Below are 67,421 nucleotides of genomic sequence, written 5' to 3' on the forward strand. Positions count from 1 at the left end.
GCCGAACCTAAAAACCCATTTGAGAACATTGAGTTGATTCTTTTATTCTTTTACAGTTGGTGCTTAGACGTATGAGATTATGTATTATAAGCTTTGCTTCCTTGGAGTTATTACGGATGTCCTTGATACTGGTTTTGTGATTGCCTTCTTTTTCTATTTCTTCAGCTGAACCTATTGTTCCTTTCAATGTTTTGCTTGTTGTTGCCATTTTGTAACCTCTGCCGCAAAGTGCCCGGCCCAGTCCTTCAAGCCCCCTGTTGGCTTTGACGGGCCTGAACCTCTCTGTATCCTCTACAAAGTGGCAATAATAATAATAATAATAATAATAATAATAATAATAATAATAATAATAATAATAATAATAATAATAATAATAATAATAATAATTATTATTATTATTATTATTATTATTATTATTATTATTATTATTATTATTATTATTATTATTATTATTATTATTATCGGTTCCTCCATCTATGAACCCCTTGCAGGCAAGCGAGAGCGTTGAGACGCTTCGCACGTTTGGATTTAGCCTTACCGAGGCACACTTACGACGCAGGCGAGTTGTAGTGAGGACAAGGAACACACGGATATCACAGACCTCCGAGAGCGAGGGTCACGTGGCGTCGCGGCTATGTGCGCTCCACTCACAACACGCGGCGCCCTAGAGCCGCAGCACGTGGTCTGTCGAAGCGCGCTCGAGACGTGGCGTCCCAGCCAATGGCATAGCGGTTTTAGGTGGTGTTTCCCTGCTACACACGACACGCACCGCCTTTTTCGCTCAATGGACCGTTTGACGCTTTCGCATCAGGAAATGTTTCCTCCTCCTGCACTTTTTTCATTAATCAGTTTTATTCTCACGAACTATAGCTTCGCATAGTGCACCTGTGACAACACACACAAGAGTCGTTGTTGTCGTAAACTACCACAAACAGATTGTCACGTGCGCGGCCACCTTAGAGCACTTGCTACTGGGGTGGCGGCACATTAGCAATTTGGTAAGCTGGAAGACTCACACGCATGGGTGCGATTAAATTTGATAAACATTATTAAAGGTCCTGCAGGATATTTAGTAAAACACATGGGTACCGAGTTGTGTAAAATTCATAATTTGCCATGCAGTTCTTGCGCCTTAATCTAAGAGGCTGTGTCATACAGGCGAACGTCATGGTGTTTATGAGCTCCTAGGTGTCTCTGCATTTCTTAGCTCTTTAAATGTGCATAGATATATTCGCAGGGGCTTATGTAAGCAAAAGCTGCGCTCGTGTTGCAGTTCAGTTGTATCCACCTTCGTCACCTTTCACAGTCGCTTGGCCAATGCTGCTGTTTATTAGTGCACTCATAAGGGGGAAACACAGTTTCAGCTAATCATTACGAATTCAACAATTTGGGCAGATTGCGAGTTCACGCTCGACGCCACTGTGCATCCATTTTGACCCGATCTTTCGTAGAATTCTTGTAATTGTCGACGATGAAATCTGACCATGAGTGCTAATATGGCCCGTCAACCATTGGAACAAGAATGGGCATGCACGACAACAAAATTGTGACAACGTGATGACAGCGACCGTATGACGACTGCTGCGTACCTCAGCTTTCGTTTCCGCTAGTTTAGACTACGGCGGTCAGATACTCCTTCAACCATTGAAATTAACGAAAGCAGGGCTCAGGTTAGGTAGAGTCGCCCTAAGCGAAGCCATGGTGATCCCAAGAGACCTAACCGCGCTTCTACAGAGCGGACACGCAACGGACTTTGCCGACGAACGCGACCCGCAGCCGTCAGGCCAAGTGGCGGCGAAGCGCGACAAAACACCACAACCGGCAACAACATTTAAACCACCAGGCGCCACACAGGTATTACGTGACAGTGTGTACCGAAGAGATACTTGCGCTTGGAGACGTACGCCCCACGCAACTCGGTTTCGCAGGAGAATGTACGGACCCTCTTCCACGACGCCTTTGCATCGAAGAAAATGTCCGGCCGCTAAGCACCCCATGAACAGGCAAAGAAGCTAAACAATACTATTCGCATGCGAATAGGTATGATAAAAGGCGAGTGGCACAGCGTTACCTGTGAACTACGGGATTAGCAGCATGTTAGGCGATTAAAAAGTGCTTAATACCACCTTCTGTAACTTTCAATATCCTGACAAATCGCTTTCTGCCACATGACAAAAATCAACATTGAGTACATCTTCAACGAAGTAGCATCCGTAATCATACCATAGAAAAACAGCATGCTAAAATGTGCCACATGTGTTCACATTCATATTCTCATTGATGTACAAATAGATGTGTCACGTTGTGCAAAACCACTAATGCCACTTAGTGTGAAATGAATCTATTTTAGGGATTGTGTGGTCAGTTCGTCTTCAGTTGGGTGGAGTCAGCATTTTCATCTGGCTGTATATTTCGTATTTCAGATTCAACAATCTCACTTTCGAGTTCCATATTTACGTCAGGTTTTGAGACCACCTGGATATTACACGTTTCTGCTCTAATTCATTTTTTATAATGAACATGTCTCGAAAGAAAACTATTGCTTTAATTCATTGTGACCTTCCAGCAATATCAAACTTATTGATAAAATCAAAGAACCAATAAGACATCTAGAAAGCCTTGGAAACAGGCTCATTGGTAATATATGCCTATAGTTAAACCGAAAAGTTCACAAAGGGGACAGTGAACCTCGCAGAAACGAGAGCTAATAAGACGAATAAGGTACAATTTCTATTTAGTTAGCGCTCAGAAGGTGCTGTAACGAAATGTTTCTTAATATACCCTCAACGTTCACTGATTTTCTTTCTATGCGTCTTTGAAATGCGCGAGAATTATCACTGCATTAATCTTATTATTCGACCGAAAAAAAACTGGTAATTCGCGGTTTATGCTAACAAATTTTGCCATTGCCCTGAAAAATGCTGGTCATTCACCGGCTGATCACTCTCTTGTGGATTGCACTTAACGAAATCTACGTCAAGCTATAAGAGAGCACATGCATAGCATGTGTTATCACGCTATCAGTAAAACTGCTCAAGGAAGAGATTTATGTGTTAGGTTGATAGGACACGTTCGTTGCGAGTTTCTGGTACATGATGTGCACGCCTTTTCCCTACATTTTTTTTTAAAATTGTATCCTACTTTGAAAAGAAGGAAATTGAAGAGAAGCGTCCAGCGGCGTAACTGTCTGTCGCTATGAGGACACCTCAACAGCACGGCACAGGAGTGGGGTGAGTGCATTAAAATAATAGAAGAGGGAGGAGGCCTCTTCAGTAAAACGGCAAGGCCAGCCACCCCAAGAAGTCATTTTTTTCCCAAAAGGCAGAACTCTGCTGTTCAGCCGTGCGCCATTATTACATAGATACCCTAAGTGAAGTTCCGGGGCACGCCATTGTTACGAGTGTAATTTCGAAGACAGCTTAATCTGTAGTCACAGGCAAACAGAAATGTGGATGGGACGCTTTTTCCGACAGGAACTGATTACTTCCTTGTACAATGTGAAGTCTGAACTGAATGTGCAACTGCTCCCACTGTCAAAATTTCGCGTAAACTTTTCTTGTGCTTCGTTTGTCGCACTGAATCTCACTTCATCATGTTCTCGTGGCTCAAAAACAGGATCATCACGCAGACAGCGGCTAATAGGATAGCGCAGGTTTATTTATTTCCAGCACATGAAGCAAAGCAAGGTGTGCGTGGGAACAGAATAATAAAAAAAAATCCCCCTCCATTCCACCTTGTGAAAGTGGATGCGCAGCGAAGCTCATGCCCACGTTAAGGAATACACCACCACCACATGCGACGTGTCACACCCGCACGTACGTGTGCGGAAGTGGAGCGTACATGTTCATCCTGCCAGGCGCTGCGCCAAGCCCAAGTGCATTATTGCACTAAATAAATGTTAAAGCTAAACTGTATTCGAATACACGAGAAGTACTCGAATATACGAGAAAACATAAATCTGTTATTTGCAAACTGAAACACAAAGCCATTTTCGAGCTGCCGTTTCATATCTGGCATAGTCTGCTAAGTGTCTGGCTGCTATGTGTCGGTACCGTTAACACAGCATACATCCTCATTTCTGTACGCCCTCTACCTAGCGCAAGTGCATTACCGAACTAATTGAACTTCTGAAAGTAAAATTCCTCAGAGCGTTTGTTAAATGCGACATACTCACAGCCTGCAGACATGATAGCATCTAATTGCAATTTTAACACACGATAAAACATAAATCTGTTACACGAAAACTGAAACACTGAGTCTTTAAGCCGCCGTATGTTTTTGGCTGATCACGCACAAAAAATCCCGCCATATTAGAGGCTAGCAGCGTCGCTATAAAATCGAGAACACAGATTTAAGCACATATTTCTGCGTAAAAAATATTGAGCAGCATGCCCTACTGATGGTGAATTGCCTGCATGCGGCTTGGTCCGAAATGTTTGCGTGCAGAACCGATGCCGCAACAAAATTTCTTTTTTTTGTAGAAACTGCTCCTTCTCCAAAGCCCAGTTGATTATTGTGAGCCAGAAAACTCACCCAGCGTGTACCGCGGAGGACGAATACAGACCGCCAACACATCTCGAAGAATGGGCATTGCAAGGTGTTCCACTTATTGCCCCTAAATAAAAGTGCAAGAATGATTGCCGAGCTTTTCTGAGCGGATATTCGGGCTTCCGGACATAAGGTTCACTTGGATCAAGGCCACAGAATAAACTTTGGCGCGGACACTCCCTACTAAAGATTGGTAATAAAGCGCGAAGCATTCTTTCCAATGAAGCACTGATGAAGCTTATACTCTGCCTTTGAAACCAAGACAGTTTTTGTGGCCTTGTGTATTACGTCTCATCGACTGTCATTGCCTAAATTTTAGAACTATCTATACTTGTACGAATACCGAGTACCATATGAGCACGCACAACATATTCTAATTGTGGAGCTTAAGCCTGTCAAAGTTGCCTGCGAGCTCGCTTGCCCGTGACTTGAAAGAGCCAGTTACTTACTTTTTAAAGCAGCAACCCAATGAGTTTTATGACACGGGAATCACGCGGCTCGTTAGTCAGTGGGACAAATGTCTCAATAGCCATGGAGACTATTTTCAATTAAAGTACCCCGTTTGCCATATATTCGCAATGGCTCACTTTCATATTACTCGCTCTCGTATATTTTGCTGAACTCCTGCTTTTTATATGTGCTCTCTGTTGCGACTATAATTTCGGTGCAAGTACTCACAATACGCGACCAGTAACAGCTGCTCCTGCGCATTACATAAAACAAATGACAGCATTATTCATATGTTTTCCTGACCGTCGCATATGTACAAAAATGTAAACAAGGTTCTTGACAAACTTTCATTACCGGATTTGTCCTAAACTTGTTTATTTGATGGCCTTTACGTTTTTCGTATCAGCGGTATGCACTGCTTTGCTGGTTTTGAAATGATGTATTTCTAAAGTTCGTGTGCTATTTTCTTTACTTATTAAATAGACAAAAACATGGAAGCATTGATATCAGTTATTTCGGGTACAATCTTGAGGACATACGAGTATATTTTCTAATGAAAAAATGCATATTTTACTTGTTTTGACTGTGCGTAGTGTTCAAAAATTCGTTTGTCCCATCTTTGGTAATGGCAATGCAGTTATTATTCATGTATTTGTTCCCTCGACAGTTATTATAAGGGCGAGGACGAGCTGCAACGTGAGCCTCACCCCGAACAAAATTTGTGGCTACGCCGCTGGCCGCCGCGTGTTCAGAGGGATGTGTGAGAGAGGAGTCATGGGCGGCATACACGTTTCCTATTTGACCCGTTTCGCCGCTGGGAATACAGCATGCCATTGTATTGCCTCTGTGCTCACCGTATTAACGTCAACGTTTATCGTGAGATGGGTTCTGCCGGAAAAATGTTTTACATAGACACGTCACGCATTATCACGCTCATACCGCCATGTCCGATGCATTGGCGATATCTGAGTGTTCGCGCATCGCTAATGCTGCAGACACATGTAGAAAGATCGGCGGACCCATGATATCAAGGTCTACAAACGATTACTGTAGGACGTTCCTAAGCTTGTGCGTTTAACGCAGGGTAATTTTAATGTTCAATGATTCCTTTTAAAAAAAGTTCTCGGACGATGAAAATACTCATAAATGCGAATTTTGGGCGCAGCACTTGAGGCGCATTGAACTCGCGATATATTGTGGCAAAGAATTTGATTCGGGACGACAGGATTCTGCCGGCGATGGCACTGCGCTTCTGCTCGGTCGCTAGTTTCGTAGCTGCGGCAGAAGAAGCATTTCCCCCGCTTGCGTCACTAATTCTTCAAAAATAACCTGCTGACTATATTACAGCGAAGCCGCATATGGCTTGCCAATTTGTCCATCCGACCGTCCGTCCGCGTGTTATCTGTAGGCCGAAAACTCCTCCGGAACAACCCTATGGCGGTCGCTCTGAGTGTTATCGTCCTCAGTCTATGTATAAAGTGTGTTACCATTTCCACGTGATGTTATCAGTCGCGGCGGTCGCTCTGAATGTTATCATCTTATCGACCACGTTACAACGCATAACTTCAATTGCCATAGAGAAAACGTGGGTGGAGGCGCCCCTTCGGCGCCCATTGGAGGGTGCAAAAGCATAATAAAACGCAATATTGTACCCACCAATCATTGACTTTAACGTCGACCTAGCGCGCCCCGACGGCTAGTGGGTTGTATCCTTCCTACGGGAATGGTTCGGAATTAAGTGCTACACCGACGTCATTGTGCGGACGACGCTTGAGCGGTCGTCCATAGATTAACCTTTGTCAAGAACTTGTCTATTCTACCAGTACGACCTATCGAGGTGTACCACAGTGACCACAAAGCTATGGTCATTCTGGTAACGAATCTAAAAAAATAAAGAAGATAAATACCACGAAGTTTTGTGTATGTCCCTTACAAAACTGCCTATTAGAATTTGTTTAGATCTTCTACTAACTTTCTATTTACTTTACTGACAGTCTATGTACATTTACATTCTATTAACATTTGTTCATACACTGTCGAAATACTTCTTTCTTACATTTGTATAAAGATTATTCTAGGTACACCGTTAAGAGACTTTCTTCCTGCTTTTGTATAAAGAATGTTTTAAATACCCCGGTAAAAGCTTCTTGCTTAGTTTTGTATAAAGAAGATTTTATGTACACAATTAACATATGTTCTTCTAGCGTTTGTCTAAATAACAACTTTAGTACTCCGTCAAAAGGCTCGTTACTTTTCTGTAAAGAATGTTTTAATATACAGTTCTAGTTTTAGTTACTAGTTCTGCTGGAACCAGCACCATTCTCAGCGCTCGCATTTTCTTCCACCAAAGAGAACGTGCTGGCACAAAATCTTTTCCATTGTGGATATAAGAGAACAAATACATTAGCATCTTAGCTGTCACGCATTTCTGACTTTTTTATATGAAGTCCATGCGAGTAATTATTCTGATGCGGTTGAAATTAATTTTCTTTTTCTATCCTCCACACAGAAAACCGTGCTCGAACACTGGAGCTTATATACCAATATTGTGGTAGATGGTTTATTTTTAACAAGGTCAATACATTAAGTAAGAAACTACAATTTATAGGTTGTACGAAGTTGTACAAGATATGGTTGTCAAATATGAAAGCAGAAAATTTCCTAACGTAACAGCATGTTCAGAAGAAAAACTTATCTTTCACGTTTCAACACACATCATGAATGCTTATAAAGTTTAATATTTTTCGACCATGTTTTCTGAAGACCAATAATGCATATAAAACGACATTATCATGCGTTATTAATTGAAGAGAGTTGCATAAGCAAAATCGCTGTTTGCCCCCAAAAGATACGTTAGTAGTATGCAGGCTGCATCCTCTTTCTTGCACGGTGCGTCTGTATTTATAATTTAGGGAATAATACTTTTATACAACCCACGAACTCTCTATTTCTATTCTGCAAAAGTGCAAATGCCTTAATTGTTGAATTTTTAAACTCATTTCTCGTATAATTTTCTGAGATTATAAGTGTGGACATTTCGCACAAAAGAAGATTGCTCTGACAACAACGGCCCTATAACGGAATGTCTATGGAATGTGAATGGGCAGACAATGGTGGATACCTTTCCTCTGTTTCAGCGATTCAGCCCGTTTTCCAGCGTAAGGGGTTACGGGCTCATTCCAATGACTGTTTCAGTTGGCAATGGTGTCCGAAGCCGCCGCCGCGGTCTGCCGCAGCTATCGCCAGAAAGAAGAAGAAAAAACTACGCAGTTACCGCTGGGATCTAACTCTGGTCCGCTGCCTGGGGTTCAGCTAGTCCACCACTGAGCCACGCCAGCTTTTCTTTTTCTTTATTACTGACACGGCAAAATGCAAAACAAGACATTTTAACAATACACGACAGTCACGTCGCTAGCTGGCAGAGCAAAAATGCCCTATAAACGCGTCCTAGCGCCCGACGAGACACGCGATGTGACATGCGCGCCGCGTAGCGCCGATATGTACACACGTTACATTGCCATTGCATATCGTTACACCAGGTGGCATGCCGTGTAACAGATGCGAAGATAGTTCTACAAGGTAGTTGGAGAAGGTTTGACGAAGAAAAAAAGTTTGAGATGTATACAGAAAATGGTAGAAAAAAATATGCAATGATTACCTGATTAAGGGCGCTATAAGGTAAAACATTTCAATTCCAATTCGGCGATCGGCCTTCCGCGATTGGTCAAAAACCTTTTTGGACCACCCCCGCTTCGCCGGTCTGTCACGCGGCTTCACGAAATCTGCGAAAGCTCCCCATGTGATATGACGTGTACACAGTGATTATTGGTGACTAGACCAAAAAAAAATAAAAATAGTCATTTCTGATTCGACGCTATTCGCCATTAGCCCTCTGCTATTGGTCAGAAGTTTTCGCGTGGCACCCACTTCACCTGCCTGTCACGCGACATCACAAGACCGCAAAAACTCACGCGCCAAAATGAGTTGTGCGCATTAAAAATGCATTATTATGCCGAACAAAACTGAAGGTTTTCTGAATAGCCGGAGACTGTCCCGTTCCGAAAGGAATAGAAGATGGGTGCTACTGATTACTCAGGCAACTGGCTACTCGCACCTGCCGCAGTGCATCGGTTTATTTCCGTATCACAACCCTTTTGCGTGTCAGTGCAATGTTTTCGAGCACTCTCGGCACGTTTACGACCTCGCTCTGCCAATTCCTCTTTGCTGAGGATCCGTTTTAGCAGCATTCTTTACCTTCCGTTGCACGCCATTGTGATTTTGGACGAGCTACCTCAAGGTTTGTAAAGGAAAGCAGACCAGTCGCAGACTCCGGCACCACCCTCTTCGTCTGGTTATCTATTTTCAGTGCGCTGCTCGGCCCTATTCAAACCCTACCCACTTGAGCGTGCTCCTCGCCTCTTGTCGGCCAATAAAATAAGAAAAATCGCTGTCTAGACAATGTTGTCTAGACTAGACAATGCAGGTTGACAAACGAAAAATAGACAATAAATGCAGCTAAATCAGCCTGGCATCTTTTTGATATACGGCTGAATCCGCCAAAATAGCGACATTCCAAATTCATGAAACCCATTTTCTTTCCACTTATTACTGCCCGCCGTGTGTTGGCTTGGCGTCTAACTACGTGCTGTTCATCACGGTATCGTGAGATAGTTCCCTGGTCGAGGCCGTCCCATTTCAATGAAAATGTAATACAATAACAATGGCGTAAAAACATTTTCGGTTATGACAGAGAGCTTAAGATAAATTGAATCATTTCGTAGTTCTCCAATATAGGGTGACTTTATTAGCACTTGGTTTCCATGAGATGTAAATCCCATAAAGTTCTAAATCAATCAAATTGTGAATGAACTTTGCAGTGTTTCGTACATGATGTGCGCTGGTACAAATTAAAGTGCATTCATGTATTTTGTTAACAAACCTTCATTGTCTTTTATTCAAATACTAAACTTGTATTGGCGCAGGTAACCCAGAATGTGAAGTATTAGTGGTCGAAAGCTCTGTTAACGAATATGTCCCAGAAAACGTCAAGCAAGTTTTCAGCGGCAGTTGTGGAGTGCTAACGCCAGGTAGCTACAGACACGGATACACCCAGGAAAAGGAGGACGAAGCATCTTGCAAGCCTTTGACTCTAGTATGCTGTTAAAGCATGTCGGCGGATGCACGCACATATTTATATACCTCGTATATTAAAAGGAACAATAAATAACAAGTTTCATTGACGCTTTTTTGTTTTTATCTGGGTAACGCTGCATTACGGCACCGTTTTAATGATCAAGTGATGTAGGCTACGCGTCCCACTTCACAATGAACAAATAACCAAAATGCATCGCTAGAAGCCAACAAACATTCACACCAAGAACAACATAAAGCAAATTACGTGTGCTTAATGAATAAAATAAAGAAGCAATAAATTAATGGAAATGAAAGTGGATGAAAAAAAACTTGCCACAGGTGGGCAATGAAGGCACAACCTCCGTATTTCGCGTGCGATGGTCTACTAATCGAGGTACCGCGGCGCCCTTTCCTACATCCACTTTCTTAGTATTTATGTTTCCTAGTAGAACCCCGGGAGTGTTAGCCAGCGCCACCACTCCCAGACCTTCCCGGCGAACGTGGAACAGCCTTGCTGCCGCAGGCTTCACGAGAACGTGCTCTCTTTGAGTGAAGACAACTGGTCAATAAAACTACACATGCTACCTGCAAGAATCAATGTTGCCGGATTCGAAACCCTCGCTATGTAATAGACGAGAAGAAAGGGGGCTAACCAAGGGCCCGATTTTATTTCATATATTGAGCACAAGTAATTTCCTCTATGTTGTCTTTGGTGTCAGTGTTTGTTGGCTTCTAATGATATGACTAATAAAAATCGGGCCGCTCGGTTGACCCCCTTTCTTCTGGTTCAATATATATTCCGTAATATAATGTATTCATGCCGTTTATTATGGTACACAAGACAAAACCGTAAAGAAATAATAGTTACATCCTCTTATTACTTAAGACACACACAATCGCTGACACTGATTTGTAATCACGGAAGTAATTGGATGTCGACCTGCCTGATCCGGCATTTGAGTACGCTCCACTACTCACTACTGCGTTTCGTTTTCCCACAGACACCACCGTTGTTTGATTCTAGTGGCCCTAAAATACTACTGAATAAGCAGCGTGAGGAAAGGGCAAAGGACAAGCTAAAAAGCAATGAGCAAAAGGCCTTTCTAGGAATTTCGGTAGTTTATTGCGGAACGCGCCTTTATAGTCGCCTAAGCAGACATGACGAGACGTATAAACAAAGCAGTATAAGACGCCAGAGGGAAAAGCAATAATCACGTTAAAGGGACACTAAGGCAAATAAGTCAAGCTAAAGTGATAGATTTCAGCACTGCCATTTGTTGAGCGTGTTGGTAAACTGACTTGGAAAGCATATTTAGCGCGAAGAAGGACAACAACACAATGCGCTATTCGGGCCGCATTGTGGTGTCGTTGCCCTTGTGTGCTTGTTCGCTGGCGCTAAATGTGCTTTTAAGTGATACATTAGTGCTCGAAAATGTCTAAGGTGTCAATATTTTGGCGAACAGAGCCTTAATCATCGAGCAACTGAGGTAAATGCTGGACACAATTAGAGAATCTCCCAGGACATTCGAGTACTTGCCCGATGACGAAAGGAATCCTCAGTTAAACTCTGCCAGTAGTACTCAACCACTCGTTGTAAAAGACATCCTTGTATTCTGTTATAAGATTATATAAATAATAACCGATGAAATAAAAAATGAAAGTGGTTGCACTAGTGCAAGCGACAGGCACGCGAACTATGTTTTACATTTAGTCGGAGGACTTAGTAACGGAGCGCTTAACAAAATATGCCTGCAAATACAACTGTGTCTGATCGCGCGATGGTCTGAAAGGCCATGTGATGAACTGTTAAACAGCCGTGCTGTATGAATTGTAATAATTATTGGTGCTGGGAAAAACCCTGCTAGACATCGGGAACTGAGAAACCAGACTACGTCTTAAATGCGGTGCAAATGCGAATAAAGCTGCAATAAAGTGATTTATACGAGGAGTCCCAATTGTTATGCACCGAGTTTTAAAGAAACACTGGTCAGTATGCGTACGTGCGTACCAGTAGTATTTCTTTTTCACTGACAATCCAAATATTTATTAAAAAATATTTGTCTACCTTTCGCATAATTGCTCTAATTATCATGATGCGCGTTGGGGGAATAAAGATAATCGTAATACACGTTAAAGTAAGATGTGCTGAGCAAGGCACACGTTACGTGTTTCCTTTTTCCTGCAAGTAGAAAAAGTTATTTAATAATACCACATCGTTGCCGCCTCCGTTCGTACCCCTTTTTATTATATGCGGATGCACATAATCTTACAGGGAGATAATGGACCTTGTGGGCGAGGCCACAAGGCGTCCCCAATTCTCGCGGTTTCTGATGACGCTTGTGTGGCCCGCCCACTTGCTGCGGAGCCTAAACCTCCTTATCACTTAGACATGTGCCTAGTGTTAGCCGGTGACCCCGGAAACTTTGCTCTTGCGGTGCAACACGCAATCCGTGTTTTCGGTGCTCGAATGTTCCGCATCAGGAGGAAGTTTTCGAGTGTCATGATAGCGCACGGCGAGAACATAAAAGGGCCCACTGGTGGTGCCTCTGGTCAGTAGGCGTACAGGCAGGTAATGCAACGAAGTAGCTGAGAAGCAATCCAGCGCGGCCTATTATCGGCATTGTCCGAGCCACGATTCAGACTACATTAGTACGCAGCGACCCGCGGCGCTGACAATACGAAGCACGCAGAAGTTTATTCGCCAAACAATGAAGGCGTGTTTTCCGCCACTGCACATCCTCCTGTTCACAGTGACCTGCGCTGTTTTAGCAAACGGTGAGTCGGATCCCAATTTTGCATTCCTTTATTTTTTATTCTCATTTCGAATCTGGCAGGAGACACAGCAGTGCTGTGCGCGTCCGGTCCTTCTCGGGGACTACTGTTTTGGTCTTTTTCTATGGCAGCCGCACCGACACGCACAGTACGCTCTTCAACCGGCATGAAGTACGCAATATAAGTTATATCGGAGACGAGGACATTCTGAAGAAAAGGCGGGCGCAGTTTTAGTAACTCTCGACATCAGGTTTCAATGGACAGTTTGTAAAACTAAATATCACTTGCCGTTAAGTCATAAAGCTGTGCAGCCTGATACAGATATGACCTCATAGTAGCAGATTCAGCGCATAATTAGCTGCGAAGTTAACGGTTTCGGATACCGTTTCTTTTGCAGCAGACAAGATCCCTAAAGGTGTAATCAGGTACGGAGGTTGCGATTCCTTAGAGGTTACGCTTTCTGTCAAGCCTCCATCCAATCATGTCGAATGCTGCAAACAAATATCCAAAAAACCATAAATAAAGTAGGAGCGATGGTGTTCGGATTCACGTGGCATGTTCATTCCGAGGGTGTTACCCACGCCTAGTTAAAGCTGAAATGCCGTATTGATAATAACCTTATTGAGGAGGCAGAAAAGTCGGTTTCGAAGACGGAGAGTCATCGTCCAAGCAGCTGAGCGACGCTGCATGGAGCCGAGTGTGCTTGCGCGCTAAAAACCAACAGCAGCAGTTGTCGAACCGCTAACTCCTGGCTGTAGAGGCAAGCCCCTGGCCGCAAAGCAGTTTCCATGTAAAGTTGAGAGCTTGCGAACGAAATTTCAAGGGCAAAGGCGGATTCCAAAAAAAAACGAAATACACAAAGAACAGTAGCTGCACAACCCACAGTGGGTGCGTTTATATGACTAAGCCAGCATTCTGAGCTCAAGCAGAAGGGCACTGAAATAAACGGGGTGACTGACGCTCTGTCCTAAGCTATCAATGATTAACATACTACGGGGATGTCATATATGATTTGCCCGATGTGACCACGTTCTCAGGTCCATCTTGCAGCAGCAAATTATGTAAAATATAGACAAGTACTCTTTCGCGGTGTCGGGCGGGTCTACCTTTCCGGCAGAGAATTGCATGCGATGCGACCAATAGGCGTATTCCTCTTGCGAAATGCATTGACTGCGCCCAAATGCTTCATTATTCAGTAGTTGGAATTGGGGACGTGAAATCCAAGAATGTATCGATTTTTCAGCAATTGCTTATTGCAAGCGGCCGCACCAAAGGTAAAGAGAAATTCTGCGGCATGACACTGCAGTACAAAATTTACTGTTTTGTGGCTGTCGCAGAGGAATGTGTGCCACACAGAGACGTCGCCCAATGGTACTCCGCCGTAGTAGCGGTAGACGCGGAGGGAGAACCACTCGAGTGCGGAACCATGAAAATGGACAACCCCGAAGTCGCGGAGGAATCAGCAATAGCATTAGCGTTGGCCTTCCACCAAAGCTAGAGTTATTGTAAGCGCCTCAAAGATCCTGTTTCATAATTTCACGAAAGGACGCATCTCGCCAGCGCCGGTCAAAATTATAAATAATAACAGCGAACACCATTGCGGGACGGCTCAAATTGTTTGGGTGCCCGCGCACCTTCCTTTCTCTCACCGGCAACGAGGAGGGTCACAGCGTCGCTCGAGGACTTGCTCGCCGAGGAAGTCGGCCGGCCCAGCAGGGAACGACAGGAGACCGCATGGTGTTGGAATCGCACCGCTGGCACGAGTTGTTGGGGTCTCGGTGCTGACGCCCGTTATTGCCAATGGGTCGCAAGCCCCAAGGGTAGCGTTGGCCTGGCGGCCTGGGGCACTGGAAGCATCCGAAGGTCCCGGCAAAGCATGAGAAGACTGGTAACAGAACAACTTGTTTATTCTAACATAGCAAAAGAGCGGCCGGTCAGGTCGACCGGAGTGGAGAGACGGGAGAGCACGTAACTCAACAGTACAAATCGGAGCCTCTCTCTTGGCGTCCGGGGGCAGCTGCTCTTATACTCCCGGCGTCGCGGTCCAAAAGGGAAGGAGGGAAGGTCACGGGATGAAGGTCACGGGACGGCGCAGCAGGAGCCCACGACGGCGCGAACTGTCGGGCCGAGAGACCTGCTGAACCGAGTGTAGTGACGCATCGCCAACCGCCCACACGACGGCGCGAACGGTTGAGCCGAGAGACCTCCAGGCTCCACATTCGGGGAACTCCGCTCCCCGGCTGCCGCGCTTTGACAAGCGAGGGCACACACACACACACGCACACACGAAGACACGTGGCACTGAAACACGCCTGGACACGCTTGGCGGGTAGGCGTTGCGGCGGCGTCGAACAGGCCAAAATGTCCGCCGTTTTGAACAAAGCCCCGGCGTCCGTTGCATCCGCGCCGGCATTACCGCGCGTTGTAGGCGAAACGTAACAGACCGCCCCGCCGGGGGAAGGAGATCCCGATGGTCAGGGGACTGCATCCGCTGTCCGGAGGGATGTCGCTCGATGATGCTCATAACCGAAGTCGGGCGTCCTTTGGCGTTTCTTGAGCGCAGCGCACAGAGAAGCCCTCGTTCTCACGTTCAGGTGCACACAGGACACTGCAAAGTGACTTCGGGAGAGTTGACATTTTTGTTCTCGTTTCCGGCAAGCGTTAGAACCACGCCTGAAAGTCAACCGCTCAGTCAGCAAGCACGGCACAACCCTCACTAAGCCCTGCCAGGCTCTTTCCCCTTTTATACTGCTGCCTAGTTCCTTACAGTAGTTTAGCAGCACTCAGAACGCGTCCACAAATCGGAAAAATTGCACTAAAAAGCACATCATCACTTTTAAACACTACACAAAAGCAATAGGTTAAAAAAAATCCTGCCTCAGGAAGAAAAACATCAGTAACAAGCAATTTTGAGGCTGATTCCCACGTTAGGGGCTTCGACTTAAGCCATCGGCGTTACCGTTGAGACTCCCCTTTTTGTAACGCACCTCAAAGGAATATTGTTGCAAAGCGAGGCTCCAGCGCAGGAGGCGGCCATTTTTGGGAGAGATGGTCTGCAGCCATTGGAGAGGGCAGTGATCCGTCTCAATGATAAACCTCGAGCCAGCTAGGTAACATGACAATTTCTGAACGGCCCACACGATACACGCACACTCTTTCTCGGTGGCGCTATACGCCTGCTCACGACTGGTCAGCTTACGACTAGCATACAGGACGGGGTGTTCTACTTCTCCATTTTCCCGTTGGCACAGTACAACGCCCATGCCTCGCTCACTAGCATCACACTGAACAACGAACCCTTTTGTGTAGTCGGGCGATCGTAGCACAGGCTGGCTTGTTAGGGCGCTCTTTAGGGCGCTAAAAGCTATTTCCTTCGTCTCATCCCAGACGACTGTTTGCGGCTCTGTCTTTCTTAGAGCATCCGTCAAGGGAGCCGCGATATCAGAGTACCTGGGAATGTACCTCTGATAACAGCCGGCGACACCTAAGAACGACCGAATATCGGTCTTCGTGCGCGGTTGCGGGAAGTCTCGCACAGCGGCCACTTTTATTTCAGAGGGGCGGCGACGACCCCGACCAATCACGTGTCCGAGGTAGACAACCTCGGCCTGTGCTAACTGGCACTTGGGAGCCTTGACTGTCAAGCCCGCATCGCGCAGGCGGGTTAGCACTGCCCGCAAGTGCGCCATATGTTCCGGCCAGGATGCGGAGAATATCGCTACGTCGTCTAGATACGGTAAAGCGAATTCTTGCTGTCCCCGCAACACTTTATCCATGAGGCTTGAAAAGCAGTATGGCGCGTTCTTCAAACCAAAACTCAAAACTTTAGGACGGAATGTCCCCATGGGTGAAATGAACGCCGCATACCTACTAGCCTCTTCTGTAAGTGGAACCTGCCAATAACCCCTGACAAGATCTAGGGTGGAAATAAACTGAGCGCTACTCACTCTCTCAAGGCGCTCCTCGATGTTAGGGATCGGATAAATTTGATCCTTAGTGATGGAATTAAGCCTGCGGTAGTCGACGCAAGGACGAGGTTCCTTGCCCGGTACCTCAACTAAAATCAAAGGGGAGGTATAATCACTCTCACCCGCTTCAATAACACCGAGCTGTAGCATTTTCTTTACCTCAGCCTCCATAATATCGCTCTGGCGGGGTGCCACCCGGTACGCCTTGGATCGTACTGGCTCTGGGGAGGTAAGTTCTATGTCATGAGTAAGGACAGAAGTCCTACCAGGCCTCTCAGAGAACAGACCTTGAAACTCTTGTAAGAGCTGGTGTAGTTCTGTTTTCTGCTCAGGCGACAGCGATGCTTTACTTATTAAGTCACTAATGACTTGATCGGTGTCTTTCCTGTTCGTCACTGAGCCTAGTCCCGGAAGCTCGACCGGAAGCTCTTCTAACTTTCCCGTGTCGGGATTTTCCTCTCCAGTATCTGGTGCCTTTAACGCTACAGGCTCAATTTTATCCCGTTCGGGCGTGCTCTGAATACCAGCTTGCTGCGCCTCTGACCCTTTTTCATCGTTCAACAACGTCGGCCCCGCAACTACCGCCTTTGCAGCGAGCTCCCGAACCTTCGATCTGGTTAAGGCCTGAACGCTAGCCTCACCAAACAAAAGCCCCTTCTCGCGCAGGAGGTGATCGGACCTGTTCGAAAATAGGTACGGGTACTGGGGGGGCAGCATAGATGACACTGCGGCCTCCGTCTCAAGTGCTCCGAAAGGTCCTTCAATAAGCACCTTTGCTACCGGCAGACACACGCTATGAGCTTCCACTGCTTGCTTGATCCATGCGCACTCGCCCGTGAACATATCGGGTTCTACGTAAGAGGGATGAACTACATCCATCGTAGCTGCGGTATCGCGAAGCACTCGGCACTCTTTCCCGTTCACGAGGAGGTCTCGCATGTAAGGCTCGAGAAGCTTGATGTTCTCGTCAGTGCTGCCTAATGAAAAAAACACGACTTTTGGTTTTGTTTCTGGGCACTGCGCCGAAAAGTGACCCGGCTTCTGGCACGTATAACAAACGCGCGCTTGCCTCATCTCGAACCGCTTTCTGCGTTCGGCTTCGGTTGCCGCCGTCTCCTTACGTTCGGTCGGACTGCTTTCACTCGCATCCGCACTACGTGTGTCCCCCTTTGCTCTCATGGGCGCGAACTTTGGCCTCTCAAACTTGGAGCCAAATTCAGCCTTTTGACCGTCCTTAGCTCCACGAGCCCGACGCGTCACAAACTCCTCGGCTAACTCAGCGGCTCTAGCCACCGTACTAACGTCTGGCCTATCCAAGACCCAGTACCGCACGTTCTCAGGTAACCGACTATAAAACTGTTCTAGCCCGAAACACTGCAGAACTTTCTCGTGGTCACCAAACGCTTTCTCTTCTTTGAGCCACTCCTGCATGTTTGACATAAGCCTGTACGCAAACTCTGTATATGACTCACTTCTGCCTTTCTCGTTTTCCCGAAACTTCCGACGGAACGCCTCCGCTGACAGCCGGTACTTTTTTAGCAGACTCGATTTCACTTTGTCGAAATCCTCTGCCTCCTCTCTCTCCAAGCGAGCGACTACGTCGGCCGCCTCGCCGGGTAGCAAAGTGAGCAAGCGCTGTGGCCACGTTTCCCGAGAGAACCCCTGCTTCTCGCACGTTCGCTCAAAGTTAACCAGGAACAAACCAATGTCCTCTCCAAGCTTAAACGGCCGCATCAGGTCAGTCATTTTGAACAATACTCGTTCTCCTGCACCGTGTGCCTGACTTCCATTACGAGCGCGTTCCATCTCTAGCTCGAGACGCTTCATTTCCAAAGCGTGTTGACGGTCGCGCTCTTCTTTTTCTTTCTCTTTTTGTTCTTTTAGTTCGCGCTCCTGTTTCTCTTTTTGTTCTTTAAGTTCGCGCTCCTGTTTCTCTTTTTGCTCCTCCCTCTCCTGAATGGTCTCAAGGCATTCCGACAGCTCGTCATCCTCAGCTTCTAACTCAAGAATAGCCCTTAGCAGTTCTGGTTTTCTGAGTTTGTCTGAGACATCCAGACCCAACTCTCTCGCAAGCTCCAGCAATTTCGGTTTGCGCAACGACTTCAAATCCATGGCTGCTCTGAATGCTGCTTTCTCTACTGCCTACTATTGTCTTGCCGCAAACTAACCCGGCAGCAACGACAACCACAATTACCAGCTCTGTTTCTAACACTAACAAAAGCCTGGCAAAACTCAGAAGAAGAAAGTCCCGCACTCACCAAACCTCGCAGCCAAGACTTCAGCGCAGTCGTTCCGCTGCAGGCAACCAGTCATCACACAGGGCTCGTTGCGCTGCTCCCGGATGGTCGTTGTGCTGCTCAGCATACAGTCAACCGCATCTCTTCGCTGCTGGCCTCCGTTGTCGCGATCTCACCGCTGGCAACCAGATGTTGTAATCGCACCGCTGGCACGAGTTGTTGGGGTCTCGGTGCTGACGCCCGTTATTGCCAATGGGTCGCAAGCCCCAAGGGTAGCGTTGGCCTGGCGGCCTGGGGCACTGGAAGCATCCGAAGGTCCCGGCAAAGCATGAGAAGACTGGTAACAGAACAACTTGTTTATTCTAACATAGCAAAAGAGCGGCCGGTCAGGTCGACCGGAGTGGAGAGACGGGAGAGCACGTAACTCAACAGTACAAATTGGAGCCTCTCTCTTGGCGTCCGGGGGCAGCTGCTCTTATACTCCCGGCGTCGCGGTCCAAAAGGGAAGGAGGGAAGGTCACGGGATGAAGGTCACGGGACGGCGCAGCAGGAGCCCACGACGGCGCGAACTGTCGGGCCGAGAGACCTGCTGAACCGAGTGTAGTGACGCATCGCCAACCGCCCACACGACGGCGCGAACGGTTGAGCCGAGAGACCTCCAGGCTCCACATTCGGGGAACTCCGCTCCCCGGCTGCCGCGCTTTGACAAGCGAGGGCACACACACACACACGCACACACGAAGACACGTGGCACTGAAACACGCCTGGACACGCTTGGCGGGTAGGCGTTGCGGCGGCGTCGAACAGGCCAAAATGTCCGCCGTTTTGAACAAAGCCCCGGCGTCCGTTGCATCCGCGCCGGCATTACCGCGCGTTGTAGGCGAAACGTAACAATGGTCAGACACAAAGCCATCACCGATTACTATCGGCTGGGAAGGACCCGGTACCTACCCGCTCATCCCGATGTAACCAAAAAACAGGCGGTAGCCTGGCGCTTCCTGCGAACAGACATGTATCCTAATCCGGTGGCATGCCGCAGATTACATACAGGGCAATACAATGATCAATGTATATTGTGTAAGTGTAGGGCGGATCTGCCACATATTCTATGAACATGCTCGAAGGCAGCTCCTTTCGAGGCCCGCAAAATTGAAAACCGACAGCAGTGAGATTACCTGCTGCTCAGCTCAGACCAGCGAGACCAGGTCTGGGTCATCCAGCTAGCAGTCATAGCCGCTGAGACCCAGGCGATCTCAGTCATCTGCTAGGAGAAGGGAGGCTGCGTCCGCCACCGTGATTGATGGCATCGCTAAATGTTGACTCTCTTTCGCCAGTTTCCAACGTCTATAGCAGTACTAATATAACAAAGTAACAGTAACAGTAGCACGAAGAAAAGAAGTCCCTTCACTTATGTCGCAACTCGATAGTACTATAGCGATATGTACAGTCACCTGGCGCCATGTTGTCCTTACTGATATTTGAACCGGACTTCCTGCAGAACAGGCACATGTGACTAAACAGACAAACGAAAAATAAACAACATTGTTTCGAGACTTTAAAATATTGCGAAATAGCATCGATTGCCTTACTTCGCAATTTCAGCGAGTGTAAGGTCAGAGAAATAGGCAGCCTTTCGCGCTCTTTGACATTTGCTCAATGTAGGCAATGCTTTTTGCTTTGAAAGCAAAAATAGTGACCTTCTATAAACGAGGAGCGCGTTTCGTCGGACTTTTCAAACAACGCTATGGGTTACCGCCCGATGCTTGCGTCGATGGTTCCGTAAATTTGCGTCAGGAGATTCGAATAACAGAGCGGGATAGTTTTACGTTATCGGGCCCCATTTCTGCGCTGCATGTCTACAACCATAAGGGAGGAGATAGTAACTGATACTATTTCAAGACTGCCAATTTTTCGTATGTAATTTCATAAAAACCTATACTTCGCAATTTCGGCTTTATCTGGTCTGGGTGAATCGACTTTGAGAAGATGATGTCACCAGAACTAATGGGAAGGAAAACGCTCGATGTCCGCTTTTGTTCACTTGAGATTCACTAAACATTTGACTTTCATATTTCATCAAACCTGAGGCATCGGGCTTGGTAGATATGGGATCTGGTACGGTGAGCCAAGACTATTGATTAGGGTCCCATAGAACGGGAGCCGGCTAACTTGATAACGATCACCATCACCATCAGTCATCAAACTTAAAAAAAAATCTGGCGTGTGAGGCACCTTTATTTTATTTTCTCACTAATCTTCTGTTTACGGGAATTGAGCAATCGAGCATAGAAGAGAAGTTCGCATAAGAAGCCACCCGCAGTGGCATCTTTCATAACTGTTAAAATAGACCCGCATATTTAAAACAGTGAATGTTAGCCCAAAGTGGCACGCCGTTTCAATAGCTCCTATAAACTGGCGATGTTAGCCGACTGTACCGGGTGCTCAAAGTTCAGCTTTATGGTTTTCTTAAAATTAGGCACTGGGAGGCAGACGAAAACCACCTGTGCAAATAATTTATGTGGCTAGGGGGACACAAACTGAAACGATAATTATCGCTGTCAGTAGCCGAATGAACTAATGTTGAATAATCAACTTTTTCATTGACTGCAGTAAGTGGGTATGTATGTATTCACGCGTTAGAGGCAGTCATGTTTGTGCACCGTTTCAGTTGGAAGAATTCTTCTAGCATGTCTGCTCCGACATATCTGACAACAAATTTTAATTATCGTTCGCATGATTACGCATGCAAGCGAGGGAGGTTCGGAGCAAAGCTGCGTTGGCAGTTTCGCGCCGTGCGCAAAGCTGCTAACGCTGCTTTTGCGTACGGCGTTTAGTCTGACAACGGGGCGGAGGCATAGGCAAGGATGATAACTGTCCCCCTTTCACTCTCGGCTGGCGAAATCAATATGTGACAGCACCGTGTGCCGTGCAGTTGTTGCTCTGGATCTCCATAAAACTTGCAGTAAATGGAAATTAGCAGACACTTTATTCGCGCAGCCCAGACAAGGACCATGCCCGCTAGTCTAGTCACCATTACGCACGCTCAATGCCCTCCGGCTTCTCCGCTCGCGCCATTATCGCGGCAAGGCAGCTGCCGCCAGCGTTACAGGCTGCCGGTCGCGTGTTACGACAACAGTTTCAGTTTGTTCAATATTCTATTTCCCCAGCCGAGAGGTCAAGGGGGACAGTTATCATCTTGACCAATGCCTCCGCTCCGTTGTCAGACTAAACGCCGCCTGCAACAGAGGTGTCACATCAGGGAGCAGCTATGCGCAGATTCTAACTCTCTTGTGTGCGTAATCATGCGAACGATAATTAAAATTTTGAGTCGCATATCTCGGAGCAACGACACGCTAGACGAATCTTTCCAACTGATAGCGTGTAAAAACGCCGCTACATCTAACTTTTCAATACAAACATACCCACTTACTGCAGCCACCAAAAGGTTATTACTCCCTTTTAGTTAATTGGGCTGCTGACAGCGATAGTTGTCATCTCGCTTTCTGTCACCCTGGCCACAGAACTTATTTGCACAGGCTGTCTTCGCGCGCCTCCCAGTGCCTAATTTTATGAAAAGCATAAAGCTTAATTTTTAACACCCTGTATGTCACGTTTCCCTGTACAGGAGTACTAGATTGCAAAACGCCGAATCGTTTCCTGTGTGAGTATGTTAAAAACAGGATATCCGGTAAACCTGTACGTTAGCGTGATTATGTTCGAAAGGAAAATGTGGCCAACCATCGGTACAACAACCTTTTGTAAAGAAAGCGCTCAAGAATATGAGTATTGACAAAATTTTCTGTCACGTAGTATAGGAGCCGAAACGGTGGTGTAGCATTTTTGAATAAAAAACAGTTGCTTTACTGGACAGCTTTGGGAGCAATTTTTGGTGCCAACGAGTTTTTCTTTTGCATGACATAAAGTATGTTTACTCTGGTCACTCCATGGTTCATAACTACCGATTTCGCAATCTTGTTTGTCCAGTATACTGTTTCTGCACCTCTGGTGTCACATTTAACGTTACTTTCAGTGAAACTGTCCATGTCATAGCCGTGCAACTGGATGGTCAGTGTGATGCTGCATTTTTTCTCTACGTCAGCATAATTAAAAATTCAACCACCTCATTGCCTTGTTTGCTAGTCTCTTTTCAATCGTATTGGGCTGTCGTTATGTCGCGACAGCCCAATAATATTTTACATTATAGCTAATATTATAGCTAATATTTATTTCTCCCCTTCGCACAGTGATGTGCTGCTGGTCTAAATAGGCTGGGAGGAGCTCGTTTGTACTTTTTTCCACGCGTAGTTGACAATTGTCTTCCAACGGTTCAACTATGTGACATCTTCAGGGACTGTTTAAAACAGAGGAGCAGCTAACCTAATGAACTTTACGGTTACACAGGCTAATTTCCAGCGAGGTTCTGTCTTACGGACAGAATTATAGGTTTTCTTAAATTTTCATAGAATGTAAAAGGCATTTCATTCAGTAGAGATACCAACATTCATGAAGGAATTGCGTAATCAAGGTGTACAGGAGGCATATGTGAATATCTTGGGAAATATCCATAAAAATTCCACAGTTACCTTGGGCATCCACAAGAAAAATTGAAAATTGCCTATGAAGGAAGGCGTTTGGCAAGATGGCATAATATCTCCAATGCTATTCGCTGCATGTTTAGAATAAGTATTAAAGCTATTAGACTGGGAGGGCTTTTAGGATTGAGGATCAACGGCGAAGATCTCAATAACCTTCGATTTGCAGATGACATTGTCCTGTTCAGCAATACTGGCAATGAAGTGCAATGAGTGATTGAGCACCTTAATCGAGAAAGTTTAAGTGCAGATTTAGGTATTTTTATGCACAATACAAAAAAAAATTCAATAGCCTGGCAAGAGAAGAGGAATTCATGTTCACCAGTCAGTCTCTAGAGTCTGTTGAGGAGTGTATTTATCTAAGTCGATTACTCACAGGGTACCCTGATAATGAGAAGGAAATTTACAGTAGAATAAATATGGGTCTGGCTACATTCTGCAGGCATTAACAAAACCTGATTTGAAGCTTACGACTGTCAGCGAGAAGTTTACCACTGTTGCATTCTACTGGTGGCAACATATGGGGCAGAAACTTGGAGGTTTACAAAGAAGCCCGAAAACAACTTAAGGGTCATGCAAAGAGCGATGGAAACAAAAATATCCTGCGTAACATTAGGATACCGGAAGCGAGCGGTATAGATCAGAGAGCAAATGGTGACAGCCGATATTCTAGTTCACATTAAGGTAAAGAATGTAGCTGGGCATGCAATGTAATGCGTAAGGTAGATAAGCGGTGAACAATTAGAATTACAGAAAGGGTACCAAGGGAAGGTAAGCTCCTGCCAAGGAAGAAAAAAATTATGTGTGGCGACGAAGTTATGAAATGAGCAGGCGCAAGTTGAAGTCAGTTAACGCAATGCAGGGATAATTCGAGATCGCTGGGAGAGGTGTTCGTCGTGTAGGGGACGAAACATAATTTTAATCTTTCTCACGTATTACTTATCATACCCGACTTCATAAAAATTTCGAATCACTACAATAGTTTGTTCTCTGAGGACGCAAAACAAAAAAAGAACATTGCGTATAAAATTTGTACGACGGCGTAGTAACCAGCACACAACAATATGTGCACGGGCATTAGACATGACATGCCCACTCAAACTCAATTCGAAGCCGGAGCCACATGTTCGGTTCTCCCACCAGAATGGGCAACACCCTACACCCCACGTATAACTCTTGGAAAGAGCGAGAAAAAAAGTGTACCTTGTATCACCCTAAGTTCGAAGGAGTATTAACCACGTGTTCATGCAGTGCTTTCCGGAAATGAGTAAAAAGAGAAGAAAAGCACAAGACATGCGCTAACTCTAAGCTATCATTTTGATTATTAAAAACATTCATATATAAATGCGTGCTACAACATTAGCGACAGAAAAGCAGGACATGATAGCACCTTAGTAAAATATTCAAGGGCGTGTGCATCGCGGCAGTCACTATTTACATGTGTTAACAAGGCGAGTCTTTGTTCTCTTTGTGCTTATTTTTTGGTGAGCTTTGCAAGAACAAGATGAACCGCACCATCTAGCTAGGTTTTCAATTGAAGTACAACTGTGTGTAGCCAACCAGGGCAAGGCACACCATACATATACGACGGATCACGCCGCTGTCTCCTCAATGGCTGGAGCGTTGTCTGCTGTGTTATATCTTGTAGCATTAGGTGCACTAGATGACCTAAAACCAACTATTCGAATTTTTCGATATTAAAAAAAAGTTTTCAGTAATTAGTATCAATACCAATATTTTCTAAGAGCCTTTAGTTTGCCACCAAGCATTACACCCCTAATATGCCTACAATTTCAATCAATGAAGAGCTTGGTATGACGTACGCTTCTTGCAAGACACCGCATGACTTCGCATTCAAGCACTTTCTTAAAGATATTTAGAACACTCGAGGGCGTAATTTAATGCAAAGAACGTAATTTGTCCTCCCACATTTAATTCTGCATGCACGTCAGCCGTAATGTTCCAGGCATGTCTACAAAATTATCACACCTTTTTTTGTTCTCTCAGGAGTGGGTTAAACGCCACATGGTTCCTAACCACACCGATACTGCTGTGAAAAAGTTGCATAAGCTTGTCGGGCCCTTGGGCCCTTTCTGCAGCGCGCACGGGGGAAGCTTTTGAAACGCGCGCCACAACGGCACTCGTCGCATGGAGCATGCGCACCGATCGCGTATTGTGAGAACTCGCGCGGGGAATGCCGGGAAGGCGGCTGCCCGATAAGAAGGCAGCTGAGACGGCACTCGTGGCTTTTTTCCGGGGTGCGGGCCTGGGGAGGCGCTGGTGGGGCGTAGCCCGTCTAGGTTTCTTTCCGAGCGTGCTGCAGAGCAGGGGGAAAAGCGTTTTGTGTCCGCTGGGCCAGGGCTCTTGTTCGCTTTTCGAACTGTGTCTGCGCGCCTGTTTCGGTACTTGCTTGCTTTCTGCGCTTTATGCATTCTGTTATCGATCGAAAGATTGTGTTGGTTGATGGTTTGTAACGGCCGTTTTTTCGTCGCTCTCTTTGGCTTGTATATTTTGTTGCCTCGCTGTTTTGCGGCTTGCTTCTTTGCTTTTGCTGCTTTTTGTTGCTTTGCTTCTTTGCTGCTTGCTTCTTTGCCTTGTTCTTTTCTGCTATTGGCCGCGAGGCTGCGGTAATTTTGAGTGTTACATTCTATCGTAAATTAAAGCGGTTTTTGTTCCTTGCGCCTTTGGTCCTTTGTCGTGCTGGTCGCGGCTCGCGGACCCCCTGAGCGAAGGCGAGAGGCCTTCAAGATATTTATTGTAAATGCTGCAATTGATAAATAGGCTTGAAGTTTATTATGTACGCATTATCCATAACAGACCTTCTAATTCCACATATGTAAACGAGGTGTGTTCTTCAATTCAGTAATCGCACTGAGAAACCGTACTATCCTGTAGGCGTACTGCTCATGTTGTAACTCCTTCGTATTAGATTTACAATGTCGTTTTCAATTTCACCTATACGCTCTCGAGCACGATCATGCGTGGCGCTTCATGCGCGGCGATTTTCCAGGAGAACGGCTCCAATTTATAATAAAGTATTTCTGCTTGCTTGCCTTACACACCTTTGCCCGCGTAACAGGCTCCCAGAGCATAATAACAATGGGAATATCACTCATCGTGCTTCCTGGCGAATCATGTTAAAGAACATTGTCGTGTACGAAGAGAAAGTGACTTTAGGGTCTCCCTGCACAGTTAGCTACGCAAGTTTTCTGTTTTTCAGCCACCATTGTTGGAAAGGTGCACGATAGCGTCTGTTATCGTGCGAACTTAGAAAAAGAAACTGTCAGCCCAAGCACTCCGTACAGATGGTTACCTAGCGAAGCTAAAACGTGCAGCCCCGGTGTTTATCACTGGGCAAATCTCGATGGTTCATTAAAGTATTTCTCAATTGTTGGTTCTGTTTTTGCGTTTTTATTAATTAATTAATTATTGACGACTACGACGAATGCGGGAGCAGTGGCGCCGAGTGGCGCCGAGTGGCGCCAACGAGGCTGCTCCTGAACAAGACGGGGACGCTGGAGCCAATGCTGGGGATGACAGTTTTTTACTACACGCGGACAACGTTAGTGGGGAAAGTAGCCCTTAAAAGCATCGATGTAAAAGAAGTGATGTTTCCGTAGTACAGCCGCCAATTTCCAATGTTGCGAGTTATTAGGAAGGCGAGCTTAAATAGCTGAAGTTAGAGCAGTGAATATGACAAAAGACAAGTAGGCTACCGAACTATACAAAGATAGCTCTGTTTCTACTCAGCGACGGCTTTGTCTTTCTCCCCTCTTCCCACGTTTTTAGTTCAGTTGTTCAAAGTTACCTTAGCCTATGAACCAATTTGCTCAGTTAAGTACTATTCTGAATGACGCGAGATGAGTTCGATGGCTAGTGAGACAGGAGCACAGTTATAAGACGGCACTCATAATTACCTGATAGATTTCATGCTCCATAGAACCTGGTTAATATAATGCACCTGTGCCCGAGAAGCTTTATAGATACACACTTTACATAGGTGCAACCTAAATGCCTAACTTACTAATCTTCCAATTTCGTTGCTTTATTTTTCTTCTCAGACCGCCAATGCGAGTACGGCGACACACTCTTCGACATCGGGCTAGCGAAGGTGCTGTCACTGCCATCCTTCGACGCATTTCCACTGGAAGATATCCGGCGCACGTTCACGAAGATATTTGACTTCCGTGTGCGGCTCTCGCAAGGAAAGCTCTGCGGCCTGTGGAATCTAAAGCGCTACTACCGAAACTTCATCAATGCTACCGACAGTGGTGTAACAGCCCTCTTACAAATCGAGGGGGGCCCGCTTGGCGTCACGTATGAAGGAACCGTCAACTCTATCCCTATAGACGCCCGCGTAGCGGTCGAAGTCTATATTCCCAGGATCGAGTTGTTAATCTACGTCGAGGAGTGAGTATGGTTACGTATAGACTCTGGTCTGGAGCAATGTCGCGCGTCTGCTGTATATTTCGTGCTAGATTTCTGTTATTACAGAAAGACTACTTGTGGAACAATCGGTCAAAGTCATTACATGTCAACAAGAGCGGAACGTTTCGGACGAAGTGGATGCATCTTGTGCCGTATTAGTACGCAGTAACGTCTTGATTCATAATCTAGTGAGGTATTCAAAAGTGAATAACGCATTTTTTTCTGTGAATTAGATATTGCAAGGAACTTCTTAATAGAAAAGACCATGAGCTGAGTCATTAGACAAATCAAATGGATGGTGTGGAAGTTTTCCCAATCCAGCTGAGAATCACCATTTTCCGAACAATTTGAAGTACCGAACTCTTTAAATGCGGCAATAGTGGCCTTTCACTGCACATACGCCCGATGCTGGCATTGTTCTGGGCGATGAAGCGTCATCTGCTATTCATAGGCAGAAATGGCGTCTCGCTACAGCTTGAAGCGCGAAAGAAAGCACTTCAGGGCGCATATGCCCCGTAGCTCGCCTACAATCACGAGCTCGAACATTTCGTAATAACGTGCGAATCAAATGTGCAGAAATTCCCTGTTTGCTGATTTCACTTTCTACAAGCCCCTCATGGTTGGGCAAGGTAAGACACGTGTTAGAGCTGCGTTTAATGCAGCATTGAGCACAGCATGCCCGCAGGCGAGTGACATGTGAACAGAACGTTTATCTTTATCGTTTGATTTTCGTCAATACACAACACGGACATTTACTACTTGCTGCCTCTTTTCACGCATGGAATGGGCCTCTTTTTTCACTCAACCACCCGGTCACTGTCAGGCCGTCTCCGAACAACCTAAAAGTCGCTGAACTACACTTCTGGGCTGCTCCAGTGACATTCAAGGCGCGTCAGCTCGACGGTACCAGCTTGATGTTCGACTTTCTGCACTGGCTCGCCGAAGGCTCCATCGAGAGGGCGCTTAACAGAAAGATGGGCGAGCTGGTGCTCGGATTTGTCCACCAGTTCTTGGGCCAGGTGCAGCTGTTCGCCACAAACGGAACGAAGATCGGAGGTGCGTTGTGCCAGCTTTTGTCTCGGTCGTGGTGATTGATGGCGCAAGAGCATCGGGCGCTAATGACCGCCAGAACTGCGTATTTAGCTAAGCACTAAAATACACTGCTTACAGTGGTGAAAAATTTACCTTTTTTTTTTTCTTTGGGGTAGCATGAATTACAGCTACGAGACTCAAAATGCTGACATTTCTGAGTGCAGTTAGCCTATTACACATCGGACTTGTGTAAAATATTGTTACGAGAACAGTTACTATTTACAAATTAGTATTATATGCAAAAGGTCAACAGCCGCAAGCAGCTGCTACGGATGCAAGGCTTTTGCATGCCCCTGGCATCTTCGTCGACGTCGTCGTCGGCCAGGCGATATTTGTAGCCCCTTCACTGCCTCATGGCAGTGCGATGGTCGGCGGCAACATACATTGACAGCCTATCGGTGAGGGTGTGGTTCATGCGCTGTGCGAGTCCATTCGTTTGCGGGTGGTAAGCGGTTGTGAGCTTGTGGTGGGTACAGCATGAGTGAATGATGTTCCCGTTGACGCGGGACAAAAAGTACCAGCTTTGCTCGGTAAGTAGCTGTCGCGGAGCACCATGGTGCAAGATGATGTCATACAGAAGAAAGTCTGTGGCGTCCGTAACGCAGTTCACTGGGGAGGGCGCGGATAACAGCGCATCGCGTGGAACAGTCAGTCGCAACGGCGACCCACTTGCTGTCTGATATCGAGGTTGAAAAGGGGTGCTGATGGTCGAGCCCAACGCGAAATAATGCTTGGGCTGGGATGTCAATAGGATGAATTAGACCGGCAGGAAGCATACCTGGGCGCTTGCCCCGTTGGCATTGTTCGCAGCGAGCGGCATATCGTTGCGCGAAGAGGTAGAGCGCAGGTCAGAATAACCGGCGCTTGACGCGATCCTAAGTACGGGTAACATGGTAGCCAGTGGTGGGCTCATCGTGAAGCTGGCTTTGCATAGCTGACCGCACATGGGCATGCACCACTAGAAGGCGGTCAGGGCAATTGGGGTGCGTAATATGTTATATTATAGGGTCTTATAAGGGCGGATGATGTATAGATGAGGAAATGTTTTCACTTACTGCATATTTTGTAGTTTATTCTGCAAAGCCAGGGCACAATTAAACGTGCACGTGCTTTAATATCGTAGACTATGAAAATGGCGTAAAATATACATTTGAAGGCTGATAGTTTCAACACTTCTTGCTAAAAAACATAGGTCGGTAACGTTGGTGACAGCGCCATTTGTCGCCCCTAGCTTCTACCATCAACCTAAATACTTGGGCTAGCACAGTCGGAAAATTCTTCGGTATGCTCACGCGAAAAACCTGTGACTATCGTTATTATGAAGACACATGGTATATCCGGTGATGGGGTAAATGACTAAATTAATGAAACGCGGAAAAATAAAAAAAATAAAGAAGTGACATTACACACAATCACCTGTTTACCTTCGCAATACAGCAATGCGAACTGCTGCTTCATAAGGTGTATTGACAGAATACTTACGGAGAAGTAGTGGAACCGCCCTCTGTAAGGTAATTTTGCCAGTATCACGATTCGCTCTTGCCATCTGTACAACACACTCAATCACTAATTTATTGATTTACATTTATTTGTTCTTGTGCGAAGAGGAGAGACAGGACAGCAAATGACTAGCAGCTTCACAGAGCTAGGGCCTTCTTTAAGATTCTTGTACGTTACGGCATGGTCAAAGCAGTGTTTCAGTCGTTATACTACTGAGACTTAAGTAATATTCGAGTTGAGATTAGGAAGCACAAAAGGAGTTGCACGGGCAGTGATGCGCCAAAGAAAATACAGGTGGTTTATGAGAGTAACAGAATAGGTGCTGAAGGAAAATAGATGCCGTCGATAACGGCATAGGATAACATCGATGGTAATCTAAGAATGGTGCATGCCAAACAGAAGGAATTGGCGTTCTCTTGAAGGATTCTTCAAGTGATTTGACATGATATGGGCGGTAGGTTAATGCTGCCACACTTAACCTGAACTAGAAGTGGCTAGCCTCATTTCTTACTCCTAAATAAGACCTGCCGTCAATTTAGTTTCAATTTTAATTGGAAAGCAAAATCAGTATACGCTCGTCGGGGGACGTAGAATACACGCAGTGCGCAAGGCACATCGGTATTAAGTTGTATCTATTGGTATTGCTTTCCAATTTCCCTTAAAACAGCTGCAGAAGTCTACCACCGATGAAGCTTAGCAAATAAAAATGAAGGTCTGAAATGTAAGATTCGTAAAAACTATGAAAAATAAATACTTACTACGCGACAAGTGCGAAAACGTACTGCGAAGTCAAGGACATTTGTTGTTTCCCACTTTATTGCTAAACCATGTTGCCTATGTTGTGTTGGATTTGTATTTATGCCGGCATAGCAAAATGATGTACCAGGATGGAAGTGGACGTAGTTCTTTCGAACCGATCGCTCAGCTAAGCCAGCATGTACCTAACATAGCTCGTGTTGGAAAGAATTGGGGAGTTGAGAGCTTTAGCTTGGCTGTACCTGCTGCTGGCACAGGGTTACCGTAGCAGACGCCAGAATGAACGGTGGCCGTGGCGTCTTCTGACACTTGGTCCAACTTCAACGCGTTTGAAACGCTTTTGTGTTGCTTGGGTGTTCTCGTCGAATAAAACTTGAGATAGGTACAGCTGGTTAAATAATTTTAACTCGTACTTTACAACAGTACTTGCAGGCAGAATGTGAAAGGTTAACGCAACAATCGCTTTACATACGCTTTGCTTAAACCTTGCACCCCAAGATCGCGCCATTGTGCTGGCAGCTATTTTTGTGCTTACGAGTGTCTCCATGGGAATTTAGGGCGCAGCCTCCTCTCCCAAGCGTATCACCCCTGAAGGAAGCTGAACGCCAGGCCGGGTTACTCTTGTGCCCATTTGCTCCAGTGGGTGCCCGGCGATGGTGGTAATCGAACCCAACACCATCCGCAACCGATGCGCGAGGTTGTGCTCATAGCATCGATCCATCCATATACTGACGAAAGGAAAAAAAATAATAAACAAATGTGTAAAAACATGGTTGGACGAAAAGCATGTATCCCACCTATTTAACTCAATCCAGGCTTGCTGGCAATTTGTCATCATCCCGTTTCAGAGCGGACGTCAATAAATCACCATCGTCACTACCTCTGAGCTCACTGAATAACTTCGAGGACGCTTAAGCTTCTCCTTTAACAGTAGAGCGCAATAGCATTCAATGATACCTGACTGCTTTTCACGCTTCACGGCAACTGCAGCTTTGGTAACCGTAATCTTTACCAGCAAACGCTGGCAGCGAACGCTGTGCACGAAGGCGAGCTTTGGTAAAAATGTAGCCTCTTGAGTAGGCCGCGGATCCGAGCGCCATCTTCATGGTACGGCAAAAAACCGGGCGCGCGGCTATCTTAATGCTAGAAACGCTGGAAAAGGGGTTTGTTTGAGTTTCCCCGTCACAGAATTGTTTTCTGGTACATATGTGGTGTGCAAGATTTACTTTGTGATCTTTCGGATGCATTTTACTATTAGAAATTGTTTCAGTAACGTCCTTGCGCTACACAGAGGGCCTGTGTGGTTGGGTAAGCGTGGTTCAGAATAATTTTTCGATCACAAGACGTTGGATGTCGTACGCAGGACGCCGGATTCTCTGCGACACGGATTCCTTAACGCTGACGCGATAAAAAACTAATGGCAACGACATTCTTTCCTCTAATGTTACACTCCAATTTGTCACCGTGCAAGAGAGCAAGAGCAGGCGAAAAGGTCCGCGGCTTATCCGCCAGTCCCATTGGTGGAGCGATGTCACGTGATGGCGCGAGCACCGTTTCCTCGGAAGCGGCTGTTGTTTTCTTGTGTGGGTTTTTTTTTTGTTTTTTTTTGCTGTGACTTGCACTGATGCCGTCGCAGTTACACCTAACCGCACTCCGCAACGCGATAGTTAAGATCGACAAGAGGTATAGAGGGGGGGAGGCGCCAGCCTATGTGAACGTCTCTGGTGGACCGCTGTTCTGCAAATAATACGCTCACTTTCTGGTTCTAGCTTTCCTGTGTGCGCATTAAGTTTCACGCAATATCGACATAGAGGAGACGTTGACCTTGGTGGCGCAATCTTGTGGCGCAATGTTTAACCGGAAAGAGAGAGTGAGAGAGATGCAAATGAGAGAAAGGCAGGGAGGTTAACCAGACTTAAAACCTCCGGTTTGCTACCCTGCACTAGGGGAAGGGAAAGGGGAAGTAAAGACGGAAAGAAGAGCGCGACAAAAATAAAAGCGTGAGAAAAAAAATATGAAAAGGGATGAAATGGGGTCATTAAAGTCTTTCTAATAGGCCACTGTCACGTAGAAAAGTCAACAAAGCCTTGACAGACTTTTGCTGCGACGACAGTTCACGTCGGCATTCCAAAACTGACTGTTCTGAAAGTGGGCTGTCGTCAAGGCGTGCCAACGCGGTCGCTAGTGACAGCCGGTGCGCGCTGTATTGAGGACAGTGGCACAAAGAGCTTCTGTTATAGGGACCAGACCGACTCCTTCCGCACCGGTGCTATGTGGAAGCAGTGACATAAAACTTCGCATGAAGCTCATTTTTCTACTATTCCGATAGAAATTTTGTGAACCCTGCAGGCTCTACATCGGCGTTGGCGTCGGCGTAGCCGTGGTGTTTCGTATAAATCCCAAGTGCGGTAAGATCGTCGCCGCGTGCCGTATGCTGTATGTGCGTGTGCAAGCGAGCGAAGGTGAGCCGACGATTGCGGCGCAATCTTGCGCGCGCAAAATAGGAAAGCGGGGACGAAGCGCGCCGTCTTCCGTCGTGCGCAAGGCACCGATTATGTGTGTGTGGGGGAGGGGGGGGGGGAGGAGGGAGGTTATACTCCGGCGGCGGCTGCATATGGTGTAGCCGCACGGGCCCTATCTTCAAAGCAATGTACGATGGGGACAGAGTGCGCTGAGTGCTGATAGCTTCGTTTGCGCTGTGTTCTCGCCGCTTAGTTTTCGTTGAAGCTAGAGGCAGCAATATCGGTTCGTTCGGCCTGCTGCCGCGGTTCCTCATTCCAGCGTTTTGATAGCGAGTGTGCGCGGTCATCGAGGGAGGTGTTTTCATATTTGCTTGTGCGCGCGTGGCACCTTGCTTGTTAATAAGGAACCGGATGTTTACAAGTTTATACGGCCGATAACACTATTATCTTTACTTTGTATAGGTGTCTGTTAATTTGCTATCGCAATCTATGCTTCCCCTTGTGTGCGAAACTACCATTGCTTTTTTTATATAAAAACACTCATATGTATCGTCAGAACGTGCCTATCGCGTTGGGGTTATAGAAAGCATCACAAAATGTCGCTATTGCCATGGCTACCGCTGTTCCCGTCTTAGCTAAGAAAGCATTCTTTGAGTGATAAAGCGGCTGGACAGTCATTCTTTTCTTCTTCCTTTCAGACGTAAAGAAACCACGAGGCGACCCTGTCCTAGTTCCAGTGTGGATTATGCCTGATCATGCTTTTAACTCCCCTTTGGGCCCTTGGCAGGAGCCGAGAAAATGGGGCATTTTCGACTACTGCATCAAGCGAATGATACTCGCTTCAAAGCTCGACCCAGCTGTGTTCACTGACGTGGACGACGTCACCTGGGATGGCTGGCACTTCCAAATATCCAGCGTGACCATAGATGGACTCGCAAACCTTGGTCGAGGAGGCGACAACTACGCCGTGACCGAGCGCTGCGGCATCAGCGCTCGTGTAGCAATCGCAATCAATTACATCAGAGTCAAATTATACGCCACCACGGTGAACCCACTTCTGCGGCTGAGAATGGACGTGCGAATCACTGCAGTTGACGTGGTACTCAAGGTGAAAGAGTGAGCATCATTTCACACCATTTACGTTGCGATAAACACGTTGAAGTGAAATCCTAACCCGTTATATACGAATGAGGAAAAAAAACTTTCGCTGCATACATCTAATTTTTCATAATTTCATTTTTGTCACTAGAAATGAACTTATTTCGATGAAGATTCAGTGGTTCTCAATTGCCTCGCTATAAGCAAGGTGTAACAATTTCCCATAATATTTCATACCTGCAGAAAGACGGCATTCTGTAGCAGGCTCGTAGCCAGGGGGGGGGGGGGAGGGGGGAAGCGAAGGTGCCATTACTCTTCTTTAAGCTGTTTCCTGTGCTTAGCATACTAATACTGTTACCTTGAGCAAGCCCTTGATCTGCCTGAAGGCACGTACTATATTGTACTTGTCGGGGGCGGGCTCGCGAAGGATATGCGCCTTCGTCCATAGGCGACGTGCCCGGCATAAAAGGGTCGACTGGGCTGAAGCGCGGTTAAACCCCTCCCCCGAGTCCCCCTGGGCTGTGTCGCTATTCTCTTGGTAATATTCTCTCACAATCTGCGCCAAATTTGACCACATTGCCGACATATCACCAGTTGCAGTTTCATGAGTTCTCCATGAAGCTGCTGTCCATACGACGCCAGTTTTTCTACTTTCTTAGCAAACTGTGTCGATGTGACTTGGTTGCCCATATAGTGCTGCGTTACCCACTTTTGCGCTTGAGCGCGCATGGATGTGCCTTCTAACAACTAGAGAAACGGCCTTATGAATAGAAAGAAATCTGCACGGTCGTCTTGCTGTACGCGATGTCTGACGACTGTGTTGCGTATATCGCACGGACATTCGAGACCTATTTGTTAAAACAACTCACTAAGCGACGGGTGAGCAACTCAAAGTCTATAGACAACTCAAACAGAACCCCACAATTATAACACGAGAGGCAGTGTGCAGCAGGCCAGTGTCAGTCATTACAGGCATTATGGGCGTGGTTGTATTTAGTATAAGCAAACGCTGAAAGCGAAAAGTTAGGTTTCCAGAGCCAAAATTTAGAGTTAGAAAGGTGCCTACGCCAGCCGTTCCGAACTTTACCTATATGTACTTAATTATTTTACACCAGATTTTTGTTTCCTGAAACTGTGGGATGTGTTCGATGCAATGTTGACGAAAATTGCTTTTCTGAGAAGATTAGATGCGTTGCAAATAATGACTTAACTCTTCATTTTTTCCACTTCTTTGACAGTTATGCAAGGATCTTGGTAGGCTTTGACGCTGATCCAGATGAGCTACAAGATCAGCATTGCATATATATTTTGCAAAGGGGGTTTATTCGGCTCGTAGAGCAGCAGCGACAAACTCAGCACCAGCAGGTAGGGCGCAGCCAGGGAACGAACTGGGTACGAGCCACGCGATGGCAACGGGGCTTTTCAGCCTGCCGATCTTCGTCATAGTCACCCCCGGAATTGAAGTGTAGCCATCCTGGCCTCCTAGGAAGATGTGGGCGGATCGTAATACTGCTTCAGCCGGTCAATGTGCACAGTCTCTCGCCCCCGACGACGCAGATCGGGAGATGGCGATACGGGTTCGACCACGTAGTTCACTGGTGATGTTTGTGCAACCACGCGGTAGGGCCCGTGGTACTTCGGGAGGAGCTTGGACGAAAGGCCAGGAGCAGCAACAGGCGGAACCCAAAGCCACACGAGTGAGTCGACGGGGAAGGGGTGAGGGGGAGGATTGAGGTCATGGCGTTCTTTTTGGCGGCACTGTTGAGCAGACGTCAAAGAACGGGCCAGTTGTCGGCATTTCTCGGCGTGCTTAGCAACCGCAGAAACAGGTGAGCATTCAGCAGGGTCCGGCCGGTACGGGAGAAACGTATCAGTGGTGCTGGAGGGATGGCGGCCGTAAAGCAGAAAGAATGGTGAGAATCCGGTAGTGGCTTGAGAGGCAGTGTTATATGCGTAAGTGACGAACCGAAGTACAAGGTCCCATTTGGAGTGGTCAGATGCAACATACATCGATAGCATGTCACCAAGAGTTCTGTTGAATCGTTCTGTTAAGCCATTGGTCTGTGGATGATAAGCAGTAGTAGTGCGGGGAATAATTTGGCACTCAGATAGGAGTGACTGCAGGACACCCGAGAGGAATACGCGGCCCCAATCGCTCAACAGTTCACGAGGTGCGCCATGGCGGAGAACGAAGTTGTTTAGAATGAACGAGGCGATGTCTTTGCTGATGCGGCAGGCAAGGCAGCGGTTTCAGCATACCGTGTCAAATGATCTACAGCGACAACAATCGATCGGTTGCCAGCGCCAGTAGATGGAAGAGGCCCGTATATATGAAACTTTGAGGGAGAAAATAGGTAATATGCAAAGAAGATTCAAAGTGTAGAGACAAATTACATTCCTTAGTAGTTAGCAAATTACATGTTCAGATTATACGTAGCATAATAACCGTTTTCGGAAAAACAAGGAATGTAACGTGCTCCCCTGGCGTAACTGTAGACTCCACCAAGATCACATCTGGTGAAAATGGGGGTAATATTAGGGAAGCTTAAGCCTATTCTAGAAAAGTTAAATTTGTTTTGAGGAATTACTGCGATTGCGAAATTTCTTTAGCCAGAGTCCCAATGTGCTAAATGCTGAAAGGCTTTAAACGGAGCGCTGATATACAAGAAACGTTCCAAATGTGGGATTAATTTAGTGGCAACTAAACCTGTCATCGCATTTCTTGAAAAAATAAACTTCGCAGGAAATTCGGTTGTAATTCCGGAAGGTAACGCACATCTGCATTTTTATGGGTATAGTACTATTTGCCTACTTCAGCCAGTATCTATCTATCTATCTATCTATCTATCTATCTATCTATCTATCCATCTATCTATCTATCTATCTATCTATCTATCTATCTATCTATCTAATTACCTGCCTGCGTGCCTGCCTGCCTGCCTGCCTACCTACCTGCCTACCTACCTACCTACCTACCTACCTTAGCCAACCGGACGTTATTCTGGTTAACCTCCCTGCCTTCTACATTTCTCTTTCCTCCTCCACATCCTACCTACCTACCTACCTACCTACCTACTTACCTACCTACCTACCTACCTACCTACCTACCTACCTACCTACCTACCCACCCACCCACCCAACCTCTTACCCCGGCACGGTTGCCCAAGTTTTCTACGAGCTAAGGCCACTGCGTTTTTGCTCGAGGTCGTAATGCCATCTTAATCCTTCCATCGTCGTCATTCTAGCTTCGTCATTTCATTCTCGCCATGTAGTTGTCGTCGAGCCTTCTACACCGACACAGTCGCCAAAGTTGTCTAATACCTTGGCTCACTAAGTACGTCCGCATGCTCATGATGCCACCGGGGTCGTTACATCGTCGTCATTCCAATTTTTCATTCAACTCTCGTCATGCCGTCGTGTTCACGCCGTCCTCCTTATGTTATCGTCGTCATACAGTCGTCATACATTCGTTCTCACACAGCCATCGGAATGCTGTCGTGGTTACGTCACCGTCACGCCACTTATTTTCATCGGGTTCTCGTCATGCCGTCGTCGTCAGGCCAGCGTCGTCATACAGGATACGTGATGTAGCCTTGGTTAGACCATTGTCATCATAAACTCTCCGTGATACCATTGTCCTTATAACATCCTCGTCATTGTGTCGTCATTTACAATCATTCTCATGCATTCGTTATCATACCGTTGTTGTGAAGCCGTTGTCGTTCCATCGACGCCATACTTAGTCATCCGACTCTCTTCATGCCGTCTTCGTCGTACTACCTTCGTCATTCTATATAAATCTCTTTTCGCCATTCTGCGGTATTCAAGTTACCGTCATTCCATCGGTACAATGCCGCCGATGTCATGCGATCGTCGTCATTGTGTCGTCGTCAGGCCACCGTTATCGTGCAACAGTTTTCAGAACGTTAGTATTATGGCGTCGTGGTTGTGCCATTGCTGTCATTTCGACTTCGTCATTTGATTTTCCTCATGCCGTCGCTTTCACTTTATTTTTCGTCCTATATTTGTCTCTACCCCGTCCTCCTCACGGCGTTGTCACGTCTCTATCGTTATATAAACGTAATTTCTTAGGCATCATCCCGTCATTGTCGTCATGCCGTCCTTGTTATAGCACCTGTGTCGATCCAGCCACGCCACGCCGTTTTCGTCATCTAATCGTGATCACTGCGTTGTCGTGATCTGACCATGTTCATCATAGGCCTTGGCAAGCGATTCCCATAGCAAAATGGTACGATACTAATTTATGTCGCATATAGCCAAAGCAATGGAAGTCTCAGAATGAAAGCTAAAGATCGTTAATAACCTGGACCGCGGTTGTGTGGTATGTCGCTACATAGCCCGAGAGAGAGAAAGAGAGAAACAACATTATCTAGCCGAGCTCGACATCTTCTTAGACGCCGTCGATGGATGTTGTTCCCTCTTCACGGGACCCATATGCTTCCCTAGCCGCCTGGCCTCTGGAGATTAGGACGAGCTGGTCTTTCAGGGCGGGGCTGGTTAGCAAGGTCTCCCATCACTCGGTAAGGGTGGATGAGGGATGGGTAGGGCCTTGACGAAATCGCATACTCCAATGACGTGTTAGAGCGTGCCTAACTGAGTGTTGCAGTAATTACATTCCTTCTCGTACCTTTCCGGGTACATCTTGTTTTGAAGGTAAGGGTGCGGAAAGGATCGTGCCTGTATCTGCCTGTAGATCGCTTGCTGTTCTCTAAGCGATTTGTGAGGATCGAGTAACGGCGCTTGTCCGTCTTGCAATGGTTTGTAATGTCCCTATAACTAATTATGGACTGTGGCTCACCTTCCTCTACCCGGTGTTTCATCTCTCGGGCGAACTGGTGGGCAAGTTCGTTGCCATCCAGCCCAGAATGAGCCGGTGTCCATATCAACTCAAGTTTCCTTTCAGGTGAGTTGATATGGACACCGGCTCACTCTGGGCTGGGGGGCAACAAAATTGCCATAGCCCAATGCTATTCGCATTAAGATCGATCGTTATGGTACGATGGGTCCTGTTGTAATTTTAAGGTGAAAGCCTTTCTGTGCTCATGCTGAAGTTTGTGTCAGCAGAGCTGGCCGCCGGAGTGTCCGCCGAAGCGTCATCACGCCATATAAGGCAGATTAAAGAGAGATTAAAGAATGAAAAATGATTGATAGTGGCAGTTAGTGAATGATAACGTTATAATAGAGATTGGAAGACGTTATTATTGACTAGTAATGACGAATAATGACTACTGATGACTTGTAATAACTACTAATGACTCCGAAATGATCCTTATGTCTGACGACGGCTTGTAACGATGAGAATTGATAAGAAATGGCTACAAATGTCTACTATTGAGTAGTAATGACTAAAATGATTTGCAATGACTACTAACGACTACGAAATGACCAATATGTCTAACAACGGCTTGCAATGACCATCATCGTCATCATCCTCAGCCTGTTTTATGTCCACTGCAGGACGAACGCCTCTCCCTGCGATCTCCAATTACCCCTGGCCTGCGCCAACCGATTCCAACTAGCGCCCGCGACTTTCCTAAATTCATCGCTCCATGCACCTAGTATTCTGTCGACCTCGATTGCGTTTTCCTTCTCTTGGTGCCCATTCTTTGACCCTAATGATCCAACGGTTATCTAACCTGACTACAACTGATTAAAATGAATAAAAATGCTTACTAGTAAGCACAAGTGATTAATAATGACTTGTAATGACTAGTAATGACTATGAAATGACCAATATGTCTAACGATAACTTGTAACAACTACAACCGATTAGAAATTACTAAAGATGTCTAGTAATGAGCAGTAACGACTCAGAATGACTAAAATGACTACTAATGACTGCGAAATGTCCAATATATCTAACAACGAATGGTAATGGCTACAATTTATTAGAAAGAACTAAATATGCTTAATAATGACCACTAATTACTAATAATGACTGAAATGACTACTGATGACAATGATATGACCAACATGTCTAACGACGGCTTGCAATGACACAATTGATTACAAATGTGTACTAATGCTTACTACTGAGCAGTAATGACTAATAATGAATGAAATGACTGGCAATGACTAGTAATAGCTGCTAATGACCAATATGTCTAACGACGAATTGTAGCGACTGCAACTGATTACAAATGACTCAAAGTGCTTACTAACGAGGCGATCGATAAGAGGAGGAACAGTAGGTTTTCGACGTTCACCTCTTAAAAAAGATCTTAAGAGACCCTGTCATTTTTTTGGTCTAGGTTTTTACCATGTGCCTTCACGTACCGTGAATCCCTACACCTGTTATTCAGCTTCCGCTTGTTTTCAAAAACGTGGGACCTTTAGGTGTAAATTACGTAACAACCATGCAAGAACCTCGTGAGTACAGGGAAGGAGCGCATCTGCCGACAACTTTTTTTTTTACTCAAGTAATGATTAGTTGGCGATTTTAACAGGCGCAAGGTGCCGCTCATACCTCAGTAAAGATGATCCTCAGCTCTGGATGGAGACACTCGCTGCTTTCACGAAAAGAAGTATATGCTACTTTCGATCATTAATGCTTCGAATTACGCCAGGTGAGATGAAATACTTTCCTAAGCGAACATTATTTGCAAGAAAAACTAAATGTTTATTCGTAAAGTTGAAGCGAATCGTCGATAACCGTAGTGCAGTGTTCGAAGTATTCCTTCGAACTACCTGATTACACAAGCGAAAGCGCCAGGCGAGGCTCCTTGGTCAATCCCTGTTGTGATTTAAAAGCGTGGCGTAATGTGAAGCAGCCGTTGCACTCCTCACTTTCCACAATCTTATTGCGTTTCACGGCGAGTGAATTCCGATTTATCCACAGCCACTTAAGCAGCAGGCGCGAGATGAACCACTTTATCAAGCCGCATAGCCAATTATTTCGCCTTACGTGCTTTTAAAGATGAGAAATACGAAACTAGACCTTTATGGCGATACATTCATTTTTTTTAATGTAAAGATGTGCTGCAATATGTGTTACTAAGTAATTAGTGTAATTAGTTTATTTATTCAATGTATATCATTGCTGTTTCTTCCAAATTATGTTAGTTTAGGCAGGTTGTTTTTCTGTAGCAACTTGATTTGTGTAACTGCTGTGTGCTTTAAGAAAGGCTATGGAATCTAACAAAAACACACGTACTCGCAGTTACTTTATCATGGCAGCTAACAGCTCTTCTGACCAGGACCCACGGCAGGGAAAATATGTCCATGCACCCATATAAACTGCACAATGATATATTGTGCGGCATGCGAAACACTGCTCCATCTAGGCAGATATAGCGGCTACGAGTTAGTGCACCCAGCGGTTTGGGTTGCATGACTGTCTGGAGAAAAGTTCGTGGAAATCTGTGCTACCTTAGCAATACTGTGCCCATGACACTAATGACAATATGGCGCGACAGGTACGGTGACGCTCTCGCCGCGTATCCCTCTCCCTCGCTGCACCGCTCCATACACCTTCGCTTCCTTTGAAGAACGTCACACTAAGCCACGTTGTCAGAGTGCTGCACCTTTGCACTGTCCAATGTAGCACGTCACGACTCAAAGAGATATTGATATTTTGCGTAGACAGAAATATTCCTTCATTATAAAGAGTACTTGTTAGCAATGTCCTTTAGCAGAAAAATGCCAGCGAAAGAGAAGTTGAGACGAAATACTAACGACAGCTACAGAAAATTTCAAGGTAGGATGCCCGACTTGCCACCAAGCTTATTAAAACAAATTCGACTATTCCCACTATGCTGAATTTCCTGGTTTTTAAATGCGTAACCACTTCTATGCCCACCCAACGAGGAGACCCGCCCGTCCGCCACGTAAGACGATCACTTTCAACATAGGGCCTGCAGCAGCGAACGAATTGACCCTCACGCTGCCTCTCGCTTCAACGCGAACTAAGCGGTGTCCCCATGGCAGATCGCTTTCGAAATAGGGCTCGCGCGTCTCGCTTCACGGCCATCTAGACGGCGACAGAAAACCGTAGACAAAGCTATCAGCGCTCGTCGCACTCCATCGCCATCGCAGATCGCTTTGAAGATAGGGCACGCGCCAGCGCCACCATAATGGCTCGACGCCGATCGATAAGGCGCTGAAGCGCGAGAACGGCTTATAATGATTGGAACGTCATCAACGCACCTGATGCCGCCACCTGCAGTAGTTTGCTTGCGTCATCAATTCACCTTGCGCCGTCGCCAGCAGCAGTTCGTGTCGCCTCATTGCTGTCGCTTATATTGGTCGGATAAATTTTTTTAACATCGATAATGATACTGGGCTTCGTGGAGATGAGCAAGTGACATAATGCTCACGCATGCAAAGACAACTCCAAGAGGAATTTCTGCGTGAATTATTTTTTCGTTTCAAATCACGACCGTTTCCGCTTTGCTGGCAATAGCATGACGGGAAAGAGGTCCAGCCGCGTGGAAGAAAGAACCCTTCTTTAAGTTGCAAGGAAATCTGCAGCTTAGTTCTGTAACTTGGAAGGAAATCGGCTGCCTCATCGGGAAGGTGTAATAACACAACCGCTTCATGATTTTGCACGCCCATTGGCAACAATGAGCCTGCAGTCCCTTGAAACTTCTGAATCAGCGTACAGAATAAGAGAACACACAAAAAATCAGCCTGATTGCCGAAAAGAAATCATTTTCTCAAGTCAGCAGGACGTAGACGTCCTATAATGGGTTTCTGAATAAAGAAAAAACATTTATCGTGCTTGAAGTGCAAATAATAATGATTTTGCATGTATTCTACGGCAAAATACATTTGTATACTTCTGATCAAGCATTGATAATAATTGTAGAAAATTTGCCGAACTCGTTGCGTTGCCGTTGCGTTTTATCGCAAATCTATGGTTCGCCTCACCTGCGCTTCTCACCCCTTCAATATAGGAGGCACCAACTGGTCCCCTGTGGTAATCAGTCTAACGGTCCATAGCTTCAGAATCGCTACATCTGCTTTTGAAGGAAGGAAACTGGAAGTACTTGCATGCAACGTTCTGGCGCTGCTAAGCTAGCGCCAGTAATGTTTTTGCTGCGGTATCATCATCGCCGCTGCAAAAGAAACGACCACGCTATAGGATTGTATTAATTTTGGTTTGTTTCTCTTCTTTTTTGTTCTAGAACAAACAAGACAATCGAGATTGAAGACTACCAGCTCACGTTTCCGGTACCTGTGGAGTATGACGTCTACGTACTTACACCCATTATTGGCCCACTGTTTGAACTGTTTAACGGATACATGCAGAGACACTTAACTGAAGACGAGGCTAACAAACTGGAAGACCACTCGCGGAAGTATGTGGAGCGAGCCATAGGGACAGTGACAGAATTCATCAAGGATCCAGCTCCTTGGATGCCATGGAACAACTCCATCATTGACGCTTATCGCGCATACCGTGAGCAGCACAGAAGTTAGTTGCCATAGGAGCCTTAGAGCTTTTAGTTTCTTTGTTTGCAGCTTCCTGATTCCTTCTGACTGCAAATAAAGAAAGATGTAGCGCTAGTCTTATCCACGTAAAAAAAATATTTCTACCAAGCTTCCGTACCTATCATGTATCACCCGTGCCTAGTGTATCGCACGTGCTGTACTTCCTTTCCTATGCCACAGAAATCCAGGCGCTGGGCTGTGAAGGGCGCGTGCTGGGCTGTGATAGTGTGAAAATTACAATCGTCTATAGTCGGAAGACAGCGCTTGAAGCTGGCATCTCAACGCTCGCCTGCAGAATGGCTCCAAAGCGTGCACTCGGTGTCTAGGACACCCAGGCCCCACAGAAGCGTCGCGCGTAACAGGAGCGTCTTCGCTATGCAGCGAAACGTGGTGGAGACAGCGAATGTATGCTTGCTCGAGCATGTGAGGCAAACCAATGAGGCGTGACGGCCATGAAAGACGACGAGCGTCGGGAATACTAGTACCAGAAACGAGAAGCGCAACAACAACGCGTGGAGGACATGGAAGCTGAAGAGCGTGCTGAGCATCACAACCAAAAGTGACAAGCAGAACCATAATTATCGTCAATGAGAGCAAACAGCATCGAAAGCTTCGCTCACATCGATTCCTATTGTGCGTGGGTTCTGCATTTTTTTTTACTCGAGCAATTTTTCGTTGTTTTTGTTCTAACTAATCTACTTCTCATGGCCAGAAATATATGCGACCAACTTGTTCTTATTTTTCTTGATGTGAAATTGTGTTAGCCGTTTTTATATATCAGGTTTGGTTATATTCCGCACATTTCTCTATCACCTGATTGATAGTGTGAATATGGTTTATTGTTGAGTAGCCTTTACGGAATCCTGCCTCACCCATTGGTTGACAGAAGTCTAAGGTGTTGCTAGTTCTGTTTGCGATTACCTTAGTAAATACATTGTAGGCTTAGTAACATTGTAAATACTGTGTATGTATATATATATATATATATATATATATATATATATATATATATATATATATATATATATATATATATATATATATATATATATATATATTACTACTGTATAGGAGTCTGCGTGCTCTTGCATACGCAACTTGTAGAAGTCGGCGTGTTTGCCTTGTGCCAGGATGCTGCCGTTTTTTTTTTTGCGACTACAGGGAACTGAGCGCATCGGATTCCAGAGCAAGATATCGCCGTTTCAGGGCTGATACTAACAGGGGTCAGCGTTTGCGCTTCTCAGCTGTCATGTTATTTGAGTCAGGAAGACAAACGTCTCGTTCACAGCCTGCTTATAAGAAAGTCGTTAAATAGTGATTGAGCTCCGCTTTATGTGTTGCAGTGGTTACGAATTCGTGCTATGTGCTGATTCCTAGTTACACAAGGCGAGGAAGTGTACCGCAAAAACTGAGGCATACAAAATCGGAGTTCGCCATTGCCAGTGTTTGGTTGGTTGGTTTCTTTCTTCATTTATTAAGATGACTACATGCGTCCAGAGTGCATTGTAGCAGCGGCGGCACACTACAGGACGAAAAAAAAAAGAATCTTAAATGCTGTACAACCGAAACAAAAATCGAACATGAGTTTGAGTAAGAGTTTGACGGCACGTGTCAACCAAATTATAAAGACACGTGACAAGAGGTGCACTGGACATAGTTTAACACTTCTGCATCATGACTGTGTTTTATAGAAATATCGCTTGAGTATAAAGTGGCAAAAGATTAACTGGACGGTGCAACAACAGCATTAGGTAAGTTTCTCCACTCACGCATTGTGTGAGTGGAAAAGAAAAAGTCGCAGTTTCGCCCGAAAGGCGAAGCACCGTGGGCAATAGCAAATTAGTGGACGGCGATACGAAGTAAGGATAGTAGTTTTGTCGGCCGTATAAATTTGTAAACGTGGGCATGCTCACTAAATTAACAAGAATGGTGCCACGCGCGCGAGAGCAAAGATGAATCCACCTCACTCGATGACCCCGAAAACGCTGTCAAAACGCTGAAGTGAGGAAGTGCGGCAGCAGCAATGAACGAATTTACCTTCGTGTTGAGCCTCGCACCAACTTGAACTAAGCCGCGCAAATGCAGCTCGCGGCTCATTCTGTCCCCATCGCTGATGGCTTGCGAGATACAGCGGCCCCGGCAGGCGAGCGCGGCCTCCTGGGCCGCCCGGAGAAGAACGCGCCCCACTCCCTACCCTCCCCCACAGCCTTGGGCGCGACGGAAGACAGCGGGGTTTCGTACCCGCTTCCCTCGAGCGCGCAAGATTGAGCCGCGATCGCCCGCTCAGCCGCGCACGCTGTCACTCGCACATGCCGTGTACGGCGCATGGGGACGATTTCATCGCTCTTGGACTTTGCACGGAGCCTCACGGCGACGGCAACAGCGACGGCAGAAATTTGCCTGGAATTTCCATATAATTGCTATCGCGATAAAATGATTATCCGAATGCTGCAGTGCGGCACAGAACTCTGATTTTCTTAACATTATTCCTCCTTTGGGAATAGTATGAAGTAGGCGTCAAGAACATCTGGATATCGATGACGAGGTTGGCACAGGCTAACTGGTTGAAAAGCAACGACAGGTTGCTAATGAATCCTAAAAAATACACATTTATTAAGAGTGGTAACCCTAACCTTATTACCGAATGATTTAGGGGTTTTCTCCGCCGTCTAATGGACAGCATCAATATATTATTACTTGTAGCGTCGCAACCTTTCGCCTTAGCGCTTATCGAAGCGCTTTGTATCAGTGCACCTATCCTCCCCTACGACCAGCGCCGCTACTACAAGGCCCTGAATTCGCGGAATAGTTTAAGCTTTTTGCGAGGACTCGAACTGTGGATGTACACACTCGCTCCTCACCACAGGCGAGTGTGAGAGATTGGGAGATACGGCCCTCAGATTCGATGCACCATTGGGACACATCTCGCGCCTCTCGGTAACTGCACCCAAAATAACGCAGTACGAGCAGCGCTCGTACTTGTTACCGCTGCACACTCCTCTACTCCACCTACAGTTAATGAAACAGCCGTCGCACTTTAGCAGGTAGGAAGTATATAAAAAAATGGAGGACGCTTAAGCTTCGCCTTCAAGAGTGGACGTGATAGCGTTATCGCACCCCGTTCGCACCGCCCACTCAAAACGATCTACGCGAGCCAAACGTCGTGATCGGCACGGACAGACGGGCCGCGACGCGCGATGAAGGCGGACGCGATTATGGGGCTAGTGGCGCGCCACGTGTCGGTGCAGCGCCGTACATTGCGAGGAGGGGTCTTCTTTGTTTGCCGCAGGATGGCTCTGCGTGTGCGAAGAGCGCAGATGAAATGTAGCGGAAACCTACTTCGCTACTCCTGTAACTGCGGCTTCTGTAATTTACGTGCTCATAATTACCGATATACACCACAGTATAACTTTCTACGGCACGTTTCTGAGGAAACACCGCATTGAGTAGAGGCGCTTTTCTCCCGTTTGGAACTGCCGAACTCGTTGCTGAGTGGGTCAAAATGTTTAGGGCTTTGGCACGGGAATTGGCCAGATGCACCAGAAGTCTTTTGCAAAATGCAGTGGAGTGTATTACCCGGCACTTATCTTGGGGTTCCGCTCAGTGCCTACCGTGAGCCAATCGAATACTGGACGAGCGAGAGAGACGGAATGAAAGAGCAAACTAACAAATGGGGAGGCCACAACTTTTCGATGTTTGCTAGGGCCAAAGTATGTAATATCTTTTTAGTAGCTAAAGTGTTCAACGTCCTGCAGGTGCTATGCATGAACCGATCTTCAATTGAAAAAATACACATTGTGTTTGCAGAGTTTATTTGGGGTTCGGTGTGGGAACGCACGAGCAGAAGTAATTTGTTTCACACATTGCGCAATGGGGGACTTGGTTTAACGCATTTGTTTTTCAAGCAACTTGTATCGAGATTTGTTTTCTTCCGCGACCAAAGCGATGGGTTTCTGCGGACGGTAATCCAAGTGAGATTGCGCGATGCTTTGCCCGATTTTCTTGTATCGTGGCACGCAATCAAACCGATGGCCCTAAAGGGCTATCTGCGTGAAGTTTCCATGGCGATACGTCTTCTAAACGCTTGTTTTTCGAAAGACTACTTGTTTGCAGTCTCACGAAAACAATTGTATAAGGATCTTGTTGAAGTGTTTGTACCTACACCAGTGTATCGTTCTATGTATTACTTAGGGCCTGAACGAGATGTTTTCAAGCGAGTCAATAATATGCCTGTACGAGCTAACACAAAATCATTCTATTTCAAACTGCATACCGGCACACTGCCTGTTAAGCCATGGCTAAGAAGCAAGGGCTTGTTTGTCCCATGGTCAGACAACTGTCTTATATGTAACAAGGAAGAAACTGTCGAACATATTTTTCTTGACTGCCACGATGCCCGCTTTCTTTGGGACATCCTGCAAAGAACATTAAAAAAGGAGCTTCCTTTCACTGTGTTCGGAATAAGGTTTTTGCCATGTGCTGAACCTGACGGTGTGCCGGTGGACATGTTGATGCTATTGTGTATGCAAAGTGTGTGGCGAACTCGTATGGCTGTACGCAATGTTGATGTTGATGCAAGGTCAGCAATGTATTATTTTACTGAGAACGTTAATTATACAAGCGAAGTGTTGAAACTGCTGAGTGATCCGCCAAATTGGCTTTCAGTGTTGGACAGTTTGGCTTCGATGAAGCCATTTTAAGATGACTCGTGAGTCTTAGTAACGACTAGACGTTTTAACATTCGGTTTTATTTGACAATATTTGTATGTACTTGCCAAGCCGGTAATAAAAAAAAAAAAATCTCGTTGCTGAGTGGTAGCGCATCCGTCTCACACGCCGAAGGCCCTGGTTCGATTCCCTCCCAGCTAATCTTGCAAGTTGTTTTTTTATTTATGAATTGCATTCCGGAATTTTTCGCTCATGGCCAACGCCGCCGACACCGACTTTTCTGCGACACGAGCTCCTTAGTAGTCGCGTTAAAAATCCCGAACTTTGGTACGTGCGACAGAAAACAGCTGCCGCAGAGATAGTCTTCAATGCAGAGCATCTTCAAAGGAACCGTGAGAATTGCGTCTCCGCTTTTGACCTCATTCTTCCCACGATGGCATACTCAGGGGTGGCCCACGGTGAGTCTGAAGGCATCCAGTTCTCCATTCCATGTTTTTTTATGAGCCGCCACTGTAGGTTTCAAATTTACGGGCACTTTGAAGTTGCTAGCGCCCACAGTGACATACAGGCGTGCCTTGAAACATGTTGTGGGCACTTGGAATAGATATTGGTTGCATATATTCTGAGCATTTATATTATGGACGTCATTTTCATCATCTGTACATAAGCACCACCATCGCTTCGCATCTTCATTTTCGGCGTGCTAGCTCGTGCTTTTGGAATGAAATCGTCGAGTAAAACCGTTGCTTCTTAAGTTGCATGTAAATTTCAGGCATCAAAAAGGAAACGGAGGTGGCATCTAGGTGTGTTCTCTGGCATACATTAATTTCTGCAAACCGAGACTAAATTCTACGAAGAGGCCTGCCAGAAGTGGCACGTTCGGTGACACAGAAATTGCGTTATGTAATTGCCCTTAACAGGAAGCTTTAGCTTGGGACCTCCTGGATTAACATATGGGAAAGGAGAAATAAAGTTTCTAAGTCCAACCCTGCTGCCATTTTGATGAGGTTTGTTGCATTGCTAAGAAGTTTAACATTCTTGACTGCACGAAGTTTCAAATTCCTCCCTGAAATGTATGTAAATCAATTGGCAAGAAATCCAACCTTCAAAAAACCCAAGTATAAAGTTTGTAAACCTATAAAGTTTGCAATTCCGACGTTATTAAGCGTGGCGTGGGTAGCCGCGCACTTATACACTACAAGTTCTCGTGTCAGATCTCGTGGCACAACCGATGCGCTCTAATGGTAACATTTAGGAAACGTTATTTCTGAGGACCATTCCGTTTCAAGACGAATCAACTCGTGTTTCAAGCGTAAAACTTAGAAACGAGGTGGCCTTATATGTACTTGAGGGAACTTTAGATATTCCCTGCGCAAAGTTGGGGGACGCCAACCACCGGGCGTACAGAGAACCCAAAGAGAATTACGTACAAGAGAACGCAAGCTGGGTGTGGTGCTTTGCCTATGCACATTTCTTTTTTGCTACCGAAACTCGTTTGCGCACGCAAAATATAAAACGTCCTATTATCTTAAACTAGGTTACGGGATACAACATTTTCGTGCGGCAGAGCGTTTAATGCCTATTAAACTGTTTCGTCTGCATGTAGCATTCTTCCTTTGCTGGTCGCATGATTTTTGTACAGTAATCTCGCCGGGTGTAAAGCCTTTGTTTGTTCGTATTTGTTGTAGTTATTGTCTTTGCAGCCCGGAAAAAGGAAAACCCTAGCAACTATCCTAACGGCTGGAAAATATTTAAAAATACGAAAGCAACATATTTGAATACTTCTCAATAAGTCGCACAAAAACTCCATTGCAGATTTCGGGTGGAAAATATTTAGTGATATATAAAGAGTTATTATGAATTAGTTATTTAGGCTATACGCCGTAGTCATGAAGTCAGATCAACATGTGAAGTGGTCATTGCGAGGCTTCAGCTGTGTCAGCTATATGGGAGATGCACAGGTATTGTGTCACTTTCCTATGGCCCTTGCTTGACCTGGTCGCGCATGAGCATGGCGTCAGGATGATGAATGCATGTCACTGACTCCGTAGATACAATGAAATGATGGATGAATCACATCGGTACAACGACATAGCGGTATGATGACGATAATGAGGTGACCATTCTCAAATTGATGATCAGGTCTAACGACGATGACATGACCACAATGATATGACGATGGTATTACGACAACCGGATGACAACGCTGGAATGACGACGACAGCATAACAAGGGATATTTGATAGCGACTGTCGGACAATGACACCAAGAGGAGGATGGCATGACAACGGCGTACAACCAGGATTGAATGATAGCAGCCTGATTACAATAGAATGATTAAGCAGGTATGACCTCGATCTGTCAACGATGTCGTTATGACGACCACGCCTGCCATGAAGGCATTGAGGCGGCGTCACTAAAGTGATGATGATGGTAAATGAACGGCGTGAATAATGGTGGAGGCAGGACAACATTGGCGTGACAATTACTCGGTGACGATGATCGCGAGACTACGACGGCTTGAAGAGAGCCGGATAAGGAAGTTAGGATGAAGACAATGCAATGACCTTGACGGTATAACGACGACGGTATCACAACGAATGCATCATGATGACTGTAGGAACATGACGCAATCATGACGTTGGCTCGACGGTGGTGCGAGGATACTGGGATGACGGCGAGTCTATGGGAATAATGGCGTGACGATGATGACAAGTCTGCTATAGCACGACGATGACGGAATGTGAAATGCATGATACGTGACTCAGACAAGGACGGCGTGATAACGGTGGCCTAGTCCAACTTTGCATGAGCACGACGCAATCACGAAGGATTCACGTCGATGTAACAACGGAGGCGGAATGACGACAACGGTATGACGGCAATGGGATAACATTAAAGGAGTGATGGCAATGGTACAGCGACAGCGTGACGACTGTGAACTCATGACGATGGTATGGCGAAGATTGTGTGACGGCGACTGTGTCGCCGTCACCGTCGATGGCGTGATGAGTCGATGGCGCGATGACAAGGGCATGGCGTGAGTCGGAGGATGGAATCATTCATTAAACGATGGAGCGACCACGAAGGCATCATGACGACGGTATGGCAGCGAATGCGTGACGGTTGCTCTATTACGACGAAGCACATACAACGATGGCATGACTGTAGTATGAAGACAATCACACAACGATGCGGCGGCGACTATACCGCGGAAGCCTATATGTCGGCGATAGCATGACCATGACGGCATACGAGAGTTAGATAACGAAGCTGGAGTGAAGACGATGGAAGGAGTGCGACGGTATCACGATGGCTGTGTGGCAACAAATGCATGACCACTGTATCACGATGACAGAGGGAAGACGATGAAATGATTACGACGGCATCAGGACGGCAGTGTTGTATCAAATGCATGACGACTGTATAAAGACGATGAACTGACGACAACGGAAGAACGAGAGTCGGATGACAAAACTTGAATAACAACGATACTACGACCACTACGGCTTCACGGCCACGAGCACATACCTCCTGGCCCAAACTATTAGAAAACTTCGGCCACTAGGTCAGCGAAGAAGGCGTTACGGCGACGGCACGACTAGCCAGGTGGCTAAGCTGGAGTGACGTCGATGGAACGACAAAGCAGGCATTACGACCATGAGTACCTAGAGGTCCAATCTGGCAGGCAATTTTTTTTTGGTGGGGAGGGGGGGAAATCAGAGATCTTTGTTCGGAACAGAATGCGTTCGGTCGCTGCAACGTCACAAAGTGGGCAGTACGCAAAATTTTTGAGACGAGGGGTGCTATGCAGGATGCGCCAAGTTTCACGAAACTCGGGATCTTCACGAGATCTGGCGACACCTGAAGATGAAAGCACAAATGGTACCGAGACACGGTTCCAGTTTCACACGGTTCCAGTTTCACATGGTTCACACGGTTCAGTTTCACATGGTTCCAGTTTCCAGCCTCCAGTTTCATTGGTTTATCTCGATTCACTCTGGGTGGCTATCATTCCTTGGCGTTGCCTTCTGGGTGGTCGACAAACTGGGGCTGACGTGATCATACCGTCGGTGCATGGTCGCTCCTTCTTTCACTTGTTTGTCGTTCCACGGAGTGCATTACATGCACAAGCAAGTTCTAAAAGACATGCATTTATTACAATATTATTAGTTACAATAATGTGGTTTAGAAGCATTTTAAAACTTACTAGATGTACACTGAATGTGTATTAGACTAATTTGTAATTTAGTGCACTTCGCAATATACCACGAGGGAACGCTGTGGTGGCGTCATCACATCCATTCACCCGGCGAGCATGGCGGCTTAGCATCGAAATGTCCAGTGTCAACAAACTCGTACAAGGAGCTTGCAGTACGCGGCGCAGTGATCAGGCTCGACGATGACCACTATTTCTTGGATAGTTCTGTTCCTCCGTGATCAATCTTTCCGTGCACACCGTAAGACTGCCAATAGCTTCGGCGCTTTTACAGATCGCAACGCGCACCTACGGTTCGCGGCGTAATGGTGAAGAAACAACTTGTCCGGTGCTGCTTCTGTGAGTGCGCTGACTTCCTCCACTCTGCGTGACTGCGAGCGTCACGAATATTACATAGTGTGTGGAAAAGGAAGACAGCTTATATAGCTACGATGCGACAAGCAGGTGGTGCCGACGATGGATCTCGCAACCAACACAGTGAAGGAGACATTGACAATCTGCAGATAAGTATATTTCTACTGTTTCATATTTAGCATAATAATAGTGCACGGATTAAGACACTTTCGTAGTAACGAACTGAATGTACAGCAGTCTAAAAAAGGCATTAAGAACCAATGAGTGTTCGTGCTTTTACATGCACGTGGGCCCGCGAAAATATGGAAATGATAAAGGTAATCTTCACTAAGTTGGTGAGATAACACAAATTCATGAGCGATATTCAGCCCGCAGAATCTACGGAAGAGTATCCTTATCCAGGTGAAATATCAATAGCAGGTACTGATATAAAGCAGGAAACTTATACAAAAATTTCATCAGATGAAGAGCACATGGAAGGCGTTTTCGAACCGTGATCGCCACGTTACCGATATCCTTGAAGGAAGTTTAGAATCATTGCATTCTACCGGTTATGCAATATGGGATATAAACCTAGAGGTTAACAACGAAACTTGAGAAGAAGAGGACTGTGCAGAAAGCGAAGTAACAAAAATTGTTGGAGATAGCAATAAGGCAGGAAGACAGTGGCGTAGTAAACCATTGCAACTGATATGCTACTTGAGATTAAGAAAGAAAATGGATTCGTTGGCCAGGCCATGCATTTATTCAATCACTTGTTGCCAATTCAGAACAGGTGATTACATAAGCGCGACAGAATGGATGTCAAGGAGACAGAACTGCAGCCGAGGATGGTAGAAAATAGCGTAATGGTACAGAAATATGATGTTTGTAGGCATAGGCTGCAATCAGCTCCCGTAATATGGGATTATAGGGAGAGGCATTTGTTTTGCAGTGAACAAAAATAGGTTTGTGGTGCTGACAGTAGAGACTCGTGAAGGTGCGGGGACACCTCAGCTGCTGGCACACTAATCCACATGACAATTGGCTCTGAAAAAAACAACCCCAGTTATGAAAAATAAAGCAACGTTGTCCCGACACATTATTTTATTATCCATATACACTAAAGGCTTCCACAGTTCAGGGCATTTAGTGCCAATAGTGCAACGAGCACCTTTCTTTGTAAATAATGGTTTATATGCGGTTGATTCATTCCAACAATGCACTTTTTTGCAGCAAAACATTCTGCTGCTGGAGGCACTCAACCGCCTGGTGGCAGAAGGCGAGCGCCAGGCACGTGCTCTTGAGAGTGAGCCACAGGTCCAGAGGGCTGCTCTGCAACAGTAGTATCGGTGTCCTCACTGCTCTCCAGTCGAGCCCCCAGAGGACACCTTATAAATGAGCTTTCAGTTTATTATTTTGTTTATTATTCGAGAGGATGAATAAAATTATTGCAGTAAACATTCTGCTGTGCATATTAGCACACTTGTAACATGCACTTGGTGTCTCTTCAAAATGTGCTATAACGTAAGAGAAACTGTGCCACTCTTGGACCGTGTAAATGAAAAATACACTAATGCAGCATACAAGTCAATGTGATGTTTGTTCTTTCTATGTGCAAGAATACAGTGCGTGCTCATAAGCCACAAGACGAACGGTGTATGTAATTCACAATGAAAAGACAGGAAGCAGCAGGAGCTTCATAATGCTATCACCTATAGACTGTGCATATGAATGCAACACTCCCCGATTCCAATGTGCCATTACATGCATGTTCGATACTACATATTCCTTAATGTCATATATTTGCCTGTAGTGATTTTCACACAGCTTAAGCCCCTGCATAGCTCACTTGTTATGTATCCATTTCATAGGCCAAATAATTGTACACATTGTCCTTTTGTGTTGTTAGAAAAGTGGCACCCTCTACAGTCGGATACAACTTTAGAAGACAGGAGAGGCCCTGCCTAGGTGACTAAGTGCAGAAGCCGATTGCCTCCGCGTCAAACGAAATAATCCCTCTCCAACGAGCGGGTATTAGTGCGTCCGGCAGCACGACGTCAGTCTAGAGTGCGTGGCCATTGGTGCAGGCTTTTGTTCACCTGCCTTTGAAGTGCATATTCTGCGGCCTCTTTAACATGTATCCGACTATAGAATCACGTAATGCCTTGCACCGGTCGTATAGACTTTAGCAACTGGATAGCACACAATGATCAGGAATAGAAATCTATAAAGGCATCCAAGCAAAGCTGACTGGCCACACTTTCATTATAAGGGGCTGTAAAAAGGTCTCGCCAAATATTCCCATGACGTCCTTGAAAAGCGGTGGTGTTTGGCACTTCTTTAGAATCAAAAACACATTACAGTGAATGTTGTGTACCACGTCAAAAGAAACCGAGCTTGGTTATCTGCGCAGCATGTAATGAATACTTGTGCTTCACATACGAAACAAACTGCTCTGTCCAGTACAATTGTCGAGTTCGGTGTGGCACCTATTATGTCATTAGTGTCAATATACAAATTACACTTTTCAAAGGCCATTCCTTTCACCATTATTTTTGTATGACGGTTCTTTCACTCAGTGCTTGTATTACATGAGCAGGGCGATTTGAAAGCAAAGATTTGTTTGCAAACATTCAGACTTCCATAATTGTGTGGCAAGGCTCTGGCACGTTGCCGAATAGCTCGTACTTCCTCAGTCCTGCACCAAAGAAGCCCAATGCTCTATATGAAGTTGGATCGCGCAAAAATGCGACAGCACACAAAGAAGATTAACACACACAGCAGAGCATTCTGCTCCGTGTATTTCTCTTTTTTGTGTCCCGTCTCATTGTTGTGCAATTCAACCTCAAGTTTCTGTAGCAACATATGCAGTTTTCATTTCACCAATGCTCTAGTTATTAGGCCACAATGGCGAACATTTTTGAAATGTCCCAACACAAGTTGGCTCTAAAAAAATCACCACAAGTGTAAACTTTTGCAGCACAGGTGCATGCACGTGCCATATTCTTTACCATTAAACACACAGGAATCAAAGGGGCAAGCATTAACCAGTCTTACTGCTGCCGTTACCATCATAATCATGACACCAATGGAAAGACAGTGCCACGTTTCAGTAAAGAGAGTGCCGGAGGGAAAGGCGTGACAGCGAAGCTCATAATAAAAATAGCAGTTACAAGACATGTTCAATGCCAAAATATGCTGCATGTCGCTCATCCTACTTTGGCATTGCGGCAAGCTTTTACAGGTTTTAGCATATCACGTTTTGTGTAATCATTACTCTACAGCTGTACAAAAGATCTATTCGCTCTGGAATGTTTATTTTTATTACGGCGGTTTAAAGACCCACTTTTCATTGGCATCTGCACCCCATTTCTACCGCTATGCAAGTTTGCCTTGGTGGTTCATGACATCTTCACGCACACCGAGTTCTGCAGAGCATTGGATCTGCATTGTTAAACGGCTTGAGAATTAGAGCCCGATTATCAGAGGAAAATATATGATTTGTCCTTCCAGAATAACGCTGCCTCACCCAAACGAACACACTGAACCTCTGGCACATGCATCAACAGTGAACAGAGTAAACACTAAGAAGTATTTTCTACATGCAAGCCAGCACACTTAGATTCTCGATACATTTTCATTCCGCCAGAACTGTATAGGCACAACCGGCTTGGCGCAACATCCGTATCTCGCGCTGCAACGAATTGTGCAATGCCTCGCTGTTTCCTAGTGCGGCCGATAGATGACGCATGACCGAAATTCAGCATTATGCGTGCTAAGTAACTTCACCAATGAAGAACCCCAAGTCCTTTATGACATTAGCAATCATAGGGTACTTAACAAAATTTGTGATATCCATTTCTCTATTTATACTTAATACTCTTTCACAAGAATGTGAGTCATTTGGAAGGCACCCTGACAGAGAAGTAGAACAATCCGCAAAAAGCCAGCAACCACCGAAAAAGTCAATATCATAGGCAGCCGCATGTGAGGTGTCGGTAACGCAAAATTTAGGCCGGCTACACCGAAGTGACAAATTTCGCAACATGGCGTGTCTAGACGTTGCTTCAATACTAATCACAGTAATGCTGACATTGAAGGCGCCTTAATTCCTACGTACGTTCCGTCGACACACCCGACTACGTTCGTAATGTTCCCGCGAAGTAGGAAGCGTTTTCTTTTTTTGCCAACTCAGCCAACTCAGCCGCACTCTTCAGGAAAGCCAGCCAGCGCTTACGCACTACCGCATCGATAAGCGCGTCAGACACATCTCTGACACACCGGCTCACATTAGTTTGATGACATCCAATGTAACGCGCTCAGCGCCGACGCTTCACTGAAAGCGCCCAGTCCCGTAGAAACGGTACGCAGAGGACTTGCTCTACGACGGTGAGCGTAGAGGCCCGACACGCTGTCTCCACAGACGAGTCTTCGCCTAGCTCGTCACACAGCCAGCGCACTGGTGTCTTCGACAAGCGAAAATGACGCTGAAACTCACGTACATGAACGGGTCACGTACATGAACGGGTCCAGAAGGTCATACTGCCGCTTGCTGCCGCTGGATGCAATGACACAGGCTGCTGCTGCCGCCACCATGTTCCCGAGTTGAAACCGCAGGGGGTTTCGCGACGCACGAGTTTAGCACGTGTTCGCCTGTCAATCAAAACCAGAGGTCACGCCCCGCGCGAGGCATGTAACTCTTATGCGCCCACCCAGCACGGTTGGGCCACGCCCAAGCTAGTTTTCGGCAACAGCAACGTGGGGCCGAGCTGAGAGGCATCACCAATCTTGACCACCGGCATAAAACACGCACAACGCAGTGTCATCGGTGATGCACTGAGCACCACTATCAAAAACAAAGCGTTGACTGTCGCTGATTTATGCATATATCTTCTCGGGCTGGAAATGGCCCCACAACACGGTTTCATTGCCTGCATTGTGGCGACGTAGCGCACAGCAAATAATTATCGGCACGTCGCTGTAGCAGCTTACAAGGCGTGGGTGAGCCGAGGGGGACGACGATGCCGAGGAGTGCGTATCGCAGCAGTCGTTTGAGATGGCTGCTTTGTCATCGGTGATGTATCGAGCCACTGCGTGTTAAACACGATTAGCGTCCGAGAATTGCTCGCTTTTCTAGACCCAGTGCAATGGCATTCCTTCATCACAAGCACTGCGCACTCAACAGTTCCAACACCTTCCTCCGTTCGAAGTCTCAGTTCATAGCTGCGCACAAGTGCCCTCACCTGCCAAAATGCGATTGCTACGATGTCGTTACGATGTCCATCTGCGATCGCTGCTGGCTCCAACAGAGGTAATCCGCAATCACCTTGGAGTGCACAACACATTCAAATACTGCGTACATGCGCTCAGAGGCACTTTCACTGGGCAAGCAACGACAAGCGACGAATTGTGTCGCTGGGAAGCACGTACTTCTGCCATAGAATAAAGAACAACTTTAGAGAAGGGAAACTGTACCTTCAGCAGTGGTTCGAAAATAAGCAGCGGCAGCGCATGGAACTTACCTAGGTGGACGCCAGATGACCCTGCTAAAACAGGAAGCGGAAATGCGCATTTTTTTTTAGAGCATTATTCAATATGGCCGCTTTTTGCCGGTCGTGTACGCTTGTATCCGCTCGTACGCGCCGTACTCGCCTCGGCTGCCGCGTAGCCGGTGCGGTCTAATTGCCAGGAGACCAAAGAGCCTCTACTGACGCCCATACAAACAAGCCACAAGTGAGTGAACAGAACGTGCGACTTTATTGGCAGAAGACAAGCAGTGTATGTACATTCTCGTGCAATAGCAGAAATAAAATTTGTATGTCGAGATACACTGGAATCTTTGACGCGAGCTCGTAAACGGCTCACCGTCGTCGTCACACATGGCGGTCTAGTAACGAGCGACAACCAGCGGCTCATGCAGATTGGTCAGTGTCCCGCCTGTTTGCAGCGGCAGTCGCCGTTAAAGATGAGCAACTTGCACTGCGAAACAATCGGGTGGACCAGGCATCTGCTGCCGCAGCCAACACAGCGACATGGACTACCCGGCATTTTAGCCTTAACTCCTTTCCAACCTGCACGTTACTTTTCTTTCGGAGGCCGCTAATGTGTGGCTCGCACTTGGTGTCCCACATTGTCTCAATATGGACAAGTCGCTTTCGTGGGCATCACCTTCAACAGCCACTTTTGCGGGCCTTTGCACCCAACTTCACACACGTCGGACCATGTAAGCACGTATGCCGGTCCCCGTTCGTACTTATTCGCAGCCGAGAAAGGCAACAGGCACAATTTGCCCATGGCTGCAGCAGGAAAGGCTGAACGTGAACGGGGAGCCCGAATCACGGTGTGTAAATTGGGAGTCTGTGTCGCTGTGCAGATTGCAGGAGCAAATGCTTACTTCGAGAAACTGCTTTCCAGTGCAACTGACCAGGCCGCCACATCCGATAAGCATAACACGGCGACCGTAACCAAGTGAGATAACAGCAAAAATAAACGGCAATCATTCACCACACAGAATACGTTATACATTGGCTACAAACCATATGGCAACAGTGAGCATTCACATACACGGGTCTCTTAGGATACATTCAGCCGCCTACTTACAGCCATAATGCTTGCCTTCGTCGCATGTGGTGGTCTGGTAACGAGCGACAAACAGCAGTACAAACAGATTGAACAGAGCGTCACACCTGTTTGAACCGACAGTTGCCGTTGAAGATAAGCAACTTCCATTGCGAAGAAATCAGGTGATGCAGGCATCTGCTGCCACAACCAACACAGCGAAATGCACTATCCGGCATTTTAGCGTTAACTCCTTTCCAACCTGCATGTTTCTTTTCTGTCGAGGGCTACTAATGTGTGGCTCACATTTGGCGTCCCACTTTGTCTCAATATGGACAAGTCGCTTTCGTGGGCATCACCTTCGGCAGCCATTTATGCGGGCCTTTCCACCCATGTGGCTATGAACTTCAAACACGTTGGACCATGTAAGCACGTATGCTTGTCTCCGTTCGTGCTTAATTGCGACTGAGAAAGGCCGCAGGCACAATTTGCACATGGCTGCAGCAGGAAAGGCTGAACGGGGAGCACGAATCATGGTGTGTAAATTGGGAGTCTATGTCGCTGTGCGGACTGCAGGAGCAAATGCTTACCTCGAGAGACTGCTTACCAATGTAACTGAGCACGCCCCCACATCTGAGAAATGTAACACGGCGACCACAACCAAGTGGGGCAGCAAAACCACATTCTGCAATCTATCATTCAGTGTAGCTTGCGCAAAGACCCAGGCTATCGAGGAAGAAGAGCAACCATCAACGAGACTAGGAATATGGAAAATGAGAAAGCTTGCATTCAAGAGAGAAGCCACCCTGCTCTGCAAGCATTGAAGGCCAAAAACATCAAGAAAAGTAAAATGGTGCGTAGCAAACAGTGCGTAGGTTAATGCAAGAAACTTGTCGATGTTACATCAGCTATTTCAGGAGAGGAATTGTGCATGACAACATGCACTAAAAGGTACTGCTACAGATATGTTATGCTACTAGACAGTGACTGGTATTAAGCATCAGCGAAGAATCGGTTGACAATTATGTTTGGATGAGGATAAATGATCTCTAACGAGAATGGGCAATGAAAAAGCTTGCATTTATAGAAGAAAAATTACACATGGCACAAATGGAATTGACATGGCTAGGAAGCTGATTAAGGGCAAACTGATGGAACTCTTTTGGCCAGCGTCGTCCGTGTTTGATCAGAAGTTGCAGGCGCATCTGAAGACGAAGAATTTCCATAAAGTCCTTTTTGAGTTACCTGGATGACTCAGCCAATTAGTCCGCGCTGGTGGAATGGTGGCTGAAGCTCTTTTCAGTCTTGACACAGTGCTCTGCAGACTTGATATCTCATGTAAATTCTTCTGCATGCGCTTCTTTGTTCGTGGTGTAAAAGCCTTGCAAATTCAGCTCCAGCCCCTTTCTGTTGGTGTGGATAGGAGCTCCTGTGATGACCAAGGTATGCTTGGCATGGACTCTGTTGGGGCAGAACGGTGACACATGAGATACAGCACAGATTAGCCAAACTCATGTGTGTTTTCTTTTGTGTTCGAACCAATTATACTGAACCATAAACATGAGCAAACATTCATTTCTGCTGCAAACAAATGACATGTATCTCAAAACTAGCAAGACAATACAGCATATATCAGGCATACCTTTTTCTGAACCACATGTTGTTTACCTTGCAGTAGCAGCCAATGTCCACACAATGGCCTTGTTGTAGCAGGCAGCAGCTTCTGTTTAGTGTGTGGAGTGTGTTGCTTTATACTGGTGCCATCCTCATTACTGCATGTCTGGAACAGAAATTTTGACTGAATCAGAAATTGAAAAAAGCACAATTTTGCAATATGAAATGCAAAAAGGTGTGACATACATATTGTAATGGTTTGCGACTACAGAACACATGCAAATATACCCTGTCTGTTCTAGGGCGCTTAAGCAGCACGTTAAATAAATATTGCTATTGTCCATGAATATATGCCTGCCTAACTATACAATGCATGTAAACAGTTTAAGTATTATTAAGATCACAAATGAGAACATTTGTGCGTTCATTCATACACTGGAAGAGATCACACTGCTGGTTCCACAAGCAAATACATGAAAGTCATGAAGCTATTAGAACTGATGCATTATTTTTCTGCATGAACGTGATGCACTGCTGCACTACTGCAAAAATAAATGCCCTACGGTAAACCAAACTGAACAGCAAGAACATTTGGAACCAACAAGTACGAAATATGAGTGAATTATCACGCTTGCAACAGTTTGATATATTAAATTCTGTACTTTCACATCATTTTACCAAAGGATTATTCGATTTCGTGGACGAAAAAAGTTGCCGGCGGACTCGAAAATAAGTTTTATATGTATATTATTAAGGCTACCCAGTCACCTGTGGCCACGGCTACAATAAGATGAAAAATGAGGCGCGCGTTCCGATATCGCTTTTTCTTTCCCGATTGTGTGCGTATACCGACAGCCTCGCAAGTAACGGTTTATTTAAGAAACAGCAACGGAGGATCCCGACTGCCATATGCTGTGCAGGATCTAGTTCGTTAACTTGTCTCCGCCTGTAAGTTAATGAGACGAATATTATATAACGATTCAAGCAGCGGTGTTAAACGACTCACCGTTATTGCCGTCGTCAGCCGCACCAGAATCCAGCTCCCGTTTCGATGCAGACGTGTTCCGAATGGCTCACGAACGATACCCAACTTTCGGGCTTACATGTCCGCTTGCAAACACGCCACTTCACCCCAGGTTAAATAACGTGTGACATCGAAGCGCAATAAACTAGTTTTAGCGAAAAAGAAGCAACCAGCCTGAGCGCACGAACGAATGAATCCGTGCCGCCATGCACTCGAAAATTCCGGTAAAATTTTAAATCCAGGCCAGAGGTCACGTGAAAGATCGATGATGCTGAACGCTATTTGCGTTTATAATGACAAAGAAACAATAAACTTACTTACAAAGAATACAATATCAAATTAGCAATGATAATTTCGCCCTCTTTTTCCTGTAATAAACGTGCTTCGGTAATTGTAGGAGAAAGCTTGCAAAATAATTGCGCTTATTACGGCGCATCCAGCGGAAAATGTTCAAACTAACGTAAGCATCCCGAAGTGATATTACTATGCTGGTTTTGTTAGCAGCAGCGCGCGGTCAATTTTTTCGCCCTCTGTGGCCATTTGTTTTACTTGAGAGTGTGCTGGGCCTGCTTCTGAGCAATGCATCGCAGAGGCTTCGCGCATGAAGATAAACTGGTACATTTTCACTGAACTGCGTCACAAGGGGCCGTAAAATAACGTACTCCCATTTTGCAGCGAGCGTGTTGCGTTTCTATGACTGGTGCGTCGCTTTTAGTTCCTAAAGCGGATCCTTAATGGCCTAGTGAAGCGCCTGAAATTAACAATCGTACCGCGGCGCTGCGTTTCCATTCCCCTAATAGAGAAATAATGGTCATGAAGGACTTTATTGAGAATGGCACTGCAGCGTCACTAGGCGTCTTCTCACCGTATGAATTCCCTCGTGCGTGCGACCCACTTCAATGTATCCACTTCTAAGCTTTCGCCTCACTGTCGCCACTCGCAGCAAGACGTGAAAAATTTAATAACTTGCTCGATCTCCGTTTGTCATCACAAATTTCTAGCATTCAAAGCGAAAATCAGATACTTAAAGAAATAAAAATGCTTGTTGCTTAATTTGTTGTATTTTAACGTAATCGTTTGAGCGAAAGTGTAGGCGCAAGAATGCGCCGCATGTACCCTGTTCGCATTCGATTGAGGATGGCACGCCCTTTTCGCGCCCGGGAAAGGCGTGGCAAGCGGCTCACTGCAAGCGAGAAGACAGACAGCGGGACAGTCACGGTATGGCTAAGTTGCGATAATCTGTTGATAACCATAGGCGGCGCTGGCGCGTTTCGTTTTGCAGTCCTTTGCGCTTGAAACGTGGAAGCAGCGTGCCGCGCAGGGTGCGCTCATGTTGCCATACGCACCTTTTTGTCTACATATTTTTTTGCCTATAGCTTTTACGCGTTCCACGCTATCTCCGTTCACTGACTGCCGTCGAGCAAACTCGGGTAAAACTCGGGTGAATGAGAAACTCGGCGCATCCTGAATAGCACCCCAGGTGAGAGAGAGCAGCGAAACAGCAGGCCTTTACTTCCCCAGAAGTTTACGTGCCTCGTTTGTCGTCTACCCGGAGACAATGTACGAAACGAAAAGTTATTTCCTTCTAATGAATAAAACTTCTGCATGAGCGAAAGTTTATTTTTAGAGCGCAGCTCTTTGGCGTCCGTTCCTGGGTTTCGCGTCGTCGTCGGCGTTGTCGTCGGCCTCGTAACCAGCTCCGCCCCCCTTTCATCCCCCCAGCGCTAGCAGCGACCGACTGATACCGCTGGATGCCGCTGACGCCGCTAGAGAGTCAAGATAACGTGACTGCATAGAACACCGTCACCGCCATGCAGAAAGAGGAGGAAAGGGTCCCCCCCCCCCCTGTTCTTGTGTGGCGGATAGGGTGCTCTTCAGTTGCCGACGCGCCGGTTATTTCACGTAGGCCCCGGCACGTCGACGAATACGTGACCACCTTCCCACGGCTAGACCTGGTTCTTAGCGCTGCGGAAGCGAGGGTATCATATTGTTTGTGTCGGCATCGACGGCGTTGTCCCTGAAACCAACTCCGCAGCTGGGGTTGACTCACTATCGGCGTCAGCGGCATCAGTCAGTCGCTGCTATCTCTTCCCTCCTCCCTTTATCGTGTTGTCCGCTTGCTGCGCGCGCTTCTGCCCCCATCGTTTGCCGCTGGGTGTACACGCCGCCCCCCTCCCCCCTCTTCCTGCGAGTCTCCGGTTGTCAAAGCGCCGGCTCGAACTTAATTCCTTTCTTCGCTCCTCCTCCAATGCAACCCCTGTGCGGTGACAATCAGAGAGCCAGATCGGTGGCGGCGGATGTGTATATGTGCACCGCCCGAGCCGAAATTGCCGCTGCCGTTCGCCCTGTGCGGTGGCAATCAGAGAGCCAGATCGGTGGCGGCGGATATGTATATGTGCACCGCCCGAGCCGAAATTGCCGCTGCCGTTCGCCACTGCGAAATTATCTTGCTGGTAGTAGCTGCCTACTTCGCCCCTACCGCACTCACGAAAGACGTCGTGCACTTCCTGCAACTCGCATTAACCGTCCATCGATCCACACCGATGTTAGTAGTGGGGGACTTTAATGTTGACATAAAGACAAACAGCAATTTCCTAACACTTATGCGGGAGAACATCTCGTTCCTCTCGCTCGTAACGCGTCCCACGGCTGTGACAACCTCGCGAGGCACTTGTATAGATCTCGTCTTTGAGAATCAAGCATTGGTGTACCAAGTCGAACATATATCAGTCTATTTCTCCGACCACAAAGCTTCCTTCATGACTGTCAAGAACTGTTAGTGGAGTCTTTGTTAAAGGAATACGTGTGAAAAATAAAAAAAAAAATTCTGTGATAGCGCATACATGTGTTGCTCGATTTCTTTGCCTCAATCTATCGAAAAGGTGAAGCAGCTTATTTGCTGCGCTCAAATTTCGCATTAGGAAGTAAGGTAATCGTCGGTAAATTTTTTTAGAAGCCTAAACACATTCTCAAATAGTAATACGTATGACTAATATAATTTATTACTATTACTTTCTCTTTACTACACTGGATTGGCTCCGAACATGCCATTTCGTAGCCGCAGCTGTCGTTTAGATCCGATCAATTCCACCAGACGCGCTATGTGAGCCGGTCTGCACGCGCGTTCCGAACAACCATCTCCGATTGTGTCAACTGGGTTAGCGTAAAATGACAGACAGACAGACAGACAGACAGACAGACAGACAGACAGACAGACAGACAGACAGACAGACAGACAGACAGACAGACAGACAGAGCACCAGTTTGGAATTTGTTAATGTGCACTCTGACAAGGGGCTGAACGTTGTTCTGCGCTGACATTAAATACCTTCATTACTCTATTCCTCGATAAAGGAATAGAGTAATAAGGCTAAAACTAAAAAAACTAAAGAATGTTTACAGTCTCGGAAGGGAACAGCAGTTTGCGATAGGTAGCGAGGCACTGGAAGTGGTAAGGGAATGCATCTGCTTAGGAAAGATAGTGACCGCAGATCCGGTTAACGAGATTCAAATAATCAGAAGAATAAGAATGGGCTGGGGAGCGTTTATCAGGCATTCCCAGATCATGAACAGCAGGTTTCCCTTACCCCTAAAGAGAAAAGTGTATCACAGCTGTGTCTCACCACTACTCACGTACGGGGCAGAAATCTGGAGGCTTACAAAAATGGTTCTACCTAAATTGAGGACGACGCAACCAGCTATGGATAGAAGAATGACAGGTGTAACGTTAAGGGATAAGAAAAGAGCAGATTGGGTGAGGGAACAAACGGCATGTAACGACATCTTAGTTGAAATCAAGAAAAAGAAATAGGCATTTACAGGACATGTAATGAGGAGGGAAGATAACCGATATTCATAAAGGGTCACGGACTGGATTCCAAGGGAAGGGAAGCGTAGCAGGGGACGGCAGAAAGTTAGGTGGGCGGATGAGATTAAGAAGTTTACAGGGACAACATGGCTACAATTAGTACATGGCCGGGGTAGATGGAGAAGTATGCAAGAGGGAGGGGGCCTTTGCCCTGCAGTGGGCGTAACCGGGCTGATCATGATGGTTATTATTCGACGTGATTGTTAACATACATTGAAGAAAGCATTGACGAATTTGGCGGTGTGCATTTTTGCAATGAAGTCACAACTCGTGCTCAGAGTTTCTTAGCATTACTCAAGCAATATCTGACCTCAACCTTTATCTAGTGGAATAATGTTCCGTTTCTACAGAAGCAAGGCGTATGTATCGGCTCTTGTTTGGAACCCATCCTCAGCAACCTGTATCTTGCAAAACTAGACAGAGTCTTGCCAGAGAAGTTCAGGGGAACCTCAGTTTACAGAGCATTCCGTTATGTTGATGATTTCCTTTTATTTCTTGACTGCACTTCTCAATGTTTTCAAAGAGAATGTGAAGGTGTTACAAGCATAATTTGTTAATGTCTTAGTCCCCTTGATGTGACCTTCGAAATGCCAATAGATAGGGGCATCTGCTTTCTCAATCTACAATTTGTTTGGCTGACTATCA

General features: G+C 46.2%; 1 protein-coding gene across 1 annotated transcript; it reads left to right on the forward strand.

Annotated features, from left to right (window-relative positions):
• Positions 1 to 12,678: 12,678 nt before the first annotated feature.
• On the forward strand, positions 12,679 to 45,383 carry LOC126540942 (uncharacterized). The gene is made up of 5 exons (XM_055076141.2): positions 12,679 to 12,906; positions 27,762 to 28,110; positions 28,952 to 29,184; positions 34,637 to 35,054; positions 44,183 to 45,383. Exons 1-5 carry the CDS (start codon positions 12,840 to 12,842, stop codon positions 44,475 to 44,477), a joined length of 1,362 nt encoding a protein of 453 aa, XP_054932116.1. The 5' UTR covers positions 12,679 to 12,839; the 3' UTR covers positions 44,478 to 45,383.
• Positions 45,384 to 67,421: the final 22,038 nt, after the last annotated feature.

Source organism: Dermacentor andersoni, chromosome 2 (genome assembly GCF_023375885.2).
Source record: "Dermacentor andersoni chromosome 2, qqDerAnde1_hic_scaffold, whole genome shotgun sequence".
Taxonomy (NCBI): domain Eukaryota; kingdom Metazoa; phylum Arthropoda; class Arachnida; order Ixodida; family Ixodidae; genus Dermacentor; species Dermacentor andersoni.

Coding starts and splice junctions, on each gene's coding strand:
- LOC126540942 (XM_055076141.2), top strand. CDS start 12,840: ATGAAGGCGTGTTTTCCGCCACTGCACATCCTCCTGTTCACAGTGACC. Junction 28,111..28,951: donor TTGTTAATCTACGTCGAGGA/GTGAGTATGGTT, acceptor GGTCACTGTCAG/GCCGTCTCCGAACAACCTAA. Junction 29,185..34,636: donor AAACGGAACGAAGATCGGAG/GTGCGTTGTGCC, acceptor TCTTCCTTTCAG/ACGTAAAGAAACCACGAGGC.